Consider the following 71,635-nt stretch of genomic DNA (forward strand, 5'->3'; position numbering starts at 1 on the left):
TTTAATTCTACTAACTTCTTGCTGACGCGAGCCTAACTCTGAAACAGTTGTTTCATTGTCGGCCTCTATGGTCTTTCAAGTTCGATCCTATACAGATAGACTTAGATGAGAGACTAAACATAATTTTTACAATTTTTAAAACTACTGGACATAGGTTCGGTAGCTTAAAGTTCCTTTACAGATCCGAAGATTAAACTTTCTGAGACAGGTTAGGATGCCAAAAGGCAAACTTCACAGACAGATTCGACGGCCGAACCTTGCTTCGGCGATCAAACTTGAATTCTTCTACAATACAAAACCCAATTCTACCTTAGCCAACAATCACCCAAATGTGAACAAAGCCCACATGAGACAGTTCACAAGCAACCATTCACAAATCAAAACATAAGAAACACTTAAAACTATCCTAAATTTCATCATGCATTAATAACACAAGAAAACATCCATTATCTAAAAATTAAAAATTTAATCCCAAAATATTTAAAAGATCTTGTATACATCATCAAACTATTGAAACCACTTATCCTTCTTAACTCAAGCAATAAAAGAGAGGCAAGGATTATAACTTATCTCTTAGAAACACAATAATCACAGCAACTAAGAACTCAAAGAAAAGGATAAAATAATTTTCGAAGGGTCCCAAAAAATTAAAACTTGAAAAATTCAACTTGATTTTTTAAAATAAAGGTAAAACTCATGAATTTAGGATTTATAGAAAACTCAAAGTAAGAATCATTAAGAAGTTTTAGGCTTACCTCTACCCGAAAGAAGAAAGAATAACTTCTCTTGAATCAGGTTAGAGGCCTTTAATAACTTGATTTGGTAGCTTATGTTCGGTAGTCAAATCATCAAGATTCGAAATCTTAATGATTTATTTTTCACTTTTTTTAACACATTATAAAATGTTTAAAATTTATTTTATAGAAAAGTTTATTTTATTTTTTGATTTTGAAATTCTAAATTTCGATTCAGATTCTATTAAAAAGTTAGAATTCTGACACTGAAATTTAGCCGGATATTATATATGTCCTGTCCCAACTGGATCTCCTGTTTCGTCTTCAACAGTGAATCTTGCATGTGACGGGACTGGATTTTGGGGTGTTGTTCTCATGGTTTTAGGCTTCTGGCACTCAAATCGAGCTGGAGTCTTTTAATCTTTGGCTTTGGTGTTGTCATTTCCTTCCTGGTTCTGCTCTTCTGTGTTTATGTTCTTTGCTACGGTGGTTGATTCCAGGGACGGCAACTCTAGACCACAAGGAAGCTGGGTTGGTGGTGGCGATGCTTGAGTGTATCTCTGCCCTTAGTTTAGGGTTTTCATTGTTGGACTTCAGCCTTGTCTTATTGGGTCTTGCTCTAGGCCCAAATGCTTTTTCTTTGTTTTTATCTTGAGAATATGTAACTTGGGGTTTAACACCAGTTTAATGAACCTATCTTCTCTAAAAAAAAAAAAAAAAAAAAGCTTAAGCCATTCCTAAAGAATCTTAATAAATAAGAAGTGCAGTAGGAACATTTTATTTATCATAAGGATTTTTTTTTTCTTTGAAAAAAAGAAAGAGAACCCACCAAGATAGAAGTTCTCCCAGCATTTCATCATCAGTACTGTTACAGAAATTCCTAGTGAACACATCTAGCCATTTAGTATATCACAGAATTTTCGATAAAAAGTTGCAGTTGAGATTAATTATAAGGATAAGGGAGTATTGCAATATGGTTATGAGCCACAGTTCCAATCCACAGCCTCCCTTTCACTTCTCTAACTTCACTCACTAGCTTCATCACTACACCTTTTGGATCTTCTACAACTTCCAGGAGTTCTCCATTCTCACTAAACAGTGTTATAACAGTGTACATTCTCATCCCCATTACTCTTGCTAATATGCTCATTTGCATCGGTATCCGGAAATAGATGCTCCTCATCCATGGATTGTGTGTGAGAACCCCTTCAGCTGAAGCCCTGTAACAATCTAATGCTATCCAGAATTGTGCCTCATCATTCATTCTTACATTGTTTGGAAAACCTGGCAGGTCAGCTACAAGTTCCACTCTTCCAGTTTTTTTGGTGGAACCATTGATTATGGTAGAATCTACATACAACGATTAGATATGAACCATTGATTATGGTGGAATCTACATACGATCCACTATAATCAATGGCTATAATAAAATCATTATACATACAGTTGCATTGGTAAAATTTCTCCTTTCCTAAAGCTCGGCCATTTTTTTTTTGGGTTAAAAGGGTTTTATATAAAATATTTTTTTCTTTTAGCAGCATGCATATTCTTCTTTACCTACAATTGGTAGTCTCAGTGAAGAGAAGGGAACTTTGGTCCTTAGAGAGCTGAACTCCATTTGGAAATGCCAATCCATCCAACACAACATGAGTAGTTTTGGTTTGTGGATCATATCCAAGAAGCCTACTAGTAGCTTCTCCTCCAAGCAAAATGAAGAAATGGTTCCTGCAAAAGATGAAGAATTATTGGATTCAGCCCTCTGAAAATCAAAAACTAACAACAGCAATTGTGTCCACTCACACTCTGTCATATCTCTTGCTTGTGTCTGTAAAGAAGATGGAGCCATTCTCATGAATGTCGTCAAGATCATAGGCGAAGAGTATTTGGTCTCCTGCTGCATGAGTTGCCAAAGGAACAGCAACTCCTCCTTCTGGTCCAACTACCAGAAGCCCATAATAAGCATCGGCTATGTATAAATTTCCAGTCTTTTTGTCGAACCTTAGGCCTAGTGGACGACCACATTGCTTCTCATGCTTCCGTTGCTTAGCTGTGGTTGAATCTACACCTCTTGCACAACGCTTCTCTGACCTTTCAGAGCCAAATCCCAACATTAAGTATTAGCATGTATCATGCTGTCAATTGTCTATGTCTGAAGTGTTCATTAATGATAATAAGGCTAAATGCATCATCTGGCCTTTGATTTTTACATAAAAAATCAATTGGCATTTTTAATAATTTCATTGTTCATATTTAACATCTCATCTTGCAAATACGTTACTTAGACGTGAATTATATACATCTTGACTTTTCAGAATTAAATAGTTATATTTTATAAATTTTAAAAATTAAAAAATTATATTTTTATAAAAGTTTAGTATATCCAGGGCTAATTGATGTTTTTGTCCTAATAAAGATAATTTGGTGGGTGGATTATTCCCATAATCAATTTGCAAATTAGAAAATTATTATTTGATCCCCAATAAAATTCATTAGTTATTTTTTCAGTTTTAAAAAATATATAACGTTACTGAGGTTTTAAAAATTCTAATAAATTATTCATTTTATTAATTTTAGCTATTAAATATTATAAAATTTATAATATTTTCAATACGAAAAGATTAATTAATAATCATTTTTACAAATTTGAGAGAACTAATAAAATTTTTTTGTACTATAGGAACTAAATAATAAAATATTTAACAGCTAAAACTAACCGAATAACTAATTAGTAAATTTTTAAAAAATTTTAAAAACGTTTTAAAGTATTTTTTAAAATTGAGAGACCGATTAATAAGTTCTCTCGTACTACAGTGATTAAATAGTAAAATTTTCTCTTTGTTTTGGGTGTTATTTAGCTTCATTATTAATCCAGGACTCACCAGTTTGCAGTAACAAGAGCAAATGTTTCCCATCCAACAGCCTCTCCCATCCATCTAACAACACGACCATCAGCAAGTCCAGTGTAAGGACCACAACCGAAGCTATCAAACTCCAAAGATTCAGGGCCAAAAACTTGATCCTCAAACTCTAATCTCCCATTCCCCAAACGACCTTTTTGGTCTCTTGGCCACTTGTCCATGACTTGCTTGTAAGGTGCAATGTCATGCTTGACAGGCCTGAAGTCATGGCGCCCAAGAGGACCCATCTTAAAGGGATCCATTAATGAATCCTAAGGCAAGTGTAAGAAAAAAACAAGAGTGGATGCTGCAAGAAAATGCCCTCTCTCTGTAAGAAGCTTTTCTTCTCCATGTATAGATGATGGAAAGCTTTGTTTCATGCAGATAATGAAACTTGAGTGATGCTAAGGTGAGGGATAAGTAACTAACTTTGGAGGGATTTGATATGATGGAAAGTCAACAACATGCAGGATTTGTGATGGGTTTTTGAGGTTTGAAGTAGGTTATGTTCTATTGAACATTTTTTTTTTCTCTTTAGCTCTTGTCTTTGTGTTGTTGTTGAGGAAGCAAAATCTTGTCCTTAGATTATTAATCTAAGATGACATTTACAAAATGGTTTTTTTTTTTGAAATGCATGAATTGCATTGTTTGCTTAATTGATTTCATGCATGAATCAGTTTTGTGTGGTAAAGATTTCAGTAGCTTTCACATACAATTAGTGCAATTGTACAATTAATGCAACTTATCAAGAGAAAAGGCAAACAAGCTGAAAGGGTGAGCGGGCGTGTGCATGCGTAATGTGGTGGTCTATCATGAAGCAACTTTAAGTTGAGGTTTTTTCAGAGCACCGTCCAAAGGTGTTAGGACCAAGGATCCCCATAATCTGAAGAAAAATTGGCTTTACGGGTTGTTGGAGCCAATTCTGCATTTGGGCCTGTGTGGCAGCCCAAATGAGGTTCAACGGGCTAATGTTGCTGGTTGCAAGGTGAAAATGCCAACTGGGGCAGATTTGCCAGCAGACAAATTGAACGGGCCTGTGGGTGCTAGAGGGAATTGGCATAGTTGGGAAAACAGGTAGGCTTACAAGCCAAGAGAGCTAGCAAGCGAGGTTCACTGGGAAACTGGGCTAGGCGTGGAGCCCAGCAGGCCAGATGAGCTGAACAAGGCAATAGAGGTGATTTGGCGAGTGGCAGGCCCAACGGGGTGCAATTGGGCCAGCCCAGCATGGGGAAAGGTGCTAGAAGCTAGGGGGCGTAGTCAGATGGAAGGAGGTTCAATAGGGCTGGAGCATTCGAGAAGGTTCTAGGGGCATCCAGAGATGTCCAGGCGCAAATGAGGTCCATTGGGCACGTTGGCAGGCTGCGCGCGCAGAGGGACGTTGGTAGGCTGCATGCACGGGATCAGGCTGGTAGGCCGCGCGCGTGGGCAGCCTGCCAGCAGCCTCCCACGCGCGAAAATGAGATTCACACAGGCTGAAGGACGCGCGAAGTTTCTAGAAGCTACGAGGATTCTCCAGGCGCTGCTGGAAGCTGCTAGGCGCGAGCAGAGTAGCATGGGTGGGCCAAGGACGCACAGGGCGCGCGGGCACGTGGCATGCCAAAATGAGGTTCATAGCTGCCAGAAAATTTCAGAACGTTCCAAACACGTGGCAAGTCACCAACCACATGATTTAGTCGGTCAAACACCTCATTTGCCTATAAATATCCCCACTGGCAGAATGTTAAGGAGAATGGAAGCCTCCTACACCTAAAGAGCCATAAGAATACCTTGTAAACACTTTGTAGAGCATTTATGAGCTTTGTTGTATTCTTGCCTTGTAAAATTTTCCTAAGTGTTAATATAAAATCCATTTCTCCAATTCTCTTCCCTTCTAGCTAGTTTTAGCTTGTGTTGCTTCCTTCATCCCATAAGAGTTGGTTTAGCTCTTCACAACCCTTTAGTTACTTTCTGCTGTGTGTTGTGATGTTAAGGTTGACTTAGCTCGACGGACTGAGTTAAGTGCCACACTGCTGGAGTGATTTTTGGGGTTGGAATTGCTCAGCACGTGACAAGTGGTATCAGAGCCAATTTTGCCACGTTCTGGTTGGCTGGCAGCAACAGCACAGTGAGGTTCATCCTGCTAAAGCAAAGCACTCTAATACTAGGGATAAGTGGTATCAAAGCAGATTTTTGCCGAGGTTCACAGTGAGGTTTGTCACTGCTGCGAAGTGAGGTTCAGTTGGGCGAAGAAGCCACTGTTGCGAAGATATTGGAGGCAGCGGAGGTTCATTTACCGAGATACTAGAGTGTCGTTGGTGTCACGGCTTCAGTGAGGTTCAGCTTGCCATAGTAAGGTTACGTCCAGCTTGATTCTAGGCAAGAGTCTGCCAGGATCATTGGAGCGCTGGTTTGGCAGAAATTCGAAGTGAGGTTATTTCTGCCAGTTTTCGGGGCTAGTTGCTGAGCAGTTTCGGCAAGGGTGATTTTTGGCTGCAAAAGAACAGTCCAGCGAGGTTAACCTGTCCAGAATTGTGAGGTTCATTTATGGGAGCTACCACCAAAGGAAAAGGTGGATGGTGCCAAGGACAAGAGGTCCAAAGTAGCTGAAAGTCCGAGGGAAGTGGTTTTGCCAAAGCAAGGGAGGCGTAGGCGACGATGCTTGAGGAGGAGCAAAAGTAGGTGCAAAGCTGAGGGGATGGCAAAGTCACCTAGCCACAAGGAGGAGGGGAATGCTACTAGTGCACTTGAGGAGAAGGCTGAAGGCAACACTTCGTATGTAGACGGACATACGAAGAGGTCCTCCACAACTTCGGACAATAGTGATGCGAAAAGGTCCAAAGTTTGCTCAAGTGGTATTGGGCAAGCGAAGAAGACGCGACGAGAGCGTCGCGGGTATGAGTAGGGGAGAATATCACGGTCCAAAGGTGTTAGAACTAAAGATGCCCATAATCTGAAGGAAAATTGGCTTTACGGGTTGTTGGAGCCAATTCTGCATTTGTTACAAGGCAAGAATACAACAAATCTCACAAATGCTCTACAAAGTGTTTACAAGGTATCCCTATAGCTCTTTAGGTGTAGGAGGCTTCCATTCTCCTTAACATTATGCCAATTGAGGTATTTATAGGCAAATGAGGGTGTTTGGTCGACTAAATCACGTGGTTGGTGACTTGCCAGGTGTCTGGCTCTGTTTGGGTGGTTTGGGAGCTGTTTGGCACGTTCTGGAATTTTTTGGCAGATTCTGGCAGCTATGAACCTCGTTTTGGCATGCCACGGGCCCGCGTGTCTTTGGCCCGCTCGCGCCACTCAGCCCGTGCCTAGCATCTTCCAGCAGCGCCTGGAGAATCCTCGCAGCTTCTAGAATCTTCGCGTGTCCTCCAGCCCGCATGAACCTCATTTCCGCGCACGGTCTGCCAGTGGCCTCCCACACGCACGGCCTACTAGCCTGCTCCCATGCGCGCGGCCTACCAATGTCCCTCTGCGCGTGCGGCCTGCCAACGTGCCCATTGGACCTCATTTGCGCTTGGACATCTCTGGATGCCCCTGGAACTTTCTCGAATGTTTCAGCCCCATTGAACCTTCTTCCATCTAGCGACGCCCCCTGGCTTCCAGCACTTTCCCCCGTGCTGGGCTGGCCCAATTACACCCCATTGGGCCTGCCACTCGCCAGATCACCTCCATTGCCTTATCCAGCCCGTCTGGCTTGCTGAGCTCCACGCCTGGCCTAGTTTCCCAGTGAACCTCACTTGCTAGTACTCCTGGCCTGCAAGTCTGCTTGTTTTCCCCAACTGTGCCGGTTCCCTTTGGCACCCATGGGCCCATTCAACCTGTCTGCTGGGCAATCTGCCTCCGTTGGCATTTTCACCCTGCAACCAGCAGCATTAGCCCGTTGAACCTCATTTGGGCTGCCACACAGGCCCAAATAATAAATTAAAATAAAAATAATTTATAATAAATATAAATATGACTATTTTAGATAATTTTATTATTTGCTACTCTTTTCATTTTGATATAATATAAATTATATATAAACTTAAAAAAATAAAAAAAACTATATGATTTGTTATAGATAATAATTCAATCAAATTAATATTTGATTAAATAATTTTTATTTTATTTCTAAATATAATATATTATAAAATTTTACTTTTTTTCTTAACATGTTAAAATACGGTACTTTTTAATAGTATTATTATAAAAATTTTAATAATTTGATAAAACTTGAATTTTTTTTCATTTTTATGAAATCGTTATAATTTTTGTGAGTCAGAATTTTTTTTTTTGAAATGTTTCGAATTATATTAAAAATCATTATAACAATTTAAACAGAAAAGGATTAAGAATTTAAAAATTTACATAAAAATTTTGAATTATCTACCTAATAAGATTATTTTTTAATTTTAACTAAAATTATTTATTAAAATAATCTCATCAATAAAACTATAAAAATATTTAAGTGATATGATATTGATATTGTCGAAATAAAATTGTGCCGCGATTGGCTAATGTGGAAGAAAGAGAAATTGAGGTGGTTAGCGTCTATGACAATCATTTCGACACTCGAATCAGTAAATTGAAGATAAAAGCGGATATAAAAAAGTTGCTTAAAATTCAAGAGTAGTAATGTAAAAAATGCGTACCTTGATTTCAACGATCGTTAGTTTTTATACCGTAAAAAGATAGAGTTAATTATAGTATTTTTTAAAAATTTAGCTGGTACCAGCTAATTAATAAGAGATCCCTTCGGCTAATTGATCGGGGATCCCATGATTACAGAGGTAACGTGGGTCTGCCTGCTAACGATAATTTTATGTGAAGATTCAACCTATTCAGGAGAGGGCGTTTTCGGCAGAAACTTGCCTAGCGATTAGCCGCCTTATAGCGTTTTTGGTAGAAACTCACATTTGGTTTTTGGTTTTGCTTTTGACTCATCCTTTTATTCTCTCTCAAAGCTTGAACTTCATCATGCAACCTAATGTACTTCTGGGATTTGCCTATTAGCTGTTGACACGTAGCAACTGGGTTCTTGATTAGGGAATCCATAAACTTGACATCGCGTATTTCTTTCTTCAATGCTTCACATGATATCTCATGATTTAATTTCTCCATCTATATTACTTCTGCATTAAACCGTGAGATAAAACTCTTTAAAGACTCGCCCTCTCCTTAGCGGATCTTTTACATGTCAGAGGAGAATTTTTTAGGAGGTATACAAGTAATAAACTTAAATTTAAATAATATAGTGAATTGTGTGAAGTTTTGAATTAAACCTGGACTCAGATGTTAGTATTATTTTTGAGTCAAATATGTAAGTTTTGATGGAAACACTAGACACAACACAAAGTCGTTGACATTCTAAAGTTGCATGATCATCCTAAAGATCGCGAGGTAACTTTTGGGATCTACTGTTCCATCATATTTGTCCAGACTTAACAGCTTGAACTTGGTTGGAAAAGTTTATGCTAAGATCTTTTCTGATAGAGGTGAGACATCGTCTAAGCCATAGTCCTCCTCCTGCTCCTTCTAGTACCTTTGCACAGCTCGAATCAGCTTCCAATTAACGAGCCTCATCCGATGACTCTTCATCCTCCAGTTTGGCCTTCCCTTTGGACTGCGCTTGGATCACTTCTATCCGAGTTCTTGGGGTATTAATGGAAGCATCCTTCCTTCCCTTGAGAGCCATTAATGATACTTCCTCCCGAGCTTTGCATTGCTCGAAAGTAGCCTATAACCTTTTGATGTATTAGAGTATTTGCCCTTGGAGATCTGCTTTGTTGACTATAGAGGATGTGATTTGTCCACTATTAGGAGCGGAAGAAATGATAGTACCCTCATTAATAGCAACCTTAGTAGTAGTTTGTGAACGGTCATTTCGAGAGTGAGAAGAAAAATATTTCTTTTTAAGAGAAAGAGGGTAAGAGACTAATTTTAATTTAAATGAACAGAGAGAATTCAATGAAATTTCCGACTACGGAACCAAATGATGTTGTCAAAATGAAATTATGCTGCAATTGTCTAATTTGCAAGAAAGAGAAAGTAAGTTGGTTTGCGTCTACGGTAGCCACTCTGATAGTCAAGTCAGTAAACTGAAGACAAGGACGAATGTAAAAAACTATTTAGAATTCAAGAGTAGTTGTATAAGAAATGTGTACTTTAATTTCTACAATCATTAGTTTTTATACCGTAAGAAGATGAAATTAATTATAACATTTATTGGAAATTCGATTGGTACCGGCTAACTGATAAGAGATCTCTCGGGCTAATTGATCAGAGATCGTGTGATTACAGACGTAACGGGATCTGCCTACTAACAATAACTTTATGTGAAAACATCCGGATACTATGGTTTCCGAATCTTTCTTTCCACGGTCTGCCTACTAACGATAATTTTATTTGAAAACTCCACTTATTTAGGAGAGAGTGAGTCTTAATGAAAATTTGGATACTATGGTTTCCGAATCTTTCTTTCCATAGGTAAAACTGCATATTGACTTACTATACATTTGCTACATGACCCTATCTTATGGTTACAATTCATAACTTATTTTGAGCAACTGTTGTATTACAGAAAATATAGTGATTATTTTATATATTTTATTTAATTTTTAAGTGTTTAAATAATACTAAAATCATCATAATTTTTTTTAATTAAAATAATCTTTTTCAAATATCATTTTAAATTTATTAATAAAATTAAAATAATTCTATCAATAAATCTATAAAAATATTTAAATAAATTCAGAGTGTTTCCCTCTCCTTATATGTAGTATAAATAACTAAATTTTTTAAAATAATATTAAAAAGTATAATTTAAGTTAAATTACTAATAAGGCTCTAAATTTATAAAAAAATTACTAATTTATCTTGATTTTAAAATTATTAAAATAACATATTTTATTTTTTATAAAATTCAACTCTTTATTTATTTTAAATCATTAGTGGCCCTTGAATATTTATACTGTTTTATTTTTATAATTTTAATTATATATATTATTTATTTCTTATTATTTTAAATATTTACCATATCTAGTTTAAAAATTAAAATAATTTAATTAATAATTTTTTAACAGAATAACTTAAAAATTCAATTTTATAAAATATTATAATATTCACCTAAAATAAATTCAAATAGAGATAGAATTAATAAATTTCTAAAAAATTTAAAAATATAGTAGTAATCTCGCTAGTTTATTTCTAAGTTATTTTTTTATGGAATATTTATAATATTTTTTTAATTTATACTGGTATGGAAGTTAAATTGTATGAATGCATAAAAATAAAATAAACAAAATGTTTGGCTTGTTCCTCTATGAGACCAGAGAGCGGAGAATAGATAGAGGAGCAGGGCAGTGGGAGGAGAGGCGGAGATGCCTCTTTGCGGCCGTTGTTCACCGGAAATGAAGCGTAGCACTGATCAAGTTTCTAAGTTTTCATTTGCCACAGTATGAGGTAGAAAATTTTCCATTTTCCCGTTTCTTTATTGCTCCTATTTTCAAATTGAGTACAAAATGAGCCTTCTTCTCCATTTTTTATCGCTAATCGTACAGGTATAGTTTGTTTCCAAAAAGGTGAGGAAGCTATTTTGACAAAATTAAGTATGTAGTCATTATTTTTTACAACTAATTAAAATGGCTTAGGAAATTACTATTTAATCCTCATTAATACTTCAAATTTTGTAAGTTTCGTATTGATTGAGTTCAGTTGAGAACCAGCTTTCATCTCCTCTATGGTGACCAGTAAGGGTGTAGATTTCTTGGGTAATAATTATCCAACTGAAATATTTGTATATAATTTAGTTCTTAATTATAATTTGACCGTGTTTTCTAATAATTTGATCTTGTAGTAGTTGAGTATAGATTTGAATATACTCAGCTGTTGAATTCAACAATTATTACTGTATTGTTCAAGGGAAGAAATTATGGACAAATGGCTCAATTTGTGTTGGTTGCTTGTTCTAGGAACCTAAACTCTAGAAAATAATTATCTAGCTACTACATTATTATATAATGAAAATGGGTTATGGCTGTGAGCAGCTTCTAAGAAATAACTTGGACTGACTTTGTGATTAGTGTGACATAATTTTTTGTTGAAAACAGATTTCCTTGATGCTTTGAAGTGTTTGATAAACCAATGTGAAGTTTAAGAAAACTCATGGCCTATTGTTTTTAGTTGCAAGAGTTAGAAGGCCAAGAAATTTCTTGTTCCCAGATTTCTGCTCCATCAGTTGTACAATGGAAAGATTTAGCAAGAGGCAGAGTCCAAGAATAGGATCCATGGTGGAGGTGGAGGAGGAGAGAGAAATTGCTTTGGTGACGACATGGAAGTTGTCCAATCTGATGCTTCATGACTCAGTTTCCTTGCTTGGATTAGAAGATCAGCTTGAATGCATCGATAGCAAACTGAGAGAAATTGTTCATTTAGGACATCTTAATTGGTCGAAGAGTTTAAAGGAGATTGCATATGACATTGAAGAAGTTGTTGATGTTTTAGTGATAAAAGCATCACAAAAAATAGGGGCTGGAATTCTTATGCGGTGTGTTCTAGCTTTCACTGATTTGATCGAGAAATATAAACTTTGCAGGAAATTAGAGCATATCAAGGTTGACCTCTTTGAATTACGTAAGTTATATTTTTCTCGGTTTGCATGGTGGCGTTTGTCCAAAAAGGACCTTGATGTGGGGGAGACGGTCATTTCTCCTGTGATTAGGAGAGTCACATCCATAATCAGTGATGGAGATGTTACTCCTGCAGTGAAAAAGCAAGCCAGATGGTTAAGAGATGAATTTATCTCTTTGCATGGTTTTCTTAAAGCTATAGAAGTTAACGGGTTAACTGAAGGAGGGGAGGCTTGGATGGAGGAAGTCTATGATGCATTGCGCTTAGCAGAGGATGCTATTGGGTTATTCTTGTATGAGAGAGAGAAACTGAGGAGGACTTGGACAGGGCCTTTGAAGAATCTAGCTCTGGCTCTCCGCAAATTCTTGTCTGAAAGAAAGCTTGGGAAGGAGATGCACAAGATAAAAGCCAAGATTCAAGACATCTCTGTAAGAAAGCTTAGTGCCATTCAACGACGGCCAATGCGTGTTCCTATTGATATTGTAAGGCCAATGCGTGTTCCTATTGATATTGTAAGGCCAACACCATATAATTCTTTTAATGTTGATGAACAACCTGATATTCCTATCTTTGATGATGATATAGATGATATTATGGAAATGTTGCTAAGAGATGATCCAAATTGCCTGACCATTTCAATTGTGGGCATGAGAGGCATTGGTAAGACAAGCTTGGCAAAGTTAATCTTTGAGAATCATGCCATCATAAACCATTTCCCATATAGAGTTTGGGTTCCTTCAGCAAGTATGGACAGTCTCCTGGAACAAATTGCTAGGGAGGAGTACGAGATGATGGCTGTGAAGTACAAAAAAAGGACTTCTACGAGCATGGATAGGAATGATTTCTTATATAGGTCCCGACAGATACTCAATGCTTCCTTGAAGTCTAAGAAGTATCTTATTGTGATTGATGATGAATGCAGAGAAAGTTTGTGGAATGAACTTGGGGTTGCTGTAGGTGATCTATCAAATGGTACCAGAATACTTTTCACTGCTCGCAAAGTAGGATTAACTCCACAATTAAGCGACAGAAACTTCACTTATAGGCTGCAACTAAGAAGCGATGATGAGAGCTGGGCACTGTTCACTCATTCCCTGAATAAGGACATACCCTTGGAGCTTCTAAAACTGAGAAGAGAGATTCTAAGGAGATGTGGAGGTCTGCCGCTGATGATCAAAGAACTTGCGGGTCTACTATCAAATAAAGCTGCAACTACTGAGGAGTGGTCAAGGGTACTAGAGCAGCTCAATCAAAATGAAGGACCTTGGTATGAGATCTTGTATGGAATCAATAGGCATTTGCCCCTCTATTTGAGGCGATGTCTCTTCTATTTTGTGCTGTTTCCTGAAGACTTTGAGGTCCCTGCAAGAAGATTAATTGGCTTGTGGGTTGCAGAGGGCTTAGGACGTCAGAAGGGAGATCAGGAACCTCCAGAATGTGTTTCAGAGAAATGCTTGATAGAGCTAGTAAACCAGAACATGATCCAAGTGACAAAGAAGAAGATGAATGGAAAAATTAGCAGATGTCGCTTGCCTGATGCACTGCGAGTTCACTGGCTCCCAAAAGCTAGGGAAGCAAACTTTCTTCAGGATAACATGGGCATCAATTTGTCTATGAACAACACCAGCCTAATACGCCGATTAGCTGACCATCTTGACCATAAGGATGCTAGCTTTGACCATATCCATGGTAACCGTATTAGTTCTTCTGTATACTCTTCTTATCGTAATGTTGTTTCTTTTTTGTCCTTTGATACTCAAGAAGGAAGCAGGGCTGGGGAGGACGTAGAGAACTTTCTTGAACGATGCATCTCTAGTGGTTCCTTTTATTTCCTGTGGGTGCTAGATCTTGAAAATGTATACAAGCCAAAATTGCCCAAGGCTGTAGGTCAGCTCACTCGATTGAGATACCTTGGTTTGAGGTCAACTTACATGGAGACACTTCCTGTGTTCATTGACAAACTATTAAACCTTCAATCACTAGATTTGAAGCGTACATGCATTAATACTGTCCCAAATTCAATCTGGAAGATGCAGAACCTAAGACAGCTGTTTCTAGATGAGAGTTTTTGCATCATGTTTGTCCCTCAACAAGAGGACAGCTCTCTGGTGGACCTTCAAACTCTTTGGGGTGCATTAGTAGATGAGACTAGTCCGGTAAGAAATGGCCTGGGTAGATTGTCAAAGCTTACAAAGTTGGGACTAAAGTGCAAGTCATCAGTTTCATCTCAAAATGAGGCAATGTCCTCACAGCTGGTAGCAGTGGCGAACTGGGTAACGAAGATGAAACATCTTCAATATTTGAGATTGAAATCATTTGATGAATCAGGTCTGCCTTGGGATCTGTACTTGGAGTCACTATTAGACCACAAGGATCTCTGCAGCCTATATTTGGTCGGAAGGCTGAAAAACCAGCATCTCGTATCTGAGTTTCCTTCGAACCTGATTGAACTCACCTTATCTGCATCTGAAATAGCAAAGGATCCAATGCAAACCTTGGACAAGCTTCCAAACCTCAGAATTCTGAAATTGTTGTCTAGATCCTTTACAGGAAAGAAAATGCTTTCCAGATCTGATGGTTTCGCCAAGCTTGAAATCCTCAAATTCTGGGAGCTGGAAGCTCTGGAGGAATGGAATGTGGAGGAAGGAGCATTGTGCAGCCTGAAAGACTTGGAGATCAGATCCTGCAGAAATTTAAAGATGCTTCCGGATGGATTGAAGCTGATTAGGACTCTCAGAGAATTAAAATTAACAAGGCAACCAGAGTTATCTGCGAGGATTAGGGACAATCAGGGAGAGGATTGGAATAAAATTAGCCATGCAAGACATATTTACATTGAAGATTGATGATGCTGAGGCAAACTCCAAATGTAAGAAGTGTATGTACTCTGTTTTCCATAACCTTCCACATTATTTCTTTTATAGCTTTTGTTATATTTTCAGGCAAAAAATTGAATTACAATTTCAGTTTATAAATCCCAGTATTTGATTGGTGAAGTATACATGCTTATTTCATTCGTTTCAATGTTTATTTTGATTTTAATTTAATCGTAATTTTAGTCTAAATTTTCATTATTTCATATAAAATTATAACATTTTTATATTTATTTTAAAATAATAAATAATTAACATTAAAACAATAATAAAAATTAAAAAAATGATAATAATATTAAAAATATATTTTATATAATTTTTAGTAAAAGTATTATATTATTAATTATATAGTTTCGATGAAAAAGATACATTAATATCTAAAAGTAATAATATTACACCTTTAGGGTGCGTTAATTTATGTTGTGATTTTCTGTTTTTCATTTATTTTTATTTAATAAAAAAATATATAATTTGTTCAATTATTAGTATTACATTTTTATTATTACTGTTTATTAAAAAAATATTTTTTTAAATTAAAAAACTTAAACTGAAAATTAAAATATTAATTTTCTTGCTAGAAATTTTAGCAAACCTTTATTTATTTAATATCTCTTTATCATATTATCATTAGATTTTATATCCATCAATTTATTTCTTTCTTTTTTAAATTTATATTTATTCAATTAATTTATAAAACATATTTTTATTTCATTACTATATAAAATTTTTTTTATTTTAGGGTAATTTATGATTTAGTCCCTGGGTATTACCATTATTAACAAGTCAGTCCCTGTATTTTTAGAAACCTATTAAAACGTCCTTATGTTTTATTTCCGTCAACGAAATAGTCCTTCCGTCCTATTTTCCGTTAAAATTAGATAAAGGAGGAGAGATAAAATTTTTAAAATCCAATTTTACCCTCAAATAAAACCATTTATTTAGTCCTTGTATATTACAATTATTAACAAGTTAGTCCTTACATTTTCAAAAATCTATTAAAATATTTTTATCTTTTTTCATATCTATTAAAACGTCCTTATCGTTTTTTTATGTCAACCAAATAGTCCCTATCTTTTCTCAGATCTATTAAAACGTCCTTATCGTTTCTTTTTGTCAACGAAATAGTCCCTGTCTTTTCTTTCGTCCTCCTCCTCCTCCTCCTCCTCCGAAAAAGAAGAAGAAGAAAAAGAAGAAGAAGAAGAAGAAGAGAAAGAAGAAGAAGAAGAAGGAGGAGGAGGAGGAGGAGGAGGAGGAGATGAGACAAATGCCAGTCTCAGGTCAAAGAGATAAGAGCTATGCCACAGAAAGCCTTTCTCTCCACGCATGGTCACACCAAGGGAACAAAATTCATGGGAACCACGGTCAACCGAACCACAGAGAAAGTAGAAGCCAGCTACTCCAGATTCAATAGCCAAGGCAAAGGAAAGCGCTTTCAGCTTAGTGTTGCATATCGGCTGTTTATCTATCTATTCTTTCTTCAAGATAGCGCATATCGGTTGTTCTTGCTGTTTACGCTTCATGAAAGACTGAAGGGTTTACTTCCTTAGGTTTCTAAAAATACAGGGACTGACTTGTTAATAATGGTAATATCCAGGGACTAAATCGTAAATTACCCTTTATTTTATTACTTTATAAAAAATTTTTATTTAATTTATATAATATAGAAAAATTTATTAATCGATACATTAATTTTAAAAAATATATTAAAACATGTCTAAAAAATTTACTGAGAATATTTAATTTTTGTAATATAAAAGAGATTTTTCAGTTAATTTTTTAATTTTATAAAAATTGTCTATTAATTAATTTTTTTATATTAAAAATATTTTATTTTTTATTTTTATAAGTTTAAATTAAAATTAAAGAAAAAATTAATTAATAGACGTTTTTAAATCTTTTTTAAAAATGAAAAACTAACTAATACAAAACTAAATAGTAATTTTTCTTATCATAATAAAAATTATTATTCATTTTTATGTTCAACCATCTATAAAATTATTAGTATCTTTTTTATTATTAAATATCATATTTTAAAAACAAATCATTATTTATTTTTATATAAAAATTAATTATTTTTATACAAAAAATTTTTGGAAAATAGTTTTTAAGAAACAAATAACAACAATAAAAAAACACTGTATATAGTTTTGTAAAAATAAAAAATAAAACAGTATTGCCGAATACACCCTTAATTAAAAGATATTATATATTTTATCTATTAAACAGAATATTATAACTAATTAAATTAGGCATATTATATAATTAGAAATCTTTAATAACTAATTAAAATATATAATTATTTAAAATATTACTAATAACTATTAAATAGAGAGAATTTATATTTAAATTATATAAATAATTTAATTTATAAAAAATAGATAGATAATATTAAATATAAAAATAATCAAAGAGAATGTGTCTATATACAAGTCATGGATTAAAGTCACGGATTAAACTTTTATCTGTCAAATAACTTACGAATAATTTATTTTATTTATAGCTCTAGATATTAATAGTTTTCTATTATATTTTATATAACACTTTATAAAATTAGGATTTAAATTTTTTAAATAGAATTGTATAATTTTGATAAAAAAATATAATTTATAAGATTATATTAGAACTATATAATATATAAAATATAATTGAAATTATAATATTACTAAAATCAATAAACACCATATCGGTATAATTTTAATACGATTCTTGATAAATAATTAAAATCAAGATCATAATTGAAACTAAAACCAAATAGTTACGTATATTTGATTATGATAACATATAAAACACATGTCCTATCTAGATTCAAACAAGCGAAAACTTTCAGTTCGAACTTTATTAATGGCATTAAATAAAGGATCCTTAATCTGGCCAAGGCTAATGGAATGTTTAATCAAATAGAGTCCGAACTATTATTAATTCAGTCCTTTCTGATTCTGAACTCAAGAGATACGAGCTTCGATCCCACCTTCATATAAAACTTTGAATGCGGGTGTTGTTTTAATCTTGACGTAGAATTTGTGTTAAAGGAGATATGATCTTAATTGGCTAAATATTAAATGAATCAACTGTCTATCATAAATAACCGTATGAAAAGTTTATGAAAAGTACAATTGTCCCTTCTAAAAGAACAACTAGTAGGTGTGGAACGTACAAACGAGCGTATATATATATATTGTCCATTCTAAACAAGGCAGTATTTTTTGTCTTTTAAAACTATTCATTTACTCATACACAACTCTAAAATCTTAGTCAATAAAATATATCACCTAATTGCATTACTATTTCCATTTACTACCCTTATCATTGACTCAAATTTATTTACTCCTCAAGAACTCCATTAACTTTGCCAAATCTCATAATTCTATCATTCTAGAATCTCAACTTTATCGTATTGAATTTAATTTAATTTTATAACATTAGTTCTTTTTCAGTTCTAATACAATTTCTAAAATTAATTCAAGACCCTAGAAACCATACACAACCCTACAAGGAATATATTATTGGTTTCATTATTGAACTCTAAAATCCAGTTTTAAAACTAATTGTAATGGAAGATTTCATTGCTAAACCAACTCTATGCTGAAGAGAAGGCAACCTTAAGGAGCTCAAAAAGTGTAACCGCAGCCTCAGCACTTGTTGAGAGACCAGACATTAAATTTGAGTAGGTAGTCTAAATTAAAGTTTGAATTAATATGGAAAATAGGTGTTGAAAGACTAAATGGATGGTTTAAAAGAAAGGTGGACCAAATTTTTTTTTTTTTTTTTTCAAAATTGGCTGCCATCTACGTGGCTGTTTGTTACCCAAAAAAAAAAAAAAAGAAATATAAAGTTTAAAGTAGGAAGAGAAGAAGAGGAAAAGAAGGAATGGTCTGGCTGAGAATGGTGTTTTCCAATTATGAATCGTAAGCAAACGGAAGCAAAGAGAGAGAGAGAGGATGAAGAAGAAGAGGTATGAAGGATAGTAACTTGATCATCTAATACGGTGTGTTTAGATTAACTTTTACCTTTGATCTTTTGGTATATATTTGTTTAAACTCTCGCATTTTAATTTCATAATTTTTCAACGGTTGGATTTATAAATAATTATTTGAATAGATTTAGTTCTTTAGTATTGGAGTTGCTATTTTAATATACAATAAATAGTTAAAGTTGTTTGAAAATTACGGTTTTTTACATAATTTTTGGTATGTCAAGTTTATTATTTTCAGTTTTGCTTTTTTACATTTATTAAAAAAAATTTTATTAATTTTTTAATTATATTCATTTTAAAAATATTAAATTATTAAATATTAAAAAATATTTTAAAAGGTTTATTAAAATAAAATAAATTTTTTTATTGCAAGGAGTTAAAAAATATTTTCAAAGGTTTATTAAAATAAAACAAAATTTTTTCAATTCTATATCCATTATGTAAGAAAAGAATTGAATTGAATTTTTTTTAAAATTTTTTATTGCAAGGAGTTAAAAATTGGTGTCCACTAATTCTATTTGGCCTGAAATCTGAATGAGGTTTATGTAACCATTGTTAGACAATAGACAACTTGTGTTCTCTAAATTTTTGTTCTGTTCTCTGTCAAAATTATTTAGTTCAAAATTTGAGTTTCTAGCTACTTTTTTCTTCTTTTTTTTTTTAAGAATCTAGTTTCAGTTTGAAGTTTCAGGCACTTCATAAGCATTAGGCGAGAAGAGGCAAAGCCAAATGGGGAGAGAAATTGTATTGGCTGTGTTGGGGAAAATTTCCAATCTTCTTATTCAAGAGTTAGATTCATTTCTTGGAGTAGAAGATCAAATTCTTTGCATCGAAACCCATTTGAGAACATATGCTGATGATTCTGAATATGCGATGAACCAGGAGATATTGACAGGGATTATTCAGGATCTTGAAGTTGTAATTGATGAGTTAATCATCAGTTCAGCCCAGAAAAGGAAAAGAGATTATTTCATTAGGCATGGTTTCGCTTCAGTTGATCTGCCAGTGTATTTCTTTCATTTTCTGGCTCTTGTTGATTTGCTGCAACATTATAGACTTCGTATGAAACTGGAGCAACTGATCAAGATTTTCAAGATATATACTGATGTTCTAGAATATGGTGGCTGGCATTGTGAGGGTTCTTTTCAGTCGTGTGGTCTCTGGCATGAATCTGTTGGCCCGTATGAACTAGGTGTTGCTCCTGTTGTGAGTTTGTTTGATGCCTTGTCCACACAGAAAGAATTTAGCCCTGCTGTGCAAATTCAAGCCAGGTACTTAAGAGACAAATTCAAGTCTTTGCAGGATTTTCTGAAAAACTCTAAATCAAAAGAGCTAAGCAAAGTAGGAATGGCGTGGATGGAGGAACTTGGCGATGTCTGTCGCTTGGCCGAGAATGTTATTGGGCTTTTCATTTCGCAGCAACAACAGATGAAGAATAGGAAAGGAACTTTCACAAAATTAGTTTGGTCATCCAAGAATTTCATTTCAAAACGTAAGATTGCCCAGAAGCTGAAATTGATTGAAGATAAGATCCGTGATATTTATGGTAGAAGATATGAAGCCATTCCAAGTCCAGTTCCGAATTCTGTGCCACCGAGTGAAATTTTTCGAAGGTTAAACAGAAAGAGAAGAGAGCTTCCTTGTGCTGTTGACCAACTTGACAGAGTTAGCTTCAATGACGATGTAGATGCAGTTACTACACAGCTTCTGAAAGAGGATCCTCGCTGCCTCACCATTTCAATTGTGGGTGTCCGAGGCATTGGCAAGGCAAGCCTCGCCAAGTTAATATATGACAGTCAAACTATTACAGATCATTTCCCTCATCGTGTCTGGATTTCAAGATCTGGTGCAAGCAAACAAGATATCATGAAACAAATTTTGCAAATTAAAGGATCTGACTTAAATCATGATTCAAAAGACACAGAGGAAAGCTATATATGCAGGGTGAGGCAAATGGTTAACGCTTTCTTCATGGATAAGAAGTATCTGATAGTTATTGATGACTCATCTTCAAGTAAAGTCAAGAATGCATGTGAATTCATGAGAGGAATGGGAAGTGCCTTCAATGAAATATCAAATGGAACAAGAATACTTTTCACAGTTTGCCATCTGTGGCAAGCTCCACCAGTTACTGAAACTAATTTCACTTACAGATTGCATCTGCGAACCCACGATGAGAGCTGGGCATTGTTCGCACATACTTTGAAGGTCAGCATTCCTCCAGAGATACAACATCTGAAGGGACGCATCATGAAAAGTTGTGGGGGCTTGCCAACTATAATTGTGAAACTGGCAGAACTTTTGTCGCAGAGAGATGCAACTCTAGAGGAGTGGACGAGGGTGCTTGACCAACTAACTCGAGATGAAGAACCCTGGTCAGAAGTATTGGAAGAGATTAGCAATTATTTGCCTTTGTATTTGAGGCGATGTCTCTTTTATTTTGGATTGTTTCCAGCTGGCTCTAAGATCCCAGCAAGAAGATTGATTGCGTTGTGGGTTGCTGAGGGGTTGGGATATCAACAGGATGATGCAAAATCAAAATCCCCTGAACATGTTGCGAAGACATGCTTGAGGGAGTTGATTAACTATAATATGGTTCAGCCGACAGAAAAGAAGCTCAATGGAAAATTTAAGACATGTTGCCTGCCAGAAGCTCTGCAAGTACAGTGGTTTAAAAAAGCCAAGGAAGCTAAGTTTCTTCAAGGTCACTCTGACATCTCCGACACCGACATTGGTGTAATACGCCGTCTTGCTGACCATCTTCAGCATAATGATGTCGTCTTTGATGATATTCATTGTCACAACAGTGCTTCCTCATACTCACGCTACAGAGATGTGGTTTCCTTTTTATCGTTTGATACTCGAGAAGGAAACAAACCAGGAGAAGAGATAGGGAACTTTCTTGATAAATGCATCTCAAGCAATTGTTTTCGTTTCCTTTGGGTGTTGGATCTTGAAAATGTTTACAAACCAAAACTGCCGAAGGCAATAGACCATCTCACTTGGTTGAAGTACCTTGGCTTGAGATCAACATACCTTGAGATGCTTCCTGCATTCATCAACAAATTGCTAAGCCTTCAAACGCTGGATTTGAAGCGGACTTGCATCAACACTCTTCCGAGTTCACTATGGAAGATGCGAAAGTTGAGGCATTTGTTTCTAGATGAGAGTTTCGGTAGTGCATTTGTCGCGTCACAAGAAGACAGCTCTCTGGTAGACCTTCAAACACTCCGGGGCGCATATATAAATGAGGATAGTCCAGTGAGAAACGGCTTAGAAACTTCATTGAACATTACGAAATTGGGATTAAAATGCAAGATATCTGTGCCATCTCAAACAGCAGCAATGTCTTCACAACTTCTTGATGTGGCTAATTGGGTTCTCAAACTGAAACATCTTCAATCCTTGAGGTTGAAATCATTTGATGAATCAGATCTGCCATGGGAGCTTCACTTGCATTCTCTGTTAGGCCATTTGGATCTCTCCAATGTATATTTGGTAGGAAAGCTAATGAATCATCAGCTTGTATCCGAGTTACCTGGGAGCCTGATTGAACTCACCTTGTCAGCATCTGGACTTGTGGAGGATCCAATGCAAAAGCTGGACAAACTTCCCAACCTCAGAATTCTGAGACTGTTCTCAAGATCCTTTATCGGAAAGAAAATGCTTTGCAACATTGGAGGATTTCCTAAGCTTGAAGTCCTAAAATTCTGGGAGCTGGAGCTACTGGAGGAATGGAATGTGGAGGAAGGAGCAATGCCTAATCTTAGAGACTTGGAGATCAGACGCTGTACGAATTTGAAGATGCTTCCTTGTGGATTGCAGTCGATGAAGCTACTCCGAGAACTAAAGTTAACAAAAATGCCAATGTTGTCAGCAAGTCTTAAGGATAAACAAGGTGAGGATTGGAGTAAAATTGCCCATGTCCGCCATGTCCTCATAGAAGATTGATCAAGCTGAGCCTGAGCAAAACTTCAACTATAAAGGGTACGTACTCCTGTTTCTATAGCCTCAGATTGCATAGATCAACTTGAGTTTCAAGCTTACAGTTTCCTTGCATACGTAAACTTGTTTGAATCCTATAATTTGATTACTAAGAATATACATGTTTCTATTTGTTTTGTCTTTGAAGAGGAAAGGAAGTAGTTCAACATGGCAAGCAGGCAGCTGGAGATCTTTCTGTTAGACTTCTACCATTTCTTCTGTTGTATTATTTTCTGTTATTGTTCCTAATCTTGTTGTTATTTTCAAAAGGACTGAATTGGATCCCAACAAGGAATATTTTCAAGATTTGAAACTTTGAGCATTTGTGAATGCTAAGAGATTTCTGTAAAAGATTGTAGTTGGTCCAGAATGTGAAGCTACTCATAGTTAGTGTGTGCATGTCTTGTTAACTTGTGTTCAATCTCTTTAGTAACCTCAAGCATACCTCGGTTGAATAGATCATGTGGGTTGATAATTTATATGAGGAATAATAACAGGAGGTCAGAAATCATTTCATTAATTTTTAATCGTTAAATATCATAAAAAATAATCTAAAATATTCTTGATGCGAAGAAATTAATTAGTAAAATTTTTAAAAATATAAAAAATTAATTAATAAATATTTTAAAATTATAAAAATTAAATAATAAAATATTTAATGACTAAAATCATCGGTGAAATTAATTAATAATTTTTTTAAAATATTAAAAATATTTTAATATATTTTTTAAAATTAAAAAATAATAATAATTTTTTCAGATAATTAAATTAATGTAGAATAACAAGCTAATAATGATAAATACATAGGTAAATGTGAACCACAGATAATAGTTTAGATATACAATTTTTAAGGGAAATTAGTGATTCACTGCTTCCATGCATGGCGTGAAATGCAGTGGGTAGTGGCTTTCTTTTTTCAATTATTACTCTGTTTTTTTATTAATACTCATTTTATAAGTTTTTTGTAAATATTTTTTTTCCTTTGCTTTTTCAATAAATGGAGTATTAATTAGGTTGATTTTCTTATGTAAAAATTTTAAACAACTAATAATAAAAAATAAAGGGAGTATCAATATTTTGGTAATATTTAATTATTTAATTTAATTTTTTATTAGCATAATAAAAAAATCTATCAATTCAAATTAATTTAAAAATTAATTTAATTTTTTATTTATTTCGATTCGATTCGATTTTTAATTTTAAAAATTTTAATTATTTCAGTTTAGTTCGATTTTAATCAGAAAAAATAAAAAAAACTAAATCGAACTGATTAGTGATAATAATATATTATTTTCAATAATATAGAGAGATTATATCATATTAAAATTAAAATATTTCGATTAAATTTTAAAATACTAAAAATGAAGTCTAAAAAATAAAAAATTTATTAAAAAATTAAACTGATCAAATTCTATTTAATTTTTTGATTAAAATTAATTCGATTTAATTTTTATAAATATCAAAATTTTAATTTTTGATTTGATGGTTTACCGACTAAATATTTAGTCCTAATTATATTAATTTATTTTTTAATTCAATTTAAAACGTAATTAAACCTGTTAAATAATACTTAACTTTCTTCAAAAAAAAAAAAAGATAATACTTAACTTATAATTTGCAATAACTCAAACTAATCATTAGAAATACACCAATCGCATTTACTACTTTAGCATTGAACTCAATATTTGACTTTTTATTTTATAAAATTAAATTATTTAATAAAAAAAATATTAACCAACTAACTTTAAATATTTATATTGTTTAATGTTTATACTTTAAATTATAAATAAATTAAATGTATTGATGCATATTTTTCTCCTTACTTTCTCAAACAGGTTTCATTACACGTAGTCTTTAAAAATAATCCACAAAATAAAAAAAGGTAAGACGTCTACGGGATACTCCGACATTCAAATCACATTTTAAAATTTAAAATCAAAATTTCAAAAAAAAAAAAAAAAGTGAGAGAGGAGGAGGCCATTTATCAAGTTCTTTTTCCCATTTTTTAATTAAAATAATTTTAGAAGTCTTATATGTTATTTTATAATTAAAAGAATGAGTAAATAAAAAAATAAAATAAAATTATAATTATAACCTTTTAGCAAAAGAAAAAAAAAAACTGAAAAGTAAATAAACAGTGAAGAAACCTATAATAATAATATCAATAATAAGGTTTGTTGGGATTTTTTTTTTGAAGTTAACGAATTGTGATATTTATATTAAATTTTAAAATTTTTAAAAATAAAATTATTTTTTTTATTTATCTTAATTTTAACCTTCAGTTTCAATTAAATATGTTTTTAATTTACATATCATGTCATACGAATTATTCTTTAAATAATTATTATATTTAAAATTTTAAATTTTAGATAATAAAATCAAAATTTTTCGTATAATAAAAAAAATTAAATTGAATCTAAAAATTAATGAAAAATTACAATATAATTTCAAAAATTTTATATTAATAAATATATAATCTTTTATTTAAATTTTATAATTGAAAGTAAATTTATTTTATATTATCATATACAATATTAAATATATTATATTAAATAAATTTTTATTACAAGTTAATGTCATTATATAAAACATTCACCATTAAATATATTTGATTAAATAATTTTTATTTTATTTCTAAATATAATATATTATAAAATTTTACTTTTTTTCTTAACATATTTGATGATCGCTGAATTTCTTCACCCCGGTCTAAAGGCTAGGCCCATGAAAACAGTCCATGATTCGAAGGCTTCAATATTCCCCTCGAGAGCTAGGTCCAGCCCGCTCAGTCACAGGGCCGGACTCCGCCTAGACTCCTCAATCAAGCCGGCCCAAACCTCTCGGCCTAGTAATCAGGCCCTCACCAGGCTCAACTTCAGCCCTATCATTCAACCCAGCCCGGAAAGGGGAAAATGACTAAGATGCCCCGCTGGTAGGTCCTTCCGCATGCGTATCAGAGGAGAATTAATGGCCGTTACGCATGGAGCAGGCGCCTGACACATCCGTATATATGGAGCTAGGCGACAGAAGACAGCTTGCATTGTGGCAGAGAGATAGATATATATATCACGGTAGAGGCCATGCAGAAGGGGCTCTCTCTTCTTCTTCCTTCTCCTTCCTGGACACCATTTTTATTCTTTCTGCAACCCTTACCTAAATATACTACTCTGAGCCATAAAATCTGACTTGAGCGTCGGAGGGCCTCCACCGGGGCACTCCCGGTAGGCCTCTGACTATTCTTTCTTATTTTACAGGTCCTTTCACCAGGTAGAGCATGGAGAGACCCATCAAAGAGCCCAGCAAGAAGGGACCCAGAAGAAAGCCAGATCTATCATAGACCAGGAAGAGGAACAGATTTATCAAATGGCGCCGTCTGTGGGAACGAAGGGGACCTTTTCGTCACCGGAGTTCCTAAATCCACCCATTGAGATCCACATGGAGGTATGAAAGCTTATGCGAAAAAGAAAGCTGGAGATTTAAGAACATCTTGACAGTAACCCAGCTGGTTTGAAAGACCCAGCTGGTTTAAGAACATCTTGACAGTCTTTTAATCTTCATTTTTCTACCATCGTTGTTTATTTTAACATTTATTGAATTTTATTACTACTAACTTTTTCTTTGAGATCTGACGAGGTGAAACTTCAGATCGAGAAATGCTTGTCTCTGAGTGTAGATTTTAATCTTTTCTGTAAAAGGAAAAAGAATGAGAAGTATATATATATTTATTGGAGTTGTGAGGTCGGCTGTAAAATTCCAGGTTAGCAAGTTAAAGAGAAAATTAATAAATGAAAAATAAACGAGGTCGGACTAACATTTTAGGTCGGATAGGATATGAGGTCAGAGGATACACGATTCATAGCCATCCAACTCTGTTGCAGAGCAACGCCCCTCAAGTATCAGAGCAACCTGGAGATAATAGGAAATAATCAAATATCCAGGCAAGGTGGATAAGCTCGGACGTGGTATGCCGTCCGGCTCAAAGACAAGGTGAGATGAGATACCCAGGTCGGCATGGTCGGCATTAGTCCGTCTGATTGTCGAGAGAACGACTGATCAAGCACCGCTAGTAAGACCGTCAATGGTTTCGCTAGTCGGAGTAGCAGAACAGGAAGGAACTCGGCAAATCCGACGACCACAGCGTTAGATTACTTGTTGAGGTCGGATCCGTGCTCAAGCTTAGGTCTGTGATTGAGGTCGGAGCCATGTTTAGCAAGACAGCAAGGAGCTCGGAAAATCCGACAACGACAGTGATAGATTGCTCGTTGAGGTCGAACACGTGCTTGAGCTTAGATGTGATCGAGGACGGAGCCATGTTTGAGATCGGCCTCGCATTTCGGGTCGGATAAAAATGATTGTCGCGTCCAGTTGCCACTCTCTGTTTCTGGTTCGCGTAATGCCGGAGGTCGGAAGATTGGAATAGCAAAAGTGGAAGGAGCTCGAACTGCTAAAGACACGCCGACCTGAGGAGGAAGTTGTTGTTCTGGTCGAACTGCAACAAGTGAGGTCGGCGCGATGCTGAAATGGGCCAGACAGGCAGACGTGATGGTGCCGAAGACGCGCCGACCCGAAGAGGAGGTCGCTGGTCTGATCGAGATCCAACAAGTGAGGTCGGCGCGGAAATGAATGATGTTCGCGCTGTCGATCTCATCGCCATCGACAGCGAAACCATTGGGCGCTTAATCAGATGATGGAGGCCTGGGGCGGTATAGTGGTGGTTTCTTCTTTGCCGGTGGCCTGTGTATTGCGTCCTCTGTATCAACTACAGGAGGGCGTCCAGGCTTGTGTGGTGGCGACACTCCCCTGCACTTTTATGGCTTGTCTTTATCAGGGAATGCTTTCTCTTGATGATCACCAACTCCTATTGATCCATCAACCGAACTGGGTGGCCACTTATTTGGGGATCCATGGTGTTTGTCTGTTGGGTCAACTGAGGCGTGTCCCTCTGCAGGAGGAGGCTTGTTAATTGGTGGCCTGCGAGTTGGTGGCGGGTTAATTGGTGGCTGGCATTAGCTGGTTCTTACAAATGGCATAGAAGTAAAGCTACAGAGGAATGCCCTTAGTGGGATAGAAGATCCCACCGACAGTGAGGATGATGATGATTTGGAATTTGATAACGTACAGTGGAATGGATCAGACATGGCATCCGATGACACCCAAAAGTCCCATAGATCAAGGCATAGGACGCACAAATCAACGGGTCATCTCACAAGACTATGAGCAGGTCCCTCTCTTGTGACTCGCAGTCTAAGGGCTCTGTTCCCACACCTCGTGGGACTGCGAAAGTTGACCTCAGCAAATTAGAGATGGCTGCCTTGTGGAGATATTGGAGGCACTTCAATCTTGTGGATGTTGTCCCCAACCCATCTAAAGAGCAACTAGTAGATGTTGTTCAGAGGCATTTTATGTCCCAGCAAATGGACGAGCTGCAGGTGATTGTGGGATTTGTTCAGTCTCTGCAAGCGAAGACATGATTATCAGTCACAACGTTTGAGGTGTACTGAATCTCAAATACTAACAGATGCTAGTACCTAAATCTCAAATACATGATTAACAGAGAACGATCTTCTACAGCCATGAACAATTCTGAAGAACGGATCAGCCATCAATCACGCTCTGATCCCACGGTCATGGTTCGTCCACCAGACATGAGTTCCTGTCCCTTTTGTGCTAAAGAACATGGGTGAGCAGACAGTTTTTGGTATTTGCTGAATTACTGGAGACTAGTTCGAAAACGACCCATAGCAATTTCAGTCCAGCTTTGGGAACTAGTGAAAGGTCTTCGACTGAATGGAAATTTCAGCCAACTTATTACTACCAGGTGAGGAACTTAGTACAACCCTCCTGGAATTTTGATTCTTTAATCCTTCTAATTATTATTATTTTAAATGCAAATATCTTAGAATATCATTTCTAATTATAAAGTTTGAATCTTAGAATAAAGTTTCCATGAGTACACAAGTATATGCCCAACAACATACTAGCTTAGCAGGAAAGTTTTCGTTGCTAGTTAAGAGTAGCATGAATTTTCTAGTGAAAGGGATTATGTATTTAAACATATTACTTTTACAAAGTAAAATTTTGAGAAATTTACACATGCCAAATATTGTTTATTGCATCTCTAAAACTGCATGGGTTAACGTTGTAAGAGTTAATACTTGCATTTGTTCATCTGAAGCATGAAACTAAGTGACATGTGCGACATATTATTAATTGACGGATATTATTGAATTAACAATGAACTTCCTCGTTACATACACTCTGTGCAAGCTTTTATTTTGCAGAATGAGCTTGAATCTTGCGTAAGACCTCAATTAGGCACAAAACCAATTGAGATGACGAAGCGACAGTAAGGCCAATGAGCCTGAATCCCATGCAAGGCTAAAGAGCCTGGAAGCGACAGTAAGGCCAATGAGCCTGAATCCCATGCAAGGCTAAAGAGCCTGGAAGCGACAGTAAGGCCAATGAGCCTGAATCTTGTGCAAAACCTCAAGGAGGTACAAAAAACAGCCGGTAGGGCCCCGAGGTCACCCTGGAGCAAAGAAGACAGGGATCCCCTAGAACTCCCGGGAAAACAAAACAAAAAACAACCAGCGGGGCCCCGAGGTCACCCCGGAGCAAAGAAGACCGGGATCCCCTAGAACTCCCGGGAAAACAAAGCAAAAATAGCCGGCGGGGCCCCGAGGTCACCCCGGAACAAAAATGGCCAGGATCCCGTAAGATCTCCTGGGACAAAAACAGCCGGCGGGGCCCCAAGGTCACCCCGGAACAAAAATAGCCAGGATCCCGTAAGATCTCCTGGGGCAAAAACAGCCGGTAGGGCCCCGAGGTCACCCCGGAACAAAAACAGCCAGGATCCCGTAAGATCTCCTGGGGCAAAAACAACCGGCGGGGCCCCGAGGTCACCCCGGAACAAAAACAGCCAGGATCCCGTAAGATCTCCTGGAGCAAAAACAGCCGGCGAGGCCCCGAGGTCATCCCGGAAAAAAGCAAAGAAGACCGGGATCCCCTAGAACTCCCGGGAAAACAAAACAAAAAACAGCCGGCAGGGCCCCGAGGTCACCCCGGAAAAAAGCAAAGAAGACCGGGATCCCCTAGAACTCCCGGGAAAACAAAGAAGACTGGGATCCCCTAGAACTCCCAGAAAAAACAAAACAAAAACGATTAATGAAGGTCTTAATAACCTCCCGGAGCAAAAATTCCCAATATCATGTGCTGGGACAACTCATAAAATACAGTTCCGATCTCATGAGAAAGATGAATCCTAAGCTACCAATAAAGAATCAGACTCCGACCTCCCAAAAAAGCACGGAGCATAATAGCCAAGAACGCCACAGCATCACGCCGACCTCAAAAAATGAGCTCGGAATGGCGAAAAAGTTCGGCCAAGGACCATCATATGAGGCACCGACCTCGAGAAAGCCTAAGCAAAGAACCAAGGACCAAGTCCCCAGCTCGGATAAAATTGCAACATGAAACACTCAGACAGAAGGAAGCTGAGTGTAGAGGGAACAACAGAGAACAGAGCTCGAACCAGTTTGCCACAAACATACATTTAGCAAAAATAACCCAAGAAGGGGAAAAACGACAAAGGCTGAACTCCCCCTCCCAGTGGAGCACACTGACTAAGTTGCACCGACTGACAAAGGATCACCCCGAGAGGGACCAGACATCCGAGCTCACAAATAAAATAGCGGAGTGAAATCGCCTAAACAGAAGCCAACCCGAGGAAAATCTAATGGCACGAAGCAGATAAAACCTCAGCTCCAGTCCCTGTCAAAACAGAGCTCACGGGTACGATTAGTCTAATTCGGGAAGAGTAAGCCAAGAGCTCAGCCAGCTAAACAAACTTTAGTTATGATCAGCGAATACTTCATTCATGATAAGGAAACAACAGCTCGAGAAACCTCACTGAAGCAGAATACCTCACTGAGGAAGAAGGCCGGCGAAGATCTCAAAGATCTCCCGGAGCAAAAACGGCCGGGATCCCCAAGATCGTCCGGTGCCACAAGCAAAAACAACTCATAAGAACATAGTTCCGATCTCACATAAAAGATTAGGGCACGGGACCATAAATGAAAAGCTAAACTCCGACCTCCCAGAGGACCTCGAGTCATCAGGTAAAGAGACTTTGATCTCATACAACAGCCAAAAGTACCAAAGCACCATGCCGATCTCAAGAAAACGAGCGCAGTACTGGTAAACCCAATAGGCAGACCGAATTAAGGCAAGGCGATTCCTAAGCAAACTGCATACCAAAATACAAAGCCAAAACAGAGAATCAGGGGCAATTATAAGAGGCACCGACCTCGAGAATTGACCACTCACACCAAACCAACTCAGTTGACCTAGAGAAAGGTCCAGGCAACAAAGAGCCTGCAAAACGCTCAAGAGAAGACAGCCCATAAATACTCAGGGGCAAAAACCATACACGAGAGTCCAATGCTCAGACAAAAATAATAAAAAGGCAAGAAAGGGATACTTTCGACAAGAGCAGTTCTCAGACCACACGGTCATGAATAGAGTTTAAAGATTTATCCTCTCACCAGTCATGGAATAACTGCTGAGGAGATAAAGGGGCAATTGATGATCGCTGGATTTCTTCACCCTGGTCTAAAGGCTAGGCCCATGAAAACAGTCCATGATTCGAAGGCTTCAATATTCCCCTCGAGAGGCAGGTCCAGCCCGCTCAGTCACAGGGCCGGACTCCGCCTAGACTCCTCAATCAAGCCGGCCCAAACCTCTCAGCCCAGTAATCAGGCCCTCACCAGGCTCAACTTCAGCCCTATCATTCAACCCAGCCCGGAAAGGGGAAAATGACCAAGATGCCCCGCTGGTAGGTCCTTCCGCATGCGTATCAGAGGAGAATTAATGGCCGTTACGCATGGTGTAACGCCCCGGAAATTCGGACCGCTACCGGCGCTAGGATCCGGGTCGACTTAAGGCCGCCGGGACCCGTAGCAAGCCTGACATATAACCTGTAAACCTGTATAATCCCATACATGATCAACCACATGCATAAAAATTAAAACTTTTCTTTCCATAAGCATCAACCAAACTCAACCTGTGCATAACATTAACATAACATTGATCCCTCTGTGGGATCTCATCTGTGCCCCCAATGGGCAACATAACATCTGTTGAGTTGGTATACATAAACATCATATAAATCTCTAAGATCATGTTTAAAAGGGATACAACAATCTATGGTCAAGCACACCTCTAACATCCATAAACATCATCTCATAACTATACTGATTAATACTTTACATTACAATTTGATCATGTCCATTGCTAGCTATTACATAAGCATGACTTCTTTACTCTATCCGGACTCCTGCACTATACTGTACCTGCAAGCCTGGGGGTAAAGGAGAGGGGTGAGCTAAAAGCCCAGTGAGTAGAGCTATTAAAACACGTTAACACTATGCTCTATGAAATGCATCATAACACAAACAGTTCACATAAAGGTTGGGTGAACTCGTCACCAATTAGTCCAAGTTAACTCTGTGCCAGGCCTGTAGAATGGGGTCCTGGTCTTTCCTGTCAGAACATACATTACTTACCATATTCCCAGGGCCTCCTCTGGCTCCTGGTCTTCAAGTCCCATAACCGTGCTAGACCATAGGATGGAATCCTGGTCTTTCCTTACTCTGTGCCAGGCCTGTAGACTGGGGCCTGGACTTGCTTACTCTGTGCCAGGCCTGTAGCATGGGGCCTGGTCTTCCTGTCTTGGACTAACTGGGTCATCCGACATTCACCCACAACAACAATAATTTATGCAATGCGGCATATTCGTGAAAACTAATGCAATCATCCTATTGCATAATCATGATGCATGAAACATGATAAAGCATTTAATTTTAAAAGATTAAGTTTTAGTTCCACTCACCTCTGGCTGACTCTGACAACACCGAAGCAGCTGAACTCACTGCTGGGGTCCGCGGTTCCTCGGGTCCGAACCTACACAGGTGGACTCAAATGAGGGACCAAACATACTTGAACATAACTATAAACTACTCCCCAAAAACCCCCTAAAACATCATGAAAGCATCACATAAAAACATGCAAGAAATGGCTGAACAGGGCACTTTCGGCGGCAGGTTCGGCGGCCGAAAGTCCCTCCAGAGCCGAAAGTCAGGCAGGTTCGGCGGCACCTTCGGCGGCCGAAACTCCTAGACAGAGACGAAACTCATGCATGTTCGGCGGCACTTTCGGCGGCCGAAACTGCCCGACAGAGACGAAAGTCTCCCTTTCGGGGGCAAGCTTCGGCAGCCGAAAGGCTGCCTTCCCAGCCATGTTCGGCGGCCGAAAGTGCCTTCGGCTGCCGAACCTGGTTCCTGCCAAGGGCAGAAACTTGGCTCCCTTTGCACATTTCGCCTCCAAACCTTAAATCATGCATATAGCTCAACTAAAACATGCATACAAGTTCCTAGGGGTCTCAAAACATCAAATACCCCAACTACAACACTTCAAACATACTCAAGCAAGCCACATTGTTCAAAACATCAATATAGACCCATAAACTCAACATATACCCTACATGCATTTCTACCCATAGATCTTGCATAAAACTTATTTAAAACACATAAGGAGCTTAAGATCGGCCCTTACCTCTTGAAGATCGAGAGGGAGACGACCTAAACTTGGAGATCCACGAAAATGAGCTCCTGAGTTCCCAAAGCTCCAAAACTTGTTTCAAAAGCTTAAATCTTCCAAACCAAGTGAAAACAAGTGAACATCTTGAAAGATTTAGAGGAAGAACATCAAAAATAGGTGAGGGACGGCGGAGAGCTCACCTTGGTCGAAAATGGGAAAAAGCTCGCCCGTTTTCGGCTAAGGGACCCTTTTATAGTGGCTGGCCAGACCACGTTCGGGGGCCGAATGTGCCTCCGTATGCATGCCATGTTCGGCGGCCGAACATGAGGTTCGGCGGCCGAACCTGGACTTCCCTCACTCATGCTTTCGGGGGCCTAACGTGCCTCCAAAATGCATGCATGTTCGGCGGCCGAACTTGACTTTCGGCGGCCGAACCTGGGTTTTCTCCAAAGACTTTTCATGTAAAAACTCATTTAATTTCTTACTTAAAAACATGAAATACATGAAAACATTTCATAAAATCATAGTTTTACCCTTCTAGAGGTTTCCGACATCCTAGGTCCCACCGGACGGTAGGGATTCCGATACCGGAGTCTAGCCGGGTATTACATTCTCCCCCCCTTAAGAACATTCGTCCCCGAATGTTCCTCACCTAGTACATGCATATCATAAAACGTGACATACATACTAAACACGTAGAAACTAACCTTAAAAGAGATGAGGATATTGCCGGAGCATAGACTCCCGTGTCTCCCAAGTGCATTCTTCTATATTGTGGTGGTTCCACAGGACTTTCACCATCGGGATTTCCTTGTTTCTCAGCTTCCTGATCTGGGTGTCTAGGATCCGTACTGGCTGCTCAACATAGGTGAGATCCTCTTGGATCTCCACATCAGGCTCACTAAGAACCTTGCTCGGATCTGACACGAACTTTCTCAACATAGAAACATGGAAAACCGGATGGATTCTCTCCATTGAAGCAGGTAAATCCAGCTTGTACGATACATTCCCAATCTTTTGCAAGACTTCGAAGGGTCCGATGTACCGCAGAGCCAGTTTACCCTTCTTCCCGAACCGAACCACTCCTTTCATTGGAGACACCTTGAGCAATACCAGATCCCCCTCCTGAAACTCTACTAGCCTTCTGCGGATGTCTGCATAACTCTTCTGTCTGCTTGCAGCTGTTTTGATTCTTTCTCTGATCATGGGCACCACCCTGCTGGTGATCTCTACTAGTTTGGGTCCTGCTAAGGACCTCTCTCCTACCTCTTCCCAGCAAACAGGTGATCTGCACTTCCTTCCATATAAAGCTTCATATGGGGCCATCCCGATGCTAGCATGATGACTGTTATTGTAGGCAAACTCCACCAAAGGTAGATGCTGCCTCCAAGAACCGCCAAAGTCCAGCACACACATTCTCAGCATATCTTCTATGGTCTGGATGGTCCTCTCTGACTGTCCGTCTGTCTGTGGATGGAAGGCAGTGCTAAAATCCAACCTAGTACCCATGGCATTCTGCAGACTCCGCCAAAATCTGGAGGTGAACTGGGGCCCTCTATCTGACACGATAGAAACAGGAACCCCATGCAATCTGACTATCTCATCAACGTACACCTGCGCCAACTTGTCCACAGAATAGCCACTCCTGACAGGGATGAAGTGAGCAGATTTGGTGAGTCTGTCCACAATCACCCATATGGAGTCCACTCTGTTGGACGCCGCCGGTAACCCCACTACAAAATCCATAGCTATATTCTCCCATTTCCACTCTGGAATAGGTAGCGGGTTAAGCATTCCAGCCGGCTTCTGATGCTCCAGCTTCACCCTCTGACGCTCCAGCTTCACCCTCTGACAAACTTCGCAGGCTGACACAAACTGTGCCACTTCTCTCTTCATAGCTGGCCACCAATACACTTTCTTCAGATCCTGATACATTTTGGTGGCTCCGGGGTGAATGCTGTATCTTGCATTATGAGCCTCTCTCATAATGTCTCCTTTTAGCCCTATGTCATCTGGTACACACAATCGACTCCCATAGCGGAGGATCCCCTTGTTGTCAAATCTGAACTCGCTGTCTTTGCCCGACTGAACAGTCCTGGCAATCTTTACTAACTCTGGGTCCTCATGCTGTTTCTAAGCCACCTGCTCCAGAAACACGGGTGTCACTTTCATCTGAGCGACCAAGGCACCTGTACCAGACAACTCCAACTGTAGACCTTCCTCAATGAGCTTGTAAAACTCCTTCACCACTGGTCTTCTCTCTACCGTGATGTGGGATAGACTGCTTAGTGACTTCCGGCTTAGGGCGTCAGCCACAACATTCGCCTTACCCGGATGATACTGAATCTTGCAATCATAGTCACTCAGCAACTCTACCCATCTCCTCTGTCTCAAATTCAAATCCCTCTGACTCAAGATGTACTGCAAGCTTTTATGATCTGTGAAGATCTCACATCTTACCCCATAGAGGTAATGCCTCCACATCTTGAGTGCAAAGATTACTGCTGCCATCTCAAGGTCATGTGTGGGGTAATTCAACTCATGCTTCTTTAGCTGCCTAGAAGCATAAGCAATCACCCTCTCATTCTGCATAAGCACACAACCCAGTCCCACACGGGACGCATCACAAAAGACTGTAAAGTCTGCATCACTAGATGGCAGAGCTAAAACTGGTGCTGAAGTCAACCTCTTCTTAAGCTCTTCAAAACTCTCCTCGCACTGGTCGGTCCACACAAATTTCTGATTCTTCCTGGATAGTCTGGTCAGAGGAGCTGCTATCTTTGAGAAGTCCTGAACGAACCTCCTGTAGTAACCTGCCAAACCCAAGAAACTCCTGATCTCTGTCACTGAAGTGGGTCGAGGCCAGTTAGCCACAGTCTCCGTCTTCTTGGGGTCTACCTCTATTCCATTCTCTGACACTACATGCCCCAAGAATGAAATGCTCCTCAGCCAGAACTCACACTTTGAGAACTTGGCATACAAGCCATGCTCCCTCAAGGTCTGCAAAACCAACCGCAGATGATGGGCATTCTCCTCTGCATTCCTGGAATACACTAAGATATCATCTATGAAGACAATAACAAAGTGATCCAGGTACTGGCTAAACACTCTATTCATGAGATCCATGAATGCTGCAGGGGCGTTAGTTAACCCGAACGGCATCACAAGGAACTCAAAATGCCCATATCTGGTCCTGAAAGCTGTCTTTGGTACGTCCTCTTCCCTGATCCTCAACTGATGGTACCCCGATCTTAGATCTATTTTGGAGAAACAACCCGCTCCTGCTAGCTGGTCGAATAGATCGTCGATCCTTGGCAATGGGTACTTATTCTTGGTAGTGACTTTGTTCAACTGCCTGTAGTCGATACAAAGTCTAAGGGATCCATCCTTCTTTCTCACAAACAAAACTGGAGCACCCCAGGGTGAGGTACTCGGTCGGATGAAGCCCTTGTCTACCAGCTCCTGTAACTGCTCCTTCAACTCTTTCAATTCTGCTGGCGCCATCCTGTAGGGAGGGATAGAGATCGGTCGGGTTCCAGGCATCAGTTCTATCTCGAACTCTATCTCCCTAGCAGGTGGTAAACCTGGCAGCTCGTCTGGGAACACATCTAAGAACTCTCTAACCACTGGCACCGAGGCGGGCTCTCTGACCTGACTATTAAGCTCTCTCACATGAGCCAAATACCCCTGACATCCCTTCCTAAGCAACCTACGAGCCTGAAGAGCTGAGATCATACCTCTAGGTGTACCCCTCCTGTCTCCTCTGAAGACGACCTCTGATCCATCCTGACCTCTGAACCTGACTACCTTGTCCCTGCAGTCCAAGGTAGCACCATGGGTAGATAACCAGTCCATCCCTAGAATGACGTCAAAATCTGTCAAATCTAGAACCACTAGGTCGGCGGACATGCATCTCCCCTCAACAAAAACTGGACTACACTGACAGACTGACTCTGCCACTGATGGATCATACTTGGGTCCACTGACCTAGAGAGGACACTCTAACTCAGAGATCATCAATCCCAACCTCTCTACGGCCCTCGGAGCAATAAAAGAATGAGATGCACCAGGGTCCATCAATGCATATACATCCGAACATCCAATGACGAGATTACCTGCCACCACGGTGTTGGATGCGTCTGCCTCCTGCTGTGTCATTGTGAAGATCCGTGCTGGGGCTGACGGACCTTCTCCTCTGAAACCCGCTGAAGAAGAGGCTGCTCCTCTCCCTCTACCTCTGCCACTGGCCTGAGTCATGGCTGGAGCTGCTGGCTGCGCTACACTGCCTGAAGCTGTCTGCTGGGACTGAGCCATTGGGGCCACTCTTGGACAGTCTCGAGCTATATGCCCCTCCTGACCACATCTGAAGCAGGCGTTCGTCCCAAACCGACATACTCCCTTGTGTGGTCTATCACACCTTGTACAAACTGCATTATCCGCACCAGAGCTTGAGCCACTTCCAAATCCCAGACTGGACTTAACCTTGTTCCAGAACTTATTCTTCTTGCCCTTGGGTTTACTCCATCTCTTACTGCCTGAAGCTGCTGCACTAAGGGTAGAGGGATCTAACTTTCCCCCACCCGGAGTTTTAGAACCAGAAGCTTGTGCCACTGTCTGTTTAACTGTCCCCTGAATAATGGCACTAGCCTCCATTCTCCTAGCCATGTCTACTATGGCGTGAAAACTCTCTCTATCTGCTGACTGTACCAAGGAGGAATACCTGGGATGGAGCTTCATGATATACCTCCTCGACTTCTTCTGGTCTGTGCTAAGGTCTTGCCCTGCAAATGGCAGCAACTCCATAAACCTGTCGGTATATTCGTCTACACTCATGTCATCAGTTTGCCTCAACTGCTCGAATTCTATCATCTTCAATTCCCTTGAACTATCAGGGAAAGCCCATCCTGCAAACTCATTTGCAAACTCTTCCCAAGTCATGTTGTCCACTCTCGGGTTCACATAATTTTTGAACCACTCCCGTGCCTTTTTGCACTTAAGCGTGAACCCGGCCATCTGAATGGCTCTACTGTCATCCGCCCCTATCTCATCTGTAATTGCCTTGACCCGCTCCAAGTACACGAACGGATCACCACCGGTCTCAAACTGGGGAGCACCCAGCTTCATATAGTCTGTCATCTTAACCTTGCTCCCACTGGCTGAGCTAGGTCTAGGTGGTTGAGCAACTGGGGCTGCTGGTTCCGCAGGTGGTGGAGGTGGTGCAACATTTTCGGAGGTAGGGTTTGCTGGATTTGGATGGTAGGGTGGAGGTGGATACATTGGGTACTGAGAGTATGGTGGGTAGTATGGTGGGTATGGCATCTGTGTGGGATAAGGGGTGAAACTAGGGTAATCCGATGTACCTCCCATCGAATACCCGGGATGTTGTGAGAAATGTGGGTAGTGAGGTGGCTGTACAAATCCCGAGGCCTGAGTGCCTCCTTGGGATTCTCCCATTCCTTCTTCTGACATACTGACTCCCAAACTGCCATCCCTCCTCTGTTCCACGTCCATATCATCCCCCATATCCTCAGACGCTCCTCCCTGAACTGTTCCTCTGACTGATCTGCTTCTACCCAGATCCAGAGACCTTCTAGGGTCTCTTGCTACTCTGTCCCTGTTGGACCTGCTTGACATTGCCCTAGGCAATGTAGGAGGACGGGCGCTCATGCCCTCATCCTCAGGTGGTACTCCAGTCAATCTTGCTGATCGACGAGTTCCTCTCATCCTGTTTTCTGAAAAACAGTACACATCAAGCAAGCATTAGCATCATATGGTTCATGTGGGCACACATGAACCCTCATCACATACATCACATATCATAGCATATCATTAATGCACATGCATATTATCATGGCATTTCACATCATCATGCAAGACAGGACTCCACATCCTATCCTAGTGGACATGATCTTTTCCTATTGTGCTTGACCTTCTATAACATCTATGAGCCCGACACTCTAGGTCCGACCATATGAACCTAGGGCTCTGATACCATTCTGTAACGCCCCGGAAATCCGGACCGCTACCGGCGCTAGGATCCGGGTCGACTTAAGGCCGCCGGGACCCGTAGCAAGCCTGACATATAACCTGTAAACCTGTATAATCCCATACATGATCAACCACATGCATAAAAATTAAAACTTTTCTTTCCATAAGCATCAACCAAACTCAACCTGTGCATAACATTAACATAACATTGATCCCTCTGTGGGATCTCATCTGTGCCCCCAATGGGCAACATAACATCTGTTGAGTTGGTATACATAAACATCATATAAATCTCTAAGATCATGTTTAAAAGGGATACAACAATCTATGGTCAAGCACACCTCTAACATCCATAAACATCATCTCATAACTATACTGATTAATACTTTACATTACAATTTGATCATGTCCATTGCTAGCTATTACATAAGCATGACTTCTTTACTCTATCCGGACTCCTGCACTATACTGTACCTGCAAGCCTGGGGGTAAAGGAGAGGGGTGAGCTAAAAGCCCAGTGAGTAGAGCTATTAAAACACGTTAACACTATGCTCTATGAAATGCATCATAACACAAACAGTTCACATAAAGGTTGGGTGAACTCGTCACCAATTAGTCCAAGTTAACTCTGTGCCAGGCCTGTAGAATGGGGTCCTGGTCTTTCCTGTCAGAACATACATTACTTACCATATTCCCAGGGCCTCCTCTGGCTCCTGGTCTTCAAGTCCCATAACCGTGCTAGACCATAGGATGGAATCCTGGTCTTTCCTTACTCTGTGCCAGGCCTGTAGACTGGGGCCTGGACTTGCTTACTCTGTGCCAGGCCTGTAGCATGGGGCCTGGTCTTCCTGTCTTGGACTAACTGGGTCATCCGACATTCACCCACAACAACAATAATTTATGCAATGCGGCATATTCGTGAAAACTAATGCAATCATCCTATTGCATAATCATGATGCATGAAACATGATAAAGCATTTAATTTTAAAAGATTAAGTTTTAGTTCCACTCACCTCTGGCTGACTCTGACAACACCGAAGCAGCTGAACTCACTGCTGGGGTCCGCGGTTCCTCGGGTCCGAACCTACACAGGTGGACTCAAATGAGGGACCAAACATACTTGAACATAACTATAAACTACTCCCCAAAAAACCCCTAAAACATCCTGAAAGCATCACATAAAAACATGCAAGAAATGGCTGAACAGGGCACTTTCGGCGGCAGGTTCGGCGGCCGAAAGTCCCTCCAGAGCCGAAAGTCAGGCAGGTTCGGCGGCACCTTCGGCGGCCGAAACTCCTAGACAGAGACGAAACTCATGCATGTTCGGCAGCACTTTCGGCGGCCGAAACTGCCCGACAGAGACGAAAGTCTCCCTTTCGGGGGCAAGCTTCGGCAGCCGAAAGGCTGCCTTCCCAGCCATGTTCGGCGGCCGAAAGTGCCTTCGGCTGCCGAACCTGGTTCCTGCCAAGGGCAGAAACTTGGCTCCCTTTGCACATTTCGCCTCCAAACCTTAAATCATGCATATAGCTCAACTAAAACATGCATACAAGTTCCTAGGGGTCTCAAAACATCAAATACCCCAACTACAACACTTCAAACATACTCAAGCAAGCCACATTGTTCAAAACATCAATATAGACCCATAAACTCAACATATACCCTACATGCATTTCTACCCATAGATCTTGCATAAAACTTATTTAAAACACATAAGGAGCTTAAGATCGGCCCTTACCTCTTGAAGATCGAGAGGGAGACGACCTAAACTTGGAGATCCACGAAAATGAGCTCCTGGGTTCCCAAAGCTCCAAAACTTGTTTCAAAAGCTTAAATCTTCCAAACCAAGTGAAAACAAGTGAACATCTTGAAAGATTTAGAGGAAGAACATCAAAAATGGGTGAGGGACGGCGGAGAGCTCACCTTGGTCGAAAATGGGAAAAAGCTCGCCCATTTTTGGCTAAGGGACCCTTTTATAGTGGCTGGCCAGACCACGTTCGGGGGCCGAATGTGCCTCCGTATGCATGCCATGTTCGGCGGCCGAACATGAGGTTCGGCGGCCGAACCTGGACTTCCCTCACTCATGCTTTCGGGGGCCTAACGTGCCTCCAAAATGCATGCATGTTCGGCGGCCGAACTTGACTTTCGGCGGCCGAACCTGGGTTTTCTCCAAAGACTTTTCATGTAAAAACTCATTTAATTTCTTACTTAAAAACATGAAATACATGAAAACATTTCATAAAATCATAGTTTTACCCTTCTAGAGGTTTCCGACATCCGAGGTCCCACCGGACGGTAGGGATTCCGATACCGGAGTCTAGCCGGGTATTACACATGGAGCAGGCGCCTGACACATCCGTATATATGGAGCTAGGCGACAGAAGACAGCTTGCATTGTGGCAGAGAGACAGATATATATCACGGTAGAGGCCACGCAGAAGGGACTCTCTCTTCTTCTTCCTTCTCCTTCCTGGACACCATTTTTATTCTTTCTGCAACCCTTGCCTAAATATACTACTTTGAGCCATAAAATCTGACTTGAGCGTCGGAGGGCCTCCACCGGGGCACTCCCGGTAGGCCCTTGACTATTCTTTCTTATTTTACAGGTCCTTTCACCAGGTAGAGCATGGAGAGACCCATCAAAGAGCCCAGCAAGAAGGGACCCAGAAGAAAGCCAGATCTATCATGGACCAGGAAGAGGAACAGATTTATCAATATTAAAATATGTTACCTTTTAATAGTATTATTATAAAAATTTTAATAATTTTATAAAACTTGAATTTTTTTTTCTTTTTTATGAAATCGTTATAATTTTTGTGAGTCAGAATTTTTTTTTTGAAATATTTTGAATTATATTAAAAATCATTATAAGAATTTAAACGGAAAAGGATTAAGAATTTAAAATTTTACATAAAAATTTTGAATTATCTACCTAATAAGATTATTTTTTAATTTTAACTAAAATTATCTATTAAAATAATCTCATCAATAAAAGTATAAAAATATTTAAGTCATATGATATTGATATTGTCGAAACAAAATTGTGTTGTGATAGGCTAATGTAGAAGAAAAAGAAAGTGAGGTGGTTAGCGCCTATGATAGCCATTCTAATGCTCAAATCAGTAAATTGGAAATAAAGGCGAATATAAAAAATTGCTTAGAATTTAAAAGTAATTATGTAAAAAATGCACATCTTATGTCAACGATCGTTAGTTTGTATACTGTAAGAAAATAGAGTTAATTATAGCATTGTTTGAAAATTCGGCTGGTACCAGCTAATTAATAAGAGATCCCTTCGACTAATTGATCGGGGATCTCGTAATTACAGGCATAACGTGGATCTGCCTGCTAACAATAACTTTATGTAAAGATTCGACCTATTCAGGAGAAGGCGTTTTCAATAGAAACTCGCCTAGCGATTACCCATCTTATGGCGTTTTCGGCAGAAACTCACATTTATTTTTTGGTTTTGCTTTTGACTCATTCTTTTATCCTCTCTCAAAGCTTGGACTTCGTCATGCAGCCTAATGTACTTCTAGAATTTGTCTACTAGCTGTTGACACGTAGCAACTGGATTCTTAATTAGGAAATCCATAAACTTGACGTCACGTATTTCTTTCTTTAATGCTTCACATGATATCTCATAATTTCTTCATCTATATTGCTTTCTGCATTAAACCATGAGATAAAACTCTTTAAAGACTCACCCTCTCCTTAGCGGATCTTTTACATGTCAGAGGAGAGTTTTTTAGAAGGTATATAAGTAATACACTTAAATTTAAATAACATAGTGAATTGTGTGAAGTTCTGAATTAAACCTGGACTAAGATATTTGTATCATTTCTGAGCCAAACCTGTGAGTATTGATGGAAACACTCGGCACAACACATAGTCGTTGATATTCTAAAGTTGCATGATCATCCTAAAGATCGCCAGATGACTTTTGGGATCTACTGTTCCATCATATTTGTTCAGACTTGACAACTTGAACTTGATTGAAAAAATTTCTGCTAAGATATCTTCTGACAGAGGTGAGGCATCGTCCAAGCCATAGTCCTCCTCCTGCTCCTTCTAGTATCTTTGCACGGCTCGAACCAGCTTCCAATTGACGTTCTTCGGAGCCTCATCCGATGACTCTTCATCCTCCAGTTTGGCCTTCCCTTTGGACTGCGCTTGGATCACTTCTATCCGAGTCCTTGGTGTATTAATGGAAGCATCCTCCCTTCCCCTAGGAGGCATGAATGATACTTCCTCCCGAGCTTTGCATTGCTTGAGAGTAGCCTACAACCTTTTGATGTATTAGAGTATTTGTTCATTGTTTAGATTATGGTGATCTGCTTTGTTGAATATAGAGGATGTGATTTGTCCACTACTAGGAGCTGAAGAAATGATAGTGCCCTCATTAGTAGTAACCTTAATAGTAGCTCGTGAACTGTCGGTCATTTCGAGAGTGAGAAGAAAAATATTTCTTTTTAAAAGAAAGAGGTTAAGAGACTAGTTTTAATTTAAATGAACAGAGAGAATTCAATGAAATTTCTGACTACGGAACTAAATGATGTTGCCAAAATGAAACTATGCTACGATTGGCTAATTTGTAAGAAAGAAAAGCGAATGTAAGAAACTACTTAGAACTCAAGAGTAGTTATATAAGAAATGTATACCTTGATTTCTGCGATCATTAATTTGTATACTGTAACAAGATGGAGTTAATTATAATATTTATTGGAAATTCAACTGGTACAAGCTAATTGATAAGAGATCCATCGGGCTAATTAATCAGAGATCGTGTGATTACAGGCGTAACGGGGCCTGCATACTAACAATAACTTTATATGAAAACTCAACTTATTTAGGAGAGGGTGAGTCTTGATAAAAATCCGGATACTACGGTTTTTGAGTCTTTCTTTCCATATGTAAAACTACCTACTAAACACTCGCTACATAACTCTAACTTATGGTTATAATTCATAATTTATTTTGGGCAACTATTGTGTTACATCAGATATAATAATTATTTTAAATATTTTATTTAATTTTTAAGTATTTAAATAATACTAAAATCATCCTATTTTTTTAATTAAAGTAATCTTTTTCAAATATCATTTTAAATTTATTAATAAAATTAAAATAATTTTATCAATAAATCTATAAAAATATTTAAATAAATTCAGAGTGTTTCCCTCTCCTTATATGTAGCATAAATAACTAAATTTTTTAAAATAATATTAAAAAGTATAATTTAAGTTAAATTATTAATGTCTCTAAATTTATAAAAAATTTACTAATTTATCTTGATTTTAAAATTATTAAAATAACATAGTTTATTTTTTTATAAAATTCAACTCTTTATTTATTTTAAATCATTAGTGGCCCTTGAATATTTATACTGTTTTATTTTTATAATTTTAATTATATATATTATTTAGTTCTTATTATTTTAAATAGGGAAAATTACTTTTTAGTCCCTGAGGTTTAACGTAATTAACACTTTTGTCCCTCTATTTTGACGACCCAACACTTAAGTCCCTCATTTTCTTTTCTGTCCAAATTCGTAGTCCTTCCGTCCAAAATAGCCGTTTGAAACACGTGAATTGACAAAATTAACCCTCTTCTTCTTCTTCTTCTTCTTCTTCTTCTTCTCCCTACCCTTTCTGCAACTTCTTCTTCTTCTTCTTCTTTCTTCTTCTTCTTTCTTCCTCTTCTTTTTCTTCTTCTTCTTCTTCTTCCTACTCTTTCTGCAGCTTCTTCTTCTTCTTCTTCTTCTTCTTCTTCTTCCTTCTTCTTCTTCTTCTTCTTCTTCTTTCTTCTTCTTCTTCTTCTTCTTCTTCTTCCTACCCTTTCTTTTTCTTCTTCTTCTTCTTCCTATCCTTTCTACTTCTTCTTCTTCTTCCTACCCTTTCTTTTTCTTCTTCTTCTTCTTCCTATCCTTTCTTCTTCTTCTTCTTCTTCTTCTTCTTCTTCTTCTTCTTCTTCTTCTTCTTCTTCTTCTTCTTCTGCTGCTGCTGCAACTGGAGAAAAGAGAAGGGTATTTTTGGAAAAAATTATCATCTTTCACTTTTGACTCTTTGACCAAATGGTTTAAATGGACGGAAGGACTACAAATTTGGACAGAAGAAAAAGTGAGGGACTTAAGTGTTGGGTCGCCAAAATAGAGGGATAGAAGTGTTAATTACGTTAAATCTCAGGGACTAAAAAGTAATTTTCCCTTTTAAATATTTATCATATTTAATTTAAAATTAAAAAAAAATTAATTAATAATCTTTAACAGAATAACTTAAAAATTCAATTTTATAAAATATAATAATATTTACATGAAATAAATTCAAATAGAGATAGAATTAATAAATTTCTAAAAAATTTAAAAATATAATAGTAATCTCGCTAATTTATTTCTAAGTTATTTTTTATGGAATATTTATAATATATTTTTTTTAATTTATACTGGTATGGAAGTTAAATTGTATGAATGCATAAAAATAAAATAAACAAAATGTTTGGCTTATTCCTCTATGAGACCAGAGAGCGGAGAATAGATAGAGGAGCAGGGCAGTGGGAGGAGAGGCGGAGATGCCTCTTTGCGGCGGTTGTTCACCGGAAATGAAGCGTAGCACTGATCAAGTTTCTGAGTTTTCGTTTCCACAGTATGAGGTACAAAATTTTCCATTTTCCCTTTTCTTTATTGCTCCTATTTTCAAATTGAGTACAAAATGAGCCTTCTTCTCCATTTTTTATCGCTAATCGTACAGGTATAGTTTGTTTCCAAAAAGGTGAGGAAGCTATTTTGACAAAATTAAGTATGTAGTCATTATTTTTTACAACTAATTAAAATGGCTTAGGAAATTACTATTTAATCCTCATTAATACTTCAAATTTTGTAAGTTTCGTATTGATTGAGTTCAGTTGAGAACCAGCTTTCATCTCCTCTATGGTGACCAGTAAGGGTGTAGATTTCTTGGGTAATAATTATCCAACTGAAATATTTGTATATAATTTAGTTCTTAATTATAATTTGACCGTGTTTTCTAATAATTTGATCTTGTAGTAGTTGAGTATAGATTTGAATATACTCAGCTGTTGAATTCAACAATTATTACTGTATTGTTCAATGGAAGAAATTATGGACAAATGCCTCAATTTGTGTTGGTTACTTGTTCTAGGAACCTTAACTCTAGAAAATAATTATCTAGCTACTACATTATTATCTAATGAAAATGGATTATGGCTGTGAGCAGCTTCTAAGAAATAACTTGGATTGACTTTGTGATTAGTGTGACATAATTTTTTGTTGAAAACAGATTTCATTGATGCTTTGAAGTGTTTGATAAATCAATGTGAAGTTTAAGAAAACTCATGGCCTATTGTTTTTAGCTACAAGAGTTAGAAGGCCAAGAAATTTCTTGTTCCCAGATTTCTGCTCCATCAGTTGTACAATGGAAAGATTTAGCAAGAGGCAGAGTCCAAGAATAGGATCCATGGTGGAGGTGGAGGAGGAGAGAGAAATTGCTTTGGTGACGTCATGGAAGTTGTCCAATCTGATGCTTCATGACTCAGTTTCCTTGCTTGGATTAGAAGATCAGCTTGAATGCATCGATAGCAAACTGAGAGAAATTGTTCATTTAGGACATCTTAATTGGTCGAAGAGTTTAAAGGAGATTGCATATGACATTGAAGAAGTTGTTGATGTTTTAGTGATAAAAGCATCACAAAAAATAGGGGCTGGAATTCTTATGCGGTGTGTTCTAGCTTTCACTGATTTGATCGAGAAATATAAACTTTGCAGGAAATTAGAGCATATCAAGGTTGACCTCTTTGAATTACGTAAGTTATATTTTTCTCGGTTTGCATGGTGGCGTTTGTCCAAAAAGGACCTTGATGTGGGGGAGACGGTCATTTCTCCTGTGATTAGGAGAGTCACAGCCATAATCAGTGATGGAGATGTTACTCCTGCAGTGAAAAAGCAAGCCAGATGGTTAAGAGATGAATTTATCTCTTTGCATGGTTTTCTTAAAGCTATAGAAGTTAACGGGTTAACTGAAGGAGGGGAGGCTTGGATGGAGGAAGTCTATGATGCATTGCGCTTAGCAGAGGATGCTATTGGGTTATTCTTGTATGAGAGAGAGAAACTGAGGAGGACTTGGACAGGGCCTTTCAAGAATCTAGCTCTGGCTCTCCGCAAATTCTTGTCTGAAAGAAAGCTTGGGAAGGAGATGCACAAGATAAAAGCCAAGATTCAAGACATCTCTGTAAGAAAGCTTAGTGCCATTCAACGACGGCCAATGCGTGTTCCTATTGATATTGTAAGGCCAATGCGTGTTCCTATTGATATTGTAAGGCCAACACCATATAATTCTTTTAATGTTGATGAACAACCTGATATTCCTATCTTTGATGATGATATAGATGATATTATGGAAATGTTGCTAAGAGATGATCCAAATTGCCTGACCATTTCAATTGTGGGCATGAGAGGCATTGGTAAGACAAGCTTGGCAAAGTTAATCTTTGAGAATCATGCCATCATAAACCATTTCCCATATAGAGTTTGGGTTCCTTCAGCAAGTATGGACAGTCTCCTGGAACAAATTGCTAGGGAGGAGTACGAGATGATGGCTGTGAAGTACAAAAAAAGGACTTCTACGAGCATGGATAGGAATGATTTCTTATATAGGTCCCGACAGATACTCAATGCTTCCTTGAAGTCTAAGAAGTATCTTATTGTGATTGATGATGAATGCAGAGAAAGTTTGTGGAATGAACTTGGGGTTGCAGTAGGTGATCTATCAAATGGTACCAGAATACTTTTCACTGCTCGCAAAGTAGGATTAACTCCACAATTAAGTGACAGAAACTTCACTTATAGGCTGCAACTAAGAAGCGATGATGAGAGCTGGGCACTGTTCACTCATTCCCTGAATAAGGACATACCCTTGGAGCTTCTAAAACTGAGAAGAGAGATTCTAAGGAGATGTGGAGGTCTGCCGCTGATGATCAAAGAACTTGCGGGTCTACTATCAAATAAAGCTGCAACTACTGAGGAGTGGTCAAGGGTACTAGAGCAGCTCAATCAAAATGAAGGACCTTGGTATGAGATCTTGTATGGAATCAATAGGCATTTGCCCCTCTATTTGAGGCGATGTCTCTTCTATTTTGTGCTGTTTCCTGAAGACTTTGAGGTCCCTGCAAGAAGATTAATTGGCTTGTGGGTTGCAGAGGGCTTAGGACGTCAGAAGGGAGATCAGGAACCTCCAGAATGTGTTTCAGAGAAATGCTTGATAGAGCTAGTAAACCAGAACATGATCCAAGTGACAAAGAAGAAGATGAATGGAAAAATTAGCAGATGTCGCTTGCCTGATGCACTGCGAGTTCACTGGCTCCCAAAAGCTAGGGAAGCAAACTTTCTTCAGGATAACATGGGCATCAATTTGTCTATGAACAACACGAGCCTAATACGCCGATTAGCTGACCATCTTGACCATAAGGATGCTAGCTTTGACCATATCCATGGTAACCGTATTAGTTCTTCTGTATACTCTTCTTATCATAATGTTGTTTCTTTTTTGTCCTTTGATACTCAAGAAGGAAGCAGGGCTGGGGAGGACGTAGAGAACTTTCTTGAACGATGCATCTCTAGTGGTTCCTTTTATTTCCTGTGGGTGCTAGATCTTGAAAATGTATACAAGCCAAAATTGCCCAAGGCTGTAGGTCAGCTCACTCGATTGAGATACCTTGGTTTGAGGTCAACTTACATGGAGACACTTCCTGTGTTCATTGACAAACTATTAAACCTTCAATCACTAGATTTGAAGCGTAAATGCATTAATACTGTCCCAAATTCAATCTGGAAGATGCAGAGCCTAAGACAGCTGTTTCTAGATGAGAGTTTTTGCATCATGTTTGTCCCTCAACAAGAGGACAGCTCTCTGGTGGACCTTCAAACTCTTTCGGGTGCATTAGTAGATGAGACTAGTCCGGTAAGAAATGGCCTGGGTAGATTGTCAAAGCTTACAAAGTTGGGACTAAAGTGCAAGTCATCATTTTCATCTCAAAATGAGGCAATGTCCTCACAGCTGGTAGCAGTGGCGAACTGGGTAACGAAGATGAAACATCTTCAATATTTGAGATTGAAATCATTTGATGAATCAGGTCTGCCTTGGGATCTGTACTTGGAGTCACTATTAGACCACAAGGATCTCTGCAGCCTATATTTGGTCGGAAGGCTGAAAAACCAGCATCTAGTATCTGAGTTTCCTTCGAACCTGATTGAACTCACCTTATCTGCATCTGAAATAGCAAAGGATCCAATGCAAACCTTGGACAAGCTTCCAAACCTCAGAATTCTGAAATTGTTGTCTAGATCCTTTACAGGAAAGAAAATGCTTTCCAGATCTGGTGGTTTCGCCAAGCTTGAAATCCTCAAATTCTGGGAGCTGGAAGCTCTGGAGGAATGGAATGTGGAGGAAGGAGCATTGAGCGGCCTGAAAGACTTGGAGATCAGATCCTGCAGAAATTTAAAGATGCTTCCGGATGGACTGAAGCTGGTTAGGACTCTCCGAGAATTAAAATTAACAAGGCAACCAGAGTTATCTGCGAGGATTAGGGACAATCAGGGAGAGGATTGGAATAAAATTAGCCATGCAAGACATATTTACATTGAAGATTGATGGTGCTGAGGCAAACTCCAAATGTAAGAAGTGTATGTACTCTGTTTTCCATAACCTTCCACATTATTTCTTTTATAGCTTTTGTTATATTTTCAGGCAAAAAATTGAATTACAATTTCAGTTTATAAATCCCAGTATTTGATTGCTGAAGTATCCATGTTTATTTCTTTTTCTTTCTTTTTCTGATGAAGGGCTCTGTTCTTGGACTCAGAAGGTGAAATATTCATCAAGAAGAAATTACTTTCCTTTTCATTGCTGCAACCTGATAGCAGTCTTCATGACTGATTTGGCTCCTACTTTCCTTTGATGTAGCATGAATTTATTTAAAATTATATTAACATTATAAGGATTAAATAATACAGATAATTAAAAATATAGATACTAAACAATATAAATAATTTAAGATAATTAAAATTTTTTTTGACGAAAGGATTAAATAGTAAAATTTTATAAAATATAAAAATATTTCAGTTAAATAATTTTAAAATAATTTCTTTAACAAAATATAAAAACTGAATGATTTTAAAATAATGATAAATTAATTTATTTCAGGGATTTAATAATAATTTATCTATATTAATATTCATTTAAGAGTTATTTGGCTATTTTTAAATATTTTTTTGCAATTTTTTATATCTTTTAATTTCAGTACCTGATGAATACAATGTAATTAGGAGTGTTCAGGTATGGTTCTGATGAGTTTTCAGCTTAGAATTAGAATTAAATTTTTATTTTTTGAAACCAGACTTGAAAAAGAATTTTAATATTGTCCCGGTATGGTTATAAACGATTTTCATTCCGTTTCAATGCTTATTTTGATTTTAATTTAATCGTAATTTCAGTCTAAATTTTCCATATTGCACATAAAATTATAACATTTTTATATTTATTTTAAAATAATAAATAATTAATATTAAAACAATAATAAAAATTAAAAATATATTTTATATAATTTTTAGTAAAAATATTATATTATTAATTATATAGTTTTGATGAAAAAGATACATTAATATCTAAAAGTAATAATATTACACCTTTAGGGTCCGTTAATTTATGTTTTTTATTTATTTTTATTTAATAAAAATATATATGTAATTTGTTCAACTATTAATGTTACATTTTTATTATTACTGTTTATTAAAAAATATTTTTTAAATTAAAAAACTTAAAACTGAAAATTAAAATATTAATTTTTCTTGCTAGAAATTTTACCAAACCTTTATTTATTTAATATCTTTTTATCATATTATCATTAGATTTTATCTCCATCAATTTTTTTTTAATGTATATTCATTCAATCAAAATATATTTTTATTTTATTATTATATCAAAATTTTTTATTTAATCTGATATGAAAAAAATTATTAATTAATTTATTAATTTTAAAAAATATATTAAAATATATCTTAAAAAATCTAGTAACTAATCTTTTTATTAATTATTTTTTTAAAATGAGAGAAATATTATTAATTCAAAACGATCAAATAAACTATATAAGGAGGAGGGACATGAACTCAAACTCCTTCACCTGATTTAGAATGAGTCGATGTTGCTAGAACACGAGCGACATCATTCGCAGACCTATGAATAAAACCACATCTTACTTTTTCATAACTGGATAAAAGCAATTTGCAATCTTGAATCAAAAGATCAAAAGGTGATAGATCATCTAACGAAGTATTGTTAATGGACACAATAAGAACCTGAGCACCCAATTCGAAAAGAACTCGATCTCATCCACACTTTTTAATCCAGCTCAACGCTTCTCAAAAAGCCATTGTTTCAGCGCACTTAACCTCCATCTGACTGCAAAAACAGTCTGCTTTAGCCGTCATAAATTAATCTTAGATGTTAACTGTTTAATTATAGAAAAATTTATTAGTTGATTTTTTAATTTTATAAAAATATTTATTAATTAATTTTTTTATTTTATTTTTTATTTTTATAAATTTAATAGTTAAAATTAACGAAAAAATTAACCAATAAATTTTTTAAAATATTTTACAAAACTAAAAACTAACTAATATGGAATCAAATAGTAATTTCTCTTCTCATAATAAAAGTTATTATTGATTTTTATGTTCAACCATCTATTAAATTACTAGAATCTTTGTTTTATTATTAAATATTATATTTTAAAAAACAAACCATTATTTATTTTTATATAAAAATTAAAAATTTTTGAAAAATAGTTTTAAAAAAACAAATAACAACAACAAAAAAAGGTTTATAGTTTTGTAAAAATTAAAAATAAAACAATATTACCGAATACACCCTTAATTAAACGATATTATATATTTTATCTATTAAATAAAATACTACAACACCATATTATATAGTTAGAAATTTTTAATAATTAATTAAAATATATAATTATTTAAAATATTACTAATAACTATTAAATAGAGAGAATTTATATTTAAATTATATAAATAATTTAACTTATAAAAAATAGATAAATAATATTAAATATAAAAACAAAATGAATGTGTATAGACAATAATTTATTTTATTTATATCTCTAGTTATTAATAATTTTTTATTATATTTTATGTAATATTTTATAAAATTAAGTTTTAAATTTTTTAAATAGAATTGTATAATTTTAGTGAAAAAAAATATAATTTATAAGATTGTATTAAAACTATATAATATATAAAATATAATTGAAATTATAATATCACTAAAATTATTAAAAAAACATTGATGATTTGGTACAATTTCAATTCAATCTCGACACAATTCTTGAGAAATAATTAAAACTAAAATCATAATTGAAATTAGAGCCAAAATAGTTACGTAGGTTTGATTCTGATAATGTATAAAACACAAAGGATTCTTAATCTGGTCAAGACTAATGGATATGATCTCTGGTCCTACTTTTCGTACAAAGTTTTGAATGTGTGTGCTGTGATAATTCTGACGTAGAATACGTGTTAAAGGAGGTATGAAAATATTAAATGAGTCAATTGTCTGCATAAATGAATCATATGAGTGTACGACGTACAAACAAGAGTATATATATATATATATACATCTTCTGTCTTTTAAAACTATCCATTTAATCATATGCAATTCTAGAACCTTATTGTACTCTTCCCATTTACTATCCTCATCATTGACTCAAATTCATTTACTCTTCAAGAACTCTTAACTTTGTCTAGTGTCATAATCCTATCATTTTAGAATCTCAACTTTATCATATTCGATTTGGTAACATTGGTTCTTTTTCATTTCCAATACAATTTTTAGGATTTTTAAATTTAATTCAAGATCTAAAAAATGATACACAAACCCTACAAGAAATATATCGTTGGTTTCGTTATTGAACTCTAAAATCCAGTTTTAAAACTAATTGTAATGGAAGATTTCATTGCTAAACCAACTCTATGCTGAAGAGAAGGCAACCTTAAGGAGCTCAAAAAGTGTAACCGCAGCCTCAGCACTTGTTGAGAGACCAGACATTAAATTTGAGTAGGTAGTCTAAATTAAAGTTGAATTAATATGGAAAATAGGTGTTGAAAGACTAAATGGATAGTTGAAAAGAAAGTTGGACCAAAATATATATTTTTTTTCAAAATTGGCTGCCATCTACGTGGCTGTTTGTTACCCAAATAAAAAAATAAAAAAAGAAATATAAAGTTTAAAGTAGGAAGAGAAGAAGAGGAAGAGAAGGAAGGGTCTGGCTGAGAAATGGTGTTTTACAATTATGAATCGTAAGCAAACGGAAGCAAAGAGAGAGAGAGAGAGGATGAAGAAGAGGAGCTATGAAGGATAGTAACTTGATCATCTAATACGGTGCGTTTAGATTAACTTTTACCTTTGATCTTTTAGTATATATCTGTTTAAACTCTCGCATTTTAATTTCGTAATTTTAAAAGATATTTTAAAAGATTTATTGAAAATAATATAAAATTAAATAAAATTATAATTATTAATTTATATGTTGTTACAGTATAAAAGAGGAAAATAAATAATAATTTTAGGATAATAAAAACAAAATAAATAAAAATATGAAACAGACAGAATATATAATAATTTGGTAAATTTTATACTTAATATTTTGTGAAGTATAAGCTTCCCAAATTCAATGTAATATTTTGATTATTTTAAATTTTTTTACTAAAAATATAAATAACGTAAATATTTCAACTTCATTTTTATTAATTATAGTATATGTTACTTATAAAATTTGATTATTTTAATAAAGACATATTCAATTTGATTAAATTATTAGTTAATGATTTCTAAAATATTTTAGTTTTTAGTTTTGATTTTGGTTATGCTTACTTTGTTGACTCAACTAATTAGAATAATTGAATTTAATTTTGTTAATTATTGTATTAATTATAACTTTAACAATAAAATTTTATTTATAATTATTATTTTTACAATTTTAAAAATAAGTTTTATTTTATAATCATTATTTCATGAAAAATATTTTTGTTCTATTCTCTGTCAAAATTATTTAGTTCAAAATTTGAGTTTCTAGCTACTTTTTTCTTCTTTTGTTTTTTTTGAAGAATCTAGTTTCAGTTTGAAGTTTCAGGCAGTTCATAAGCATTAGGCGAGAAGAAGCAAAGGCAAATGGGGAGAGAAATTGTATTGGCTGTGTTGGGGAAAATTTCCAATCTTCTTATTCAAGAGTTAGATTCATTTCTTGGAGTAGAAGATCAAATTCTTCGCATCGAAACCCATTTGAGAACATATGCTGATGATTCTGAATATGCGATAAACCAGAAGATATTGACAGGGATTATTCAGGATCTTGAAGTTGTAATTGATGAGTTAATCATCGGTTCAGCCCAGAAAAGGAAAAGAGATGATTTCATTAGGCATGGTTTGGCTTCAGTTGATCTGCCAGTGTATTTCTTTCATTTTCTGGCTCTTGTTGATTTGCTGCAACATTATAGACTTCGTATGAAACTGGAGCAACTGATCAAGATTTTCAAGATATATACTGATGTTCTAGAATATGGTGGCTGGCATTGTGAGGGTTCTTTTCAGTCGTGTGGTCTCTGGCATGAATCTGTTGGCCCGTATGAACTAGGTGTTGCTCCTGTTGTGAGTTTGTTTGATGCCTTGGCCACACAGAAAGAATTTAGCCCTGCTGTGCAAATTCAAGCCAGGTACTTAAGAGACAAATTCAAGTCTTTGCAGGATTTTCTGAAAAACTCTAAATCAAAAGAGCTAAGCAAAGTAGGAATGGCGTGGATGGAGGAACTTGGCGATGTCTGTCGCTTGGCCGAGAATGTTATTGGGCTTTTCATTTCGCAGCAACAACAGATGAAGAATAGGAAAGGAACTTTCACAAAATTAGTTTGGTCATCCAAGAATTTCATTTCAAAACGTAAGATTGCCCAGAAGCTGAAATTGATTGAAGATAAGGTCCGTGATATTTATGGTAGAAGATATGAAGCCATTCCAAGTCCAGTGCCGAATTCAGTGCCACCGAGTGAAATTTTTCGAAGCTTAGACAGAAAGATAAGAGAGCTTCCTTGTGCTGTTGACCAACTTGACAGAGTTAGCTTCAATGACGATGTAGATGCAGTTACTACACAGCTTCTGAAAGAGGATCCTCGCTGCCTCACCATTTCAATTGTGGGTGTCCGAGGCATTGGCAAGGCAAGCCTCGCCAAGTTAATATATGACAGTCAAACTATTGCAGATCATTTCCCTCATCGTGTCTGGATTTCAAGATCTGGTGCAAGCAAACAAGATATCATGAAACAAATTTTGCAAATTAAAGGATCTGACTTAAATCATGATTCAAAAGACACAGAGGAAAGCTATATATGCAGGGTGAGGCAAATGGTTAACGCTTTCTTCATGGATAAGAAGTCTCTGATAGTTATTGATGACTCATCTTCAAGTAAAGTCAGGAATGCATGTGAATTCTTGAGAGGAATGGGAAGTGCCTTCAATGAAATATCAAATGGAACAAGAATACTTTTCACAGTTTGCCATCTGTGGCAAGCTCCACCAGTTACTGAAACTAATTTCACTTACAGAATGCATCTACGAACCCACGATGAGAGCTGGGCATTGTTCGCACATACTTTGAAGGTCAGCATTCCTCCAGAGATACAACATCTGAAGGGACGCATCATGAAAAGTTGTGGGGGCTTGCCAACTATAATTGTGAAACTGGCAGAACTTTTGTCGCAGAGAGATGCAACTCTAGAGGAGTGGACGAGGGTGCTTGACCAACTAACTCAAGATGAAGAACCCTGGTCAGAAGTATTGGAAGAGATTAGCAATTATTTGCCTTTGTATTTGAGGCAATGTCTCTTTTATTTTGGATTGTTTCCAGCTGGGTATAAGATCCCAGCAAGAAGATTGATTGCCTTGTGGGTTGCTGAGGGGTTGGGATATCAACAGGATGATGCAAAATCAAAATCCCCTGAACATGTTGCGAAGACATGCTTGAGGGAGTTGATTAACTATACTATGGTTCAGCCGACAGAAAAGAAGCTCAATGGAAAATTTAAGACATGTTGCCTGCCAGAAGCTCTGCAAGTACACTGGTTTAAAAAAGCCAAGGAAGCTAAGTTTCTTCAAGGTCACTCCGACATCTCCGACACCGACATTGGTGTAATACGCCGTCTTGCTGACCATCTTCAGCATAATGATGTCGTCTTTGATGATATTCATTGTCACAACAGTGCTTCCTCGTACTCACGCTACAGAGATGTGGTTTCCTTTTTATCGTTTGATACTCGAGAAGGAAACAAACCAGGAGAAGAGATAGGGAACTTTCTTGATAAATGCATCTCAAGCAATTGTTTTCGTTTCCTTTGGGTGTTGGATCTTGAAAATGTTTACAAACCAAAACTGCCAAAGGCAATAGACCAACTCACTTGGTTGAAGTACCTTGGCTTGAGATCAACATACCTTGAGATGCTTCCTGCATTCATCAACAAATTGCTAAGCCTTCAAACGCTGGATTTGAAGCGGACTTGCATCAACACTCTTCCGAGTTCACTATGGAAGATGCGAAAGTTGAGGCATTTGTTTCTAGATGAGAGTTTCGGTAGTGCATTTGTCGCGTCACAAGAAGACAGCTCTCTGGTAGACCTTCAAACACTCCGGGGCGCATATATAAATGAGGATAGTCCAGTGAGAAACGGCTTAGAAACTTCATTGAACATTACGAAATTGGGATTAAAATGCAAGATATCTGTGCCATCTCAAACAGCAGCAATGTCTTCACAACTTCTTGATGTGGCTAATTGGGTTCTCAAACTGAAACATCTTCAATCCTTGAGGTTGAAATCATTTGATGAATCAGATCTGCCATGGGAGCTTCACTTGCATTCTCTGTTAGGCCATTTGGATCTCTCCAATGTATATTTGGTAGGAAAGCTAATGAATCATCAGCTTGTATCCGAGTTACCTGGGAGCCTGATTGAACTCACCTTGTCAGCATCTGGACTTGTGGAGGATCCAATGCAAAAGCTGGACAAACTTCCCAACCTCAGAATTCTGAGACTGTTCTCAAGATCCTTTATCGGAAAGAAAATGCTTTGCAACATTGGAGGATTTCCTAAGCTTGAAGTCCTAAAATTCTGGGAGCTGGAGCTACTGGAGGAATGGAATGTGGAGGAAGGAGCAATGCCTAATCTTAGAGACTTGGAGATCAGACGCTGTACGAATTTGAAGATGCTTCCTTGTGGATTGCAGTCGATGAAGCTACTCCGAGAACTAAAGTTAACAAAAATGCCAATGTTGTCAGCAAGTCTTAAGGATAAACAAGGTGAGGATTGGAGTAAAATTGCCCATGTCCGCCATGTCCTCATAGAAGATTGATCAAGCTGAGCCTGAGCAAAACTTCAACTATAAAGGGTACGTACTCCTGTTTCTATAGCCTCAGATTGCATAGATCAACTTGAGTTTCAAGCTTACAGTTTCCTTGCATACGTAAACTTGTTTGAATCCTATAATTTGATTACTAAGAATATACATGTTTCTATTTGTTTTGTCTTTGAAGAGGAAAGGAAGTAGTTCAACATGGCAAGCAGGCAGCTGGAGATCTTTCTGTTAGACTTCTACCATTTCTTCTGTTGTATTATTTTCTGTTATTGTTCCTAATCTTGTTGTTATTTTCAAAAAGACTGAATTGGATCCCAACAAGGAATATTTTCAAGATTTGAAACTTTGAGCATTTGTGAATGCTAAGAGATTTCTGTAAAAGATTGTAGTTGGTCCAGAATGTGAAGCTACTCATAGTTAGTGTGTGCATGTCTTGTTAACTTGTGTTCAATCTCTTTAGTAACCTCAAGCATACCTCGGTTGAATAGATCATGTGGGTTGATAATTTATATGAGGAATAATAACAGGAGGTCAGAAATCATTTCATCAATTTTAATTATTAAATATTATAAAAAAATCTAAAATATTCGTAATACAAAGAAATTAATTAGTAAAATTTTTAAAAGTATAAAAAATTAATTAATAAATATTTTAAAATTATAAAAATTAAACAATAAAAATAATTTTTTTAAAATATTAAAAATATTTTAATATATTTTTAAAATTAAAAAATAATAATAATTTTTTCAGATAATTAAATTAATGTAGAATAACAAGCTAATAATGATAAATACATAGGTAAATGTGAACCACAGATAATAGTTTAGATATACAATTTTTAAGGGAAATTAGTGATTCACTGCTTTGGGCCTCTGATTATAGTTTGCATATAAGAATTAATCTATGCATGGTGTGAAATGCAGTGGGTAGTGGATTTCTTTTTTCAATTATTACTCCTCTGATTTTTTAATTAATACTCATTTTATAAGTTTTTTGTAAATATTTTTTTTCCTTATGCTTTTTTAATAAATGGAGTATTAATTAGGTTGCTTTTCTTATGTAAAAATTTTAAACAACTAATAATAAAAAAATACATCAATATTTTTTAATATTTAATTATTTAATTTAATTTTTTTTATTAGCATAATAAATAATGGTTCTAAATAAATCAAGTGTAATAATTAGAAGTGAGCATCGAACTAAATTAATTCAAAAATTAATTTGATTTTTTATTTATTTCGGTTCGATTTAGTTTTTAATTTTAAAAATTTCAATTATTTCAGTTTGATTCGATTTTGATAAGAAAAAATTGAAAAAATCAAATCGAACCGATTAGTGATAATAAGATATTATTTTCAATAATATAGAGAGATTAGATCATATTAAGATTAAAATATTTTAATTAAATTTTAAAATACTAAAAATAAAGTGTAAAAAATAAAAAATTTATTAAAAATTCAATCTGATCAAATTAAACCAAATCAGACCGATTTGATTCTATTTTATTTTGTGATTAAAATCGATTCGATTTGATTTTTATAAATATCAAAATTTTAATTTTCAATTTATTCAGTTTGATTTAAATCGAATCGACCGAATGCTCACCCCTAACCATATTAACTTATCTCTTAATTTAATTTAAAACGTTATTAAACCTGTTAGATAATACTTATCTCCTAATTTCTAAAATATATATATTTTTTTTCAAAATTGGCTGCCATCTACGTCGCTGTTTGTTATCCAAAAAAAAAAAAAGAAATATAAAGTTTAAAGTAGGAAGAGAAGAAGAGGAAAAGAAGGAAGGGTCTGGCTGAGAATGGTGTTTTCCAATTATGAATTGTAAGCAAACGGAAGCAAAAAGAGAGAGAGGATGAAGAAGAGGAGCTAGGAAGGATACTAACTTGATCATCTAATAAGGTGTGTTTAGATTAACTTTTATCTTTGATCGTTTGGTATATATCTGTTTAAACTCTTGCATTTTAATTTTGTAATTTTTTAACGATTGAATTTATAAATAATTATTTGAATAGATTTAGCTCTCTAATATTGGAGTTGCTATTTTAGTATAAAAGTTAATTGAAAATTATGATATTTTACATAATTTTTTTTATGTCAAGTTTATTATTTCTTTTTTTTCATATTATTTATTTATTTTTATTTTTTCACACATATTAAAAAAATAATTTTTTTATTAATTTTTTAATTATATTCATTTTAAAGATATTAAATTATTAAATATTAAAAAATATTTTGAAAGATTTATTAAAAATAATATAAAATTAAATAGAATTACAATAATCAATTTATATGTTATTATAGTGTAAAAGAGAGAGTGGATAATAATTTTAGGACAAAGAAAAAGATAAACAAAAATTATAAAACTGAGTATATAATAATTTGGTAAATTTTAGACTTAGTATGTTGTGAATTATAAAATTTAGGCAAAAGATACTTTTTAAATTCTTGATAAATACTCGAATGTTCACTTAGACCCTAATAAATTTTCTTGTTTATTTAAACTATTATTGCAACCCAGTTGCGCAGCGGAAAAATAAAATATCTGTTGATTTCCTTTTCCAGAATCCGAGTGTTTCGTTTATTCAAAAGATGGATATGAGACTAACCTATTAATTTCGTCAAGAAGATACAATGCCGGACTGATGGTGCTGCCTTTTCAAATGAACACCCTCAATGGTATCCACACGAACGTCTTCTATCCTTCTAGAGTGCTAGCTCTCTTAAGGATGGATAGATTATGTGCTCCACAATCTGCAGCGGTTAGACTGAATTTTCTAAAAACTATCATCGACACTCTCTTCATAGAAAGAGTATTTATATATTTCAGTATTTTTGTTTTCCCACAACTCCTTTCCTAAAAGAGTTGTACTACTCCTTTCCCAAAAGAGTTGTGTTCAGAACCCACTATCATAATGTCGCAGATACTCAAATATCTTTTATGTGATAGAGTCCTTTATCTGTAATAGTTACAGATAGACTGCAGATCTTTTAAATATTATTATCTTATAATAATAAATAATTAATAATAATAACACTTTATTATTATTAATTATACTAATGGGCTTTTAGTCCATTAATATAGCACATCAACAATGTTCTTGTGTGTGACCCAATAGGCTCACATTAATTAGCAATAGGCCCAGTCCAATAAGGCCTATAAGTCATAAGTGGCCTCTAGCAAGACATTATGACTACCCAACTAATATGATGATTAATAGTCCGATAAAGCCTATTAAATAGAACATGTATTAATCTATTTGTCACACGATATCTAGTTTGAACATAAGTCATGATCAATGTCAAATTCATAATGTTCAAACTTATGATTTCTCGATCTCTAAGTAAACTGATGAATTTAAATGATATTGATCACACTATCAATTCATTTGAGCACGGCCATGCATTTCTCAGTCTCACTTATCGAGGGGCCCAGAAGATATCTCTCTCATAGAGAGGGACAAATCATATCTTGATTGTTTATTATCCTCTACATAATTTATATTATACTCAATCATAACCTTTATGATTGTCCGATTAAAGACAACGTTTGGTTATATCAAAACATAATAGTTCTTATGTTGAAAACTATGACAATCTCAAGTCATATATTCTAATTATCAATACTCAGCAAAAAAAATAATGGTTAAATGGCATAAATATATATATCTTTTAAATGCATATTTGATATATTTTAAAAATTTAAAAAGACTTGTTTGATTTATTTTAATGGTTAAATAGCTTATTTAGACAAAAATAATAATTTAAATGCTTATATGATCATTAGTTATTTAGAAGTTAACTTCATTTTCACATTCCATCTAAATAAATTTATGGTAAAAGGTTTAATTAAACCTTTGATGATAAATACCTGAATGTCTACTTAAACCCTTAACAAATTTTTCGGTTCAATGGCTTTTTCTTTTTCCTCTCTTTCTCGTTATGAAAAAAAATAAGAACTTTTTTTTCTCTACTCTTAAATTCAGTATTCCAACCTTCATTCAAAGATAAAGGCCTTTAAAACTATATAGAGATTAAAAGAGTCATTAAATCTGATTTTGGATGATATCCAATATTTTTCTTGTTATTCGAGAGAAATTATTCATTTAGGACATCTTAATTGGTCGAAGAGTTTAAAGGAGATTGCATATGACATTGAAGAAGTTGTTGATGTTTTAGTGATAAAAGCATCACAAAAAATAGGGGCTGGAATTCTTCTGCAGTGTGTGCTAGCTTTCACTGATTTGATCGAGAAATATAAACTTCGCAGGAAATTAGAGCAGATCAAGGTTGACCTCTTTGAATTACATAAGTTATGTTTATCCCGGTTTGCATGGTGGCGTTTGTCCAAAAAGGACCTTGATGTGGGGGAGACGGTCATTTCTCCTGTGATTAGGGGAGTCACAGCCATAATCAGTGATGGAGATGTTACTCCTGCAGTGAAAAAGCAAGCCAGATGGTTAAGAGATGAATTTATCTCTTTGCATGGTTTTCTTAAAGCTATAGAAGTTAATGGGTTAACTGAAGGAGGGGAGGTTTGGATGGAGGAAGTCTATGATGTATTGCGCTTAGCAAAGGATGCTATTGGGTTATTCTTGTATGAGAGAGAGAAACTGAGGAGGACTTGGACAGGGCCTTTCAAGAATCTAGCTCTGGCTCTCCGCAAATTCTTGTCTAAAAGAAAGCTTGGGAAGGAGATGCACAAGATTGTAACGACCCCAAAATGGACCGTCACCGGCGCTAGGATTCAGGTCGGCTTAAGGCCGCCAGAACCCGTAGCAAGCCTGCTATACTCTCTGTGTACCTGTAAATCTCATACATGATCATACATTTTCTGTAAAAATAAAAACTCTTTTCTCTGTATCAAGGCTTAACCTGTGCATGCACTATCTCTGTACTCTGTACTCTGACTAGAGCTTGCTCTAGATGGGTTAAGTCATACCTGTTAAGCCTAGTTTTTCACCTCTTCTGTAAAACATATATATATACAGATCATGTACATAACAAAAGATTTACAACACAAACATCACTAAGTCAAGCACATTTCTAACTTTATACACAACTATTACATCGCTTTAATATTACATGTCCACTCTACGCTATTACAAATCTCTTTACTCTTTCTGTACTCTGTGGATCTCCTCTGTATACTGTACACTGAACCTACAAAACTGGGGTTAGGGGAGTGGGATGAGCTCTATAGCCCAGTGAGTAGAACAGTAAAACATCTCATTAAAATATGATCTCATGGAATGCACCATAGCATAGACAATCCACATCAAGGGTAAACCTGTCACCACATAGTCCCGGTAACTCTGTCGTGCCAGGGCGTAGAATCGAGCACCTGGTCTTCCTGTTATATATGTATATGTGTATATAACACCTCTGTACTTACCATTGCCAGGGCGTAGTCAAAGGCTCCTGGACTTTACTATACCTGCCAGGGCGTAGTCAAAGGCTCCTGGACTTCTCTATATTTGTCAGGGCGTAGTCAAAGGCTCCTGGTCTTCTCTCAGAGACTATTGGATCATTCAGCATTCACCCACATCAACAAAGAACTATGCAATGCAACATATTCGTGGATTCTAATGCAAACAACCTACTATTTACTCATGATGCATGAACTATGCTCAAAGCATTTCATTACTCAATTAAAAACATTAAGTTTAATTTAGTTCCACTCACCTCTGGCTATCTGGACTGACTCTGCAGGCTCTGAAAACTCTGGAGCAGTACTCACTGCTGCTCTCTCTGGTTCCTCTGGTCTGTGTAAGTACAGATAAACTCAAATGAGGGACCAAACTAACTCAAGAACAACTCTATTAAACTCCCCAAGAATCCCCTTAAACTCACTCAAACATCCATGCAAAGCATGCAAAGGAAAGCTGGACAGGACACTTTCGGCGGCAGGTTCGGCGGCCGAAAGTCCTCTCCAGAGACGAAACTCATGCACCTTCGGTGGCCGAAGCTCTACTTTCGGCAGCCGAACCCCTACTTTCGGCAGCCGAACCCTTTCGGGGGCAAGTTTCGGAGGCTGAAAGGCACTCCAGAGACGAAAGTCTCTAACCTTCGGCGGCACCTTCGGCAGCCGAACTCCCCTCCAGAGCCGAAAGTCCAAAAGCTCGGGGGCAAGCTTGGGCAGCCGAAGCCACCTCCTCATGGGTTCGGAGAGACGAAAGTCTCTAACCTTCGGCGGCACCTTCGGCAGCCGAACTCCCCTCCAGAGCCGAAAGTCCAAAAGTTCGGGGGCAAGCTTGGGCAGCCGAAGCCACCTCCTCATGGGTTCGGCGGCCGAACCTGAGTTCATCCGCAAGGCAGAAACTTGCTCTGCCTCTCGCCAAAAGCACCAAACTCTCTCCAACTCACACACCTCACTCCCTCAACTTGCATACACTCATGTAGATGCTCAAAGGGGTCAAAAACTGCCTTACAACCCCAAACACACAACACAAACAACACAGAAACAAGCTTTACTCACCAAAGCATCAAAACCTCACAAATAACCCTATTCATGCAACTCTCCCCCAAAACCTCATAAAACCTTCAGAAAACATAAAAACAAGCTCAGGATCTTCACTTACCTCTTGAAATTTAGAAGCTGAACGATCCTAACGTGGAGTTTTGGAGCAACTCTCCTTCACACTCTCCAAACTTCACAACTTTGAGTTTTTAGCTTAAAACCTTCAAAATAACATAAAAACTAATCAAACCTTTGCAAGATTGGATCAAAACATGTCAAATACTCAAGAAGGACAGAGTCTCACCTCAGAAAGTGAAAGGAATCGGCGAGCCTTATCCTTTCAACCGACTGAGGGCCTTTTATAGGTGGCTGGCCAGACCACCTTCGGCGGCCTATCGTGAAACCGAAAGCCATGCATGTTCGGCGGCCGAACCTCAACTTCGGCGGCCGAACCTGGCTTTTCTGCCTTGGTTCATTTCACTTAAAAACTCATTTCCTTAAGCTTTAAAACTATGAAACATACCAAAACATGTTAGAAAAACATCACTCTAACCCTTCTAGAGACTTCCGACATCCGAAACTCCATCGAAAAGTAGAATTCCGATGCCGGACTCTTGTAATACCCGGCTAGACTCCGGTATCGGAATTCCTACTGTCCGGTGGAATCTCGGATGTCGGAAGCCTCTAGTAGGGTAAAACCATGTTTTTATAAAATGTATTAATGTGTTTTATATTTTAAGCATGAAAGAAAATGAGTTTTTGCATGAAAATAGCATAGGAGGAAAACCCAGGTTCGGCCGCCGAACCTCAAGTTCGGCCGCCGAACATGCATGCGTTGCGGGTGTGCTTTAGGCCCCCGAAAGCATAAGTGAGGGAAGTCCAGGTTCGGCCGCCGAACCTCAAGTTCGGCCGCCGAACATGGCATGCATGCGGAGGCACATTCGGCCCCCGAACGTGGTCTGGCCAGCCACTATAAAAGGGTCCCTTAGCCGAAAACGGGCGAGCTTTTTCCCATTTTCGGCCAAGGTGAGCTCTCCGCCGTCCCTCACCAATCTTTGATGTTCTTCCTCTAAATCTTTCAAGATTTTCATTTGTTTTAACTTGGTTTTGAAGATTTAAGCTTTTGAGCAAAGTTTTGGAGCTTGGAGGTTCAAGAACCCAATCTCTCCCAACTCTGAGTTTTTGGTTGTCTCTCTCGATCTTCAAGAGGTAAGAGCCGATCTTAAGCTCGTTTCATGTTTTAAGTAAGTTTTAAGTAGATCTATAGGTTAGAATGCATGTTTAGGTTATGGTTATGTTTATGGGTATAAATGTGTGTTCTTGAACAATGTGGATGCTTGATGTGTTGTAGATGGGGTTTATGTTGTTTTGAGACCCCTAGGAACATGTATGCTTGTGTTTTTGTGTTGTAGAATAGGTTTGATGCATGTTTGTAAGGTTTGGAGGCGAAATGTGCAAAGGGAGCCAAGTTTCTGCCCTTTGGCAGAAACTAGGTTCGGCAGCCGAAGGATTTTCGGCCGCCGAACATGGCTGGGGAGGCAGCCTTTCGGCTGCCAAAGCTTGCCCCCGAAAGGAGACTTTCGTCTCTGTCTGGCAGTTTCGGCCGCCGAAAGTGCCGCCGAACATGCATAAGTTTCGTCTCTGTCTGGGAGTTTCGGCCGCCGAAGGTGCCGCCGAACCTGCCGTCGAAAGTGCCCTGTCCAGGCCTCCTTTGCATGTTTTTCTATGGTTGTTCCATGATGTTTTAGGGGGTTTTTGGGGAGTAGTTTATAGTTATGTTCAGGTATGTTTGGTCCCTCATTTGAGTCCACCTGTGTAGGTTCAGACCCGAGGAACCGAGGACCCAAGCAGTGAGTCCAGCTGCTTCGGTGTTGTCAGAGTCAGCCAGAGGTGAGTGGAACTAAACTAAATCTTTTAAATTAAGAAATTAAATGCTTTATCATGTTTGATGCATCATGATTATGCAATAGGATGATTGCATTAGTATTCACGAATATGCCGCATTGCATCGATTGTTGTTGATGTGGGTGAATGTTGGATGATCCAATTAGTCCATGACAGGAAGACCAGGACCCCATTCTACGGCCTGGCACAGAGTAAGGAAAGACCAGGACCCCATTCTACGGCCTGGCACGGTAATGGGACTCGAAGACCGGGAGCCCAGAGGAGGCCCTGGGATAATGGTGAGTAATGTATGTATGACAGGAAGACCAGGACCCCATGCTACGGCCTGGCACAGAGTCAGCTTGGACTAATTGGTGACAAGTTCACCCAACCCTTATGTGAATTGTCTGTGTTATGATGCATCTCATTGGAGCATAGTGTTAATATGTTTTATAGTTCAACTCACTGGGCTTTTAGCTCACCCCTCTCCCTTTTACCCCCAGGCTTGCAGGTACAGGGTAGAAGAGGAGGTCGGTTAGAGTAAAGCTTGTTTATGTAATAGATAGAATGTGGACATGACAAATCGTAGTACAATGTAATGTAAAAGTACAGTATAGTTATGTAATGATGTTTATGGATATTAGAGGTGTGCTTGACCATAGAATGTTGTTATCCCTTTTAATACATGATCTTGGATATTTTATGTCATTTATGCAAACCAACTCAACATATGTTATGTCACCCATTTGGGGGCACTGATGAGATCCCACAGAGGGATCAAGGTTTATGATTTATGTTATATACAGTGCATGCACAGGTTGAGTATGGTTGATGTATATGGAAAGAAAAGTTTTAATTTTTATGTATGTTGTTGATCATGTATGGGATTATACAGGATTACAGGTTAGATGTCAGGCTTGCTACAGGTCCCGGCGGCCTTAAGCTGATCTGGATCCTAGCGCCGGTAGCGGTCCGATTTCCGGGTCGTTACAACTCTAGCCGGGTATTACAAAGATAAAAGCCAAGATTCAAGACATCTCTGTAAGAAAGCTTAGTGCCATTCAACGATGGCCAATGCGTGTTCCTATTGATATTGTAAGGCCAACACCATATGCTTCTTTTAATGTTGATGAACAACCTGATATTCCTATCTTTGATGATGATATAGATGATATTATGGAAATGTTGCTAAGAGATGATCCAAATTGCCTGACCATTTCAATTGTGGGCATGAGAGGCATTGGTAAGACAAGCTTGGCAAAGTTAATCTTTGAGAATCATGCCATCATAAACCATTTCCCATATAGAGTTTGGGTTCCTTCAGCAAGTGTGGACAGTCTCCTGGAACAAATTGCTAGGGAGGAGTACGAGATGACGGCAGTGAAGTTTGTTAACAATTGCAGCAATGGAGAGCAAGGGAAGAAGATGAAAAAAATGAAAAAAAATTGAGGAAGAAGACTTCTCTATTGATCTGGTATTCTCTTATTGGAGAAGTTACAAAAAGGAAGCTTTTATAGAAAGTTTTTACAAGTCAAAAGTGTCCATCTTAGCATCTAACCTTTCTAATATTAAAAAAACATAATCCCATTAAATCTGGAATTCTGATTTCAGAAACAGAGTTTCTGATACAACAGGTTCAACAGAAACCAGAATGCAATAACCAAAGGATAAAACTTAACAAAAATACAAAATATTTCTAACTAGTTTCCAACTACAATCTCAACTAGACTAACACTCCTCCTTGAGATTGTTTTTGGAAACACCAAGTAAGGATTTCATGAACTCAAGTTTTGCTCTTGGTAATGGTTTTGTAAAAATATCAGCCTGCTGCAAATTTAAAGTGCAATGGACCAGCTTGATTTCTCCATTCTTCTCAGCTTCTCCCAAAGCATGAAACTTCACATTAATGTGCTTGGTCCTACCATGCTGAACTGGATTTTCAGCTATAGAAATAGCTGATTTGTTGTCCACAAAAATAGTTTTAGGTTCCTCTTCAGGTTGTTGCAAATCAAATAAAATTTTTCTTAACCAAATGGCTTGATTGGCAGTAGATGCAGCTGCAACATACTCTGCTTCTGCTGTGGATTGAGCAACAATGTCTTGTTTCCTTGAATTCCAAGTGAAGGCTCCAGACCCAAAGGAAAAAACATAACCAGATGTGCTTTTATAATCATCCAAGCAACCAGCCCAATCACTATCTGAATAGCCAATCAAAGTAGCATCCTCAACATTGGTATAATAAATACCATAGTTTGCAGTACCTTTCAAATACCTAAGGACCCTTTTAGCAACACCAAAATGCTTCTGACTTGGAGATTGCATGAATCTAGATAAAAGACTAGCTGAAAACATCAAATCAGGCCTTGTAGCAGTCAAATACAACAAGCTGCCAATTAGACTTCTGAAAGTAGAACCTTCTACTTTTGGTTCCCCATCATCTTTATGAAGCTTCTCATTCAGCACCAATGGAGTTGCAACTGATTTGCAATTCTCCATACTGAATTTCTTCAACATATCAAGGGCATATTTGTGCTGAGAGATGAAAATTCCACTTTCAGATTGATCGACTTCAATGCCAAGAAAATACTTCATCAAACCAAGATCTCACATTTCAAATTCATGCATAACCCTTTCTTTGAATCTTTGAATTTCCTCTAAGTTGTCACCTGTTACCAATAAATCATCAACATACAAAGAGACAATAAGCAAACTCTTGCCTTTGGTGTGCTTCACATATAAAGTTGGCTCATTAGGACTTCTTTGAAAGCCTTGATCAAGTAAATGAGAATCCATTCTACTGTACCAAGCTCTTGGAGCTTGTTTTAACCCATACAAGGCTTTATTAAGCTTGTAGACATGATCTTTACAATCAGCAATTTCAAATCCTTCAGGCTGTTCAACAAAGATTTCTTCCTCCAAGTTGCCATTGAGGAATGCAGACTTGACATCCAAGTGAAAAATCTTCCATTTGTTTTGAGCAGCAAGTGCAATAAGCAATCTCACAGTATCATGCCTTGCAACAGGAGCAAATGTGTCTCCATAGTCAATACCAGGGACTTGAGCATATCCCTTAACAACTAGTCTTGCTTTGTACTTGAACACACTTCCATCAGGATTTAATTTAACTCTGTATACCCATTTAACTCCAATGACCCTCCTATTCTGAGGTCTAGGGGTAAAAATCCAAGTTTCATTCTTGTTAATCATCCCAATCTCCTCCTGCATTGCAGCTATCCATGCATCATTGCTTAAGGCTTCAACATAGTTTGAAGGTTCTGAAATAGCCAGGTTACAACTCTCATAAATCTCAGCAAGAGATTTGGTTCTTAGTGGAGGTGAATCAACATCAGAATCTATATCGAAATTAGAATCTGATCCTGGAACTGTAGGAACGGTTCTAGTTTTCTGCTGATCTGAACAACAATACTCAACTTGATTTGTTTTCCAATTCCAATAAGCATCTTCATCAATCTTCACATCCCTACACACAACCACCTTCTTGGCTTCAACTTTGTACACTCTATAACCCTTCGATTGAGCTGCATAACCCAAAAAGATACCAATTTCTGCCTTATCATCAAGCTTGCCTCGCTTTACTGCAGGAACATGGATGTAACAAGCTGAACCAAACACTTTCACGTGTTTTGCTGATGGTTTTAAACCAAACCAAGCCTCCACAGGTGTCATTCCTTGCACTGACCTTGTAGGAAGCCTGTTGAGAAGATATACAGCTGTATGTACAGCTTCTGCCCAGAAATTCTTTAGTAATTTCTTCTCAATCATCATGCATCTAGCCATCTCCATTACGGTTTTATTCTTCCTCTCTGAGACACCATTTTGTTCAGGAGAATAACTAACTGAAAATTGATGCTTGATTCCCAAATCTTCACAGAATTTGTTAAACTCACCAGAAGTATACTCAGTACCGTTATCTGATCTCAAAGTTTTTAATTTGCAGCTACTTTGCCTTTCAACAAGAGCTTTAAATTTCTTAAATACTGAAAAAACTTGAGATTTGTTGGTGAAAAAATAAACCCAAGTCATCCTTGTTAAATCATCAATAAAGAGGATGAAATACAAGTTGTTACTCATGGAAGCTGTCCTCATTGGTCCACATACATCAGTATAAACCAATTCCAGCTTTTCCTTGGCCCTCCATGTTGCATTATCGGGAAAAGATTGTCTATGAGACTTGCCAAGTTGGCAATTTCCACACACACTACCATCAACAAAAATTTTAGGCATATCTCTAACCATTTCTTTACTTTGCATGTATTTGAGAGAATTCAAGTTGTAATGGCCAAATTTTTTATGCCACAAATCAGATTCAGCATTTCTAGCAATATATGAGGTGTGTTGTTGAACTGAATTCCAATTTAAAGGAAAGCTATTACCCACCATATTAACTTTAACAATTTCAGCACCATGAGAGTCAAAAATGGAGCACACATTGTCTTTGAATGACAAGGAATAACCCTTCTTCATCATTTGAGCAACACTAAGCAAGTTTTGATCTAAACTAGGAATGAAAAGAACATCAGGAACTAGTTTGATACCTTGCTTAGTCTGAATATATACTGAACCCTTGCCTTGAGACTCCACAATTTCTCCATTTCCAAGCTTTACTTTGACCCTCAATGATTTATCAATAGAAGAGAACAAGCTTTCATCTCTTGCCATGTGACAAGTGCAACCACTATCCACAAGCCAAGTGTGTCTGCAACTGGTATTTGAGGAGTGTGTAACAGCAAAAATATGATCATCGCATTGAGCTTGATCATCATGGTAATTAAGTTGTTGTGCAGGTTGCTGGTTATGATTCTGGTTTTGCCTATATTGCTTGAGTCTACAATTTTTATCAACATGACCCAGTTTCTTGCAATAACCACATTGTGGTGGCTTAACTCCACTCTTTTGCCAGCAATCTTTCTCAAGATGGTTGGTTTTGTTACAAGTAGGACAAGGTGGGAAATTTGCTCTTCTACCTCCCTTCCTTCTATTTGCATGTTGCTTGCCCTTGTTAAAAGAATTACTTGCAGCTTTCTTTACTTCTTCAACTAGCTTGCCCTTTTGCTTCATAAGAAAAGCTTCCTCTGAGGACTCCTCCATTCTGAATGTCCTCCTTTGCTCAAGAGCTTGTAGAGCATTAACCAACTCTGAAAGAGAAAT

The 71,635-nt window shown here is 37.2% G+C and overlaps 5 protein-coding genes and 1 pseudogene across 16 annotated transcripts; 5 read left to right on the forward strand and 1 right to left on the reverse strand.

Moving 5' to 3' along the window:
- Positions 1-1,593: 1,593 nt before the first annotated feature.
- On the reverse strand, positions 1,594-4,085 carry LOC110613666 (annotated as a pseudogene).
- Positions 4,086-10,877: 6,792 nt separating this feature from the next.
- Positions 10,878-15,245, forward strand: LOC110613806 (probable disease resistance protein At1g58602). Of its 3 annotated transcripts, none has more exons than XM_043955943.1 (2): positions 10,878-11,056; positions 11,677-15,245. In XM_043955943.1, the coding sequence occupies exon 2, from the start codon at positions 11,839-11,841 to the stop codon at positions 15,067-15,069; it is 3,231 nt and encodes a 1,076-aa protein (XP_043811878.1). In that variant the 5' UTR covers positions 10,878-11,056; positions 11,677-11,838; the 3' UTR covers positions 15,070-15,245. The 3 variants fall into 3 exon arrangements, with proteins under 3 accessions (XP_043811878.1, XP_021610825.1, XP_021610824.1); XM_021755133.2 differs by having other exon boundaries at positions 11,704-15,245; XM_021755132.2 differs by having other exon boundaries at positions 10,879-11,056; positions 11,777-15,245.
- Positions 14,969-23,452, forward strand: LOC122723527 (putative disease resistance protein At1g59780). Of its 5 annotated transcripts, none has more exons than XM_043955947.1 (3): positions 14,969-15,101; positions 19,748-23,056; positions 23,202-23,452. In XM_043955947.1, the coding sequence occupies exon 2, from the start codon at positions 19,799-19,801 to the stop codon at positions 23,018-23,020; it is 3,222 nt and encodes a 1,073-aa protein (XP_043811882.1). In that variant the 5' UTR covers positions 14,969-15,101; positions 19,748-19,798; the 3' UTR covers positions 23,021-23,056; positions 23,202-23,452. The 5 variants fall into 5 exon arrangements, with proteins under 5 accessions (XP_043811882.1, XP_043811880.1, XP_043811881.1 ...); XM_043955945.1 differs by lacking the exon at positions 14,969-15,101 and adding an exon at positions 18,899-19,048; XM_043955946.1 differs by lacking the exon at positions 14,969-15,101 and adding an exon at positions 18,908-19,081 and having other exon boundaries at positions 19,761-23,056.
- A 2,964-nt stretch (positions 23,453-26,416) lies between these two features.
- Positions 26,417-28,524, forward strand: LOC110613662. Its single transcript, XM_021754891.1, has 3 exons — positions 26,417-26,494; positions 28,064-28,192; positions 28,297-28,524. The coding sequence occupies exons 1-3, from the start codon at positions 26,417-26,419 to the stop codon at positions 28,522-28,524; spliced, it is 435 nt and encodes a 144-aa protein (XP_021610583.1).
- Positions 28,525-46,121: 17,597 nt separating this feature from the next.
- LOC110613199 (probable disease resistance protein At1g58602) lies at positions 46,122-50,649 on the forward strand. 3 transcript variants are annotated; one of them, XM_021754217.2, is made up of 3 exons: positions 46,122-46,282; positions 46,930-50,327; positions 50,487-50,649. In XM_021754217.2, the coding sequence occupies exon 2, from the start codon at positions 47,065-47,067 to the stop codon at positions 50,293-50,295; it is 3,231 nt and encodes a 1,076-aa protein (XP_021609909.1). In that variant the 5' UTR covers positions 46,122-46,282; positions 46,930-47,064; the 3' UTR covers positions 50,296-50,327; positions 50,487-50,649. The 3 variants fall into 3 exon arrangements, with proteins under 3 accessions (XP_021609909.1, XP_043811618.1, XP_021609907.1); XM_043955683.1 differs by having other exon boundaries at positions 46,930-50,318; XM_021754215.2 differs by lacking the exon at positions 50,487-50,649 and having other exon boundaries at positions 47,003-50,445.
- Positions 50,650-53,936: 3,287 nt separating this feature from the next.
- LOC110613668 (putative disease resistance protein At1g59780) lies at positions 53,937-58,536 on the forward strand. 4 transcript variants are annotated; one of them, XM_043955684.1, is made up of 3 exons: positions 53,937-54,093; positions 54,832-58,140; positions 58,286-58,536. In XM_043955684.1, exon 2 carries the CDS (start codon positions 54,883-54,885, stop codon positions 58,102-58,104), a length of 3,222 nt encoding a protein of 1,073 aa, XP_043811619.1. In that variant the 5' UTR covers positions 53,937-54,093; positions 54,832-54,882; the 3' UTR covers positions 58,105-58,140; positions 58,286-58,536. The 4 variants fall into 4 exon arrangements, with proteins under 4 accessions (XP_043811619.1, XP_043811620.1, XP_043811622.1 ...); XM_043955685.1 differs by having other exon boundaries at positions 53,955-54,093; positions 54,845-58,140; XM_043955687.1 differs by having other exon boundaries at positions 53,963-54,093; positions 54,839-58,140.
- Positions 58,537-71,635: the final 13,099 nt, after the last annotated feature.

Source organism: Manihot esculenta, chromosome 4, assembly GCF_001659605.2.
Source record: "Manihot esculenta cultivar AM560-2 chromosome 4, M.esculenta_v8, whole genome shotgun sequence".
Lineage (NCBI taxonomy): Eukaryota > Viridiplantae > Streptophyta > Magnoliopsida > Malpighiales > Euphorbiaceae > Manihot > Manihot esculenta.

Bases quoted from the DNA above. Each gene is read 5' to 3' on its own strand.
- LOC110613806 (XM_043955943.1), top strand. From the start codon at position 11,839: ATGGAAAGATTTAGCAAGAGGCAGAGTCCAAGAATAGGATCCATGGTG.
- LOC122723527 (XM_043955947.1), top strand. From the start codon at position 19,799: ATGGGGAGAGAAATTGTATTGGCTGTGTTGGGGAAAATTTCCAATCTT.
- LOC110613662 (XM_021754891.1), top strand. From the start codon at position 26,417: ATGGCGCCGTCTGTGGGAACGAAGGGGACCTTTTCGTCACCGGAGTTC. The intron at 26,495-28,063 runs GTATGAAAGCTT...GGCTGGCATTAG, and splicing joins CCATTGAGATCCACATGGAG to CTGGTTCTTACAAATGGCAT. The intron at 28,193-28,296 runs GCATCCGATGAC...TGTGACTCGCAG, and splicing joins AGTGGAATGGATCAGACATG to TCTAAGGGCTCTGTTCCCAC.
- LOC110613199 (XM_021754217.2), top strand. From the start codon at position 47,065: ATGGAAAGATTTAGCAAGAGGCAGAGTCCAAGAATAGGATCCATGGTG.
- LOC110613668 (XM_043955684.1), top strand. From the start codon at position 54,883: ATGGGGAGAGAAATTGTATTGGCTGTGTTGGGGAAAATTTCCAATCTT.